Here is a 72,089-nt window from a genome sequence, read left to right on the forward strand (position 1 = left end):
TAGCTTGTAAGAAATTAAAAGGAAAAACATTAAATTAATAGATATCCCCCATTAACCTAGAATCACCAAAAAAAAAAAAAAAAAAAAAAAAACCAACTATGTGTATTAAAAGTTGTTACACTGAGAATACAGATGAAATATTTACTAAAAGCATGAGAAAGAAAGAAGAACAAAAAAACCATAAATGAGCAAATTTAGTAGGAGTATTTTCAAAAATAAAATAAAATAAAAGAGAAAATTCAATTTTTATGGGAGTGAGAACAATTTAAGATATAAATTTATGTGGAAGAAATGGAGTAGTTATTATTGGGTAGTTATGAACTTATGATAGAATTATTTTTAATTCTTAATTTTTATTTGTTGTTAAGAGAGTTAATTTTGCAAATTGAGAGGGGTAATTTGAGGATAGTGAAATTTATCACCCAAAATGCCCTTTCACTTTGTGGGTGTGTTTGGATTGAAAGAAATGGAGGGAAAGGAAGGGGAGGAAAATGGAGAGGTGGAATATCTTTCTTTTGGATAACAAATGAGGAAGGAAGGGAATTGAAGGGGAGAGAAATGAAGAGGGATGATGGACCACTACCCGGTATAGGCTACCCCGCCCAATACCAAGTGACGTATGATTTTTTTTGTTTTGGTATATTTTATTTAGGATAAATAACAGTACTTAATGACTTAATAACAGTACTTGATAAATTAATAACAATACCTTAATTTAAAATAACAGTTTTTAATAATACACTGATTTTTACTATAATTCGATCTGATAATTACTTTAAATGACTTTTAACGGTACTAGTTATCACAACTCTACTACTTATACATCAAAATAATTTATTTTAACAGTTTAAAAGCCACCATGCTTCGCAATAATAGTTATTTAACTAGAGAGTTTTGACCAATACTTGAACTTAGTCGCCAATGGAACCTCCGGTGTTCTGAGCTTCCGGCTTTATCAAGGTAGCTAACCCCAACCCTGTCTTCCTTAGATCAGGCTCAGCACAGATCTAATTCGTTTCCTACCTTAGACCGTAATCTCTAATTAGACAATCCTTATTGTGTTTATGATGGAATTAAATAGAAAGATAACTCATTTGATATATAAGGTTCAAGGGGATAACGTTCCCTTCTTGAACGAAACTTTTATTTAATTTGAAAAGATTACAACACTCATATATTACAACAAACACACAAACTGAAAGCTTAAACAGACATAAGCTGAACTAGAGTTTTCTCTACTTTAAGAGAGATGGAGAACCAATCTGTCTCTTAAGGTGAGTATTTTTCTCTAGAGGACTCTCTAATGCTTTCAGAGCAATTCTCTAGCTAACTCTTCCAACTCTGCCTTCAATTCTTGACCTAAGTTCCTTTATATAGGGAAGCAAACTTACATAGGATCCTTATCCTAACTCAGCAAGCAATTCTACACCATTGCTTTTTTACAAAGATACTTTAAGACAAAAACAATTAATAAAACGTGGCTACAGTAAAGATGCCTTGAATTATTGCTGGTGTGGGCTCAAGCATTCATAATTTCATCCATCATCATCATCTCTTGTAGGCCTCCCTCACTATCTTTACTGTCTTCGTACATAGGATTCTCTCTGCAAAGGTCTGCAACACATTTGGCTGCATACTCTTCATCCCAACTCATGAATGCTTCATACAGATACTCATAGCCTTCAAATGACAGAAACTTTCCACTTTCGATATCTTCTAAATATTTGTAGATTGACTCGGTGTTGTTTATGCCATCTACTAAATATTCTTTCATCTTGTTAGGCGCCACAATTGTTGTGTTACCAACATGAAACATGACAAGAGGAATTTCTTTCCTTTTTATAAAATCGGTAAGATATTGTGAAATGTAGAAAAATCCCAATGCTCTTGCTTCAATTGGATTTCTTACAGTCTTCTGACGAATTAGTATGGGATCTTTGCAATACCTCACTTTCCCAAATATTATTAAGTAATGCGGGGGACTAACTTTTCCTTCTTTAACTTCAATATTAGCACATTGTACCTTTACTCTTAACTGAAATTCGTCTTTTTTGTCATCACAATATTTTTGAACTTTATTGAATGCGTACTGCTGGAACTTTGTAAGTCTTGGAAAGAAAGAGTCATTAGGAGTAGGGAATTCATAGAAATCATGTACCATTCCATAATCCCAAGCCTTGTAATGTATACTAATGAATGGAGCATTCTTATCAAGAGGATATAGGTAGATTCGCAATGATGCAACTTTAGAGTTTTTGGGAAATTCTACTCTTTCTCCCCATAGATCTTGAAGATCAAAGAATTTACTGGACCTTGTAACCACCAACTCTTACCATGTCCTAAAATCATTATCTCTTATTTTGTTTAATATTGTATCTCGTACATCAGGAATGAGCTGAAATAACATAAGTGTTATCTCGAACATCAATATCCTTTGGACTGCCCGATGGCAACCCTTAATTAAACCATCTCGCGAACGTTGTTTTGCTGATATGATCAAGCCTTGCATTAAGGCCCAACTGAAGGGTGAAACCCGCTCCATTGCCTTTTCGGTCTCATCAATGAGAGTTTTCCTCTCTACATCCATCTTTTGAAGTTGGTATGCAGGAGGTTTTTGTGTAGTCTTGAACTTCTTAGACGACATTAGCTAATTCTCTGGTCAAGCTATCTGCCAAAGAATTCTTTGTTCCCTGTATATGTTCAACAGTAAAAGGGAATTGGCTAAGCCATAATTGCCAACGCAAGAGTCTCCCTTGCGCTTGCATATTAGACAAATTCTTTTTAACAAAATCGAGTATGGCTTTGTAATCTGTTCTTATTAAGAACTGTTTAGGGGCTAAGAAGATTAAAAACTTCTCAGTCCCTCTAATAACTGCAAGGATTTCCTTTTGCATTGTAGGATAGTTTAACTCAGCTTTGTTAAAACTTCCACTGCTATATCTGCAAAGTCTTTCTCCTTCTTTTATTTTTAACACAGCACTCCAGTGCTCATTACTAGCATCTGTTTCAAGGACTAAATCATCTTCACTAGTAGGTAGTGTTAGTACAGGAAGATTTTTACCCATAGCTTATAAATTTTGAACAATTTTGGAATCACTTTCCTTTTAGTTCCAAGTTATTTCTTTCTTGAGTTTTTTCTGTAATGGCTTCCTTAATAAAGCAAGATTTTCTATAAAATCAGAAGCATAGGTTAAACATCCTAGAAATCTTTCTAGTTGCTTTTTATCTTCAATTTTATAAGGAAATTTTTCAATCTTTTCTAAAATATGTTTTTGCAATATTATTTGTCCTACTTTAATTTCTAATCCAAGAAAATCATTTTCTTGTTTAGCATAAACACATTTATCTTTTCCAAGGATTATACCATGCTCTGCACATTTTTGAGTTACTGCTTTAAGATCATTCTTATGTTGTTCTAAATCTTTTGAGAATATTAGAATATCATCTATATAGACCAAACAACAATGATTAAGTTCTCTAAAAATATTATCCATTCTTCTCTGAAATATTTGTGGAGCATTTTTTAATCCAAAAGGCATTACTAGCCATTCATAATGCCCTTGAGGGGCACTAAATGCAGTTAAAGGAATGCTTTCTTCTTCCATTTTAATTTGCCAGTAGCCACTTTTACAATCCATTTTAGAAAACCATGTGACTCCTTGTATTCTATTAAATAACACAGTTTTATTAGGAATGGTATAGCCATCAAAAACAGTATTGTCATTTAGCTGTTTATAATTAATGACCATTCTAGCTTTAGCTCTCTTTTCTTCTGCATGATTTCTTACCATGAATGCTGGACTATTATGAGGACTTTTGCTATTCCTTTTTAGCTTTTTATTAAGCAACTCTTTTGTTTGTTCATCAAATTCCGGAATATCTTGGTAGGTATAAACCATTTGTCTCACTCTAATAATCTTATTAGGATTTGTTAGAGTTATCTTAGCAAATGCTTTATCCTTTTCCCAATGTTCTAAAGGATTTGTTGAATATTGTTTTTTGCATAGTTTTTCTTGTTGCTTATTTATCTGATTTATTAATGATGAATCACACTCAGAAATTCTAAGTGCAACCTCTCGTTGTGTAGGAGTAACCCTATCACCACGCTGGCTGCGCGTAAATTCCATTGTCTGATGAGTATAAGCCTTTGTTATTTTCTGTATATGAATAGAATGACCATTAATAGTAAAGATTATTTGATCAATAGTTTGAGTGCATGGAGAGTATAATCTTTGAAAATTATTTCCTATCATCATATCATGACTAGGTTGATTAGTTGCCCATAAAATGGGAATAACACATTGAACTCCTCCAATTTCTATTTTTAAATCTTCAATTATCTCTGTATGCATCATGACACTATTATTAGCAATTCTAACTTGCATAGGATTTTTGGCCTTTTTACACAAGAATTATTCTGGAAATAGTGATCTCTTTCCAAAACATGTAGAACAACCAATATCAATATATGCACATAATCTATATTTATTGTAATCCTCAATGCATATATCAATTGGAATATAAATGCTATTAGGATTAGTACTGGATATTTCATTACAAGCTTCCATTTGCATATTAATTTCATCCTCATATACTGGTTCACTCACAGTTTTGGTTTTATATCCAATTACCTTCCTTTTATCAATAGGATTATTTGGATCTTCATTTAACTCGAAATTAGAACATGATCCCATATCAATGCTATGCCTTGCCGGTTATTTTAAGGCTTTTTTGCTTTCATATTTTTCATTTAGTTTCTTTAGTAGAACTAATATTTCTTCTTCATCCTCTTCTGGCTTTTCATCACCTTGTTTTTTCATTTTTATTATTGTTGAATTTTGTCTACTTAGACTTGGTGTTCTAAAACTCAGATTTCTTTGTAATTTAGGTTTTGTATTCATTCCAATATGAAGTAGTCCTGATTCATCAATTAACATCTTACTTGATCTATTACTAACTGCAAGGTTCATAAAGAATTCTTCCCAAGTTTTTTCAATTTCAATTTCATTAGGATTTACCTTTATAGGTGTAATTTTCTTCTTAGGACCTCCTCCTTGCTCATATTTCTGAGCATCGACTATTTGTTTCTTAAAAGATGAGTCTATAGAGTTTACCAACTTATAAACCACCTTCCATCTTAATTGTATGGATCGTGTTCCTTTATGCATTTTCACTCCTTCTGTTAATAGCTTGATAGCTAAGAACTTTGACGCAAAGGAATCCTCTAAGCTCACATAATATCTAGGCTCACATATATAGCTTACCGTTCCTTGACTTAAGTTACATGTGATACCACTAATAATTTGATCATAAAATTCTTTATGTCTAATATCACAAATGAAACTCAAGCATTTAACATCCTTGCCAAAATCTTGCAAAGGGGTTATGTATACTTGTACTGCGCCAATACAAATATAGCTATAATTTCCTTTTTCTTTATGTTTTTTTAATACTTTTTCAGTTAATGATATTAATTTCGGCTGCCTTTTGTTCACAATCTTCTATTACTATACTACCTTCCATTTCTTCACATACATATTTAGTTCTAGTTTTAAAGAAAGAAGTTTTAAATATTTTATCTTTAGTAATTTGGGGAAAATTCCAGCTTTCTTTGTTTACTTGATCTAGGTCATTATCTTCAAATGAATACTCAGCTCTTTTTAGTTGACCTATTTTCATTTTGATTTTATCTTCCTCATTGTCATCTGATTCTGAATTTTCTAATTCTTCTCCTTCCATCATGTTATTTATTTCTTCATAATTTTCATTTTCAAACTCATCATTAACTTCAGGTTCTTCATTATACTCATTTTCCTCTTCTATGATCTCTACTATTCCTTTATTGTTATTTAAAGCCAATTCTAAAGCCTCATCTTCTGGTATTTCTATGTAATCCCAACTTCCTAAGGCTTCCATTAGTTTATGATTAGCTTTCATGCATTCATTAGCATAATGTCCTAGTTCTCCACAAGACCAACACTTGCATGTTTTCTTTTTCTCAGGACAATATGTTGCCTTTCTGAAAAACCTACTTGGCTTTCTATATTTATGTTTATAATACTTCATCTTATAGGTTTCTCCTCTTGATCGGTCAAATTTATTTTTCTTATAGCTCTTTATTTTATTATAGTTTTTTCTTTCGCGTCCATAGTTATTTGGGAAATCCCAACAAGTGAGAAATTGTCTCTTCATTTGTTGAGTTCCTGCAACCTCTCTACACTTCTTTTCAATCCACTTTCTAAGGAAAGCAATTCTATTACCTATGCATCCCTAGCTAAAAATTTCTCTCTCCATTCTTGATATTTTTCACTAATTTCTTCATAAAGAGGATTGGGTAATTTGTCATAGAACATTCCAAGATTTGTTTCATTTTCACCAATTTTATAATAATATGTTTCAAATTCCATAATATAATCATCAACATATCTCATATTACAGATGGACAAGTTACTTAACTTTCTTTGATATTCCATTCGTTTCTCATTAGGATCGGCTCTAGGACCAATGAACTCTAACTCAATATATTGACATAACTGCCTAAACATTCTAGTAGGTGATTCACTAGCTCTTAATGCAGTCTTTCCTTCTTTATCTATTCCATCATACCAATCTTCTACACAGCCGTAAAGACTATTTTCAATATAATTTAAGAAATTTTCTGAAGTCCATTCAGTATTTAAATTAAGTACACTACTCATACTCTTCTTCCATTGGTCTAAAACATCTTGTCTATCTCTTACACCGTCTAATTTAAGTTTATAACCAGTTTGACTAATGGGTTCAAGAGTCACTTCTTCTTGTTTAGGTATATGAGTAGGCATAACCTTGACACTAAACCGGGTAGCCTTCCCTGGTATGTATCTTGGTCGTGTGCAACTTCCTTCTCCTTGGTACCTAGGTCTTTGGATAACATTGTTTACATTAATAATTTCTTCTCCAACATCATTATTATCCATTACTCTTTTTCCTAGTTTGTTTTCGATCTTTTGTTGGACAACTTTTATGGGTAAAAAGTCAAGATCATTTAACTTCATTAATCCTATTTGTTGATATAATTCTTCCTCTAAAGTAGCACAATTATTTTCCTCTATTTCATTATCAGAAGCAATCCCTTTTTAGAAATTAAATTCATGATTTCGTTGAGCTTATTAGGGTCTTCTTCTTTGTCGAATAGGCCTTGTAATTTATTTAGTGTTTTCTCCTGAAGATGAGGGCTCATGTTTAGTTTCTTTTTTATTCTTTTCTTGGTTACTAGTCGGTCTTTTAGGGAGTGTTACAGTAAACTTTTTAATTTTATCTAGGTTTTGAAAAGGATATTTATATTTATACGGGACGATTTTATCTTTATTAGGTGATACTTCTTTTCCAAGTTGATGCCTAACTTCGTTTGTTAAAGCAAGTTGAACCTGTTTAACCTGTTCGTTTAGATCGCTTACTTTTTTTTTATTAATATCGGTTGTGGTTATTGATATCTTATTTTCGATATTAATACAATGAGCATGTATGTTATCAACTTCCGATCTTAATTCGCCAATTTGATCTACGATATAATTAAGGAGTGGGCCAAAATTATTAGTATTTTCAGGAATATGATAATAATGTTTAAAATCAGGTTTCTTACACTCAGTAGAGGGCCTAGTATTCTCCAGTTTTACTTAATTATTTATAACTTAATTTAGCTTTTAACCGTTATGGCTCTGATACCAAATCACGAAGCTTAACAGTTTCTAATTTAGAATAACTGTATTGTCTTTCTTAATAACAGATTTCACCTATATAATAACTGTATTTAAATATAATACTTAATTGTTAACACAAATACTTATTCTTTTAATATATAAGTACTGCTGAAAAGATCAAAATAACACCTCAAAAACAATATTAAAGAAACATATAACAGTATTAAATTTTATTTTAACAGGCTAGAACATAAAATAACAGTATTAAAATAGGAAATAACTTTTTTCCAACACTTAGCGAATTTTTTTTTTCAACGGTGGTATGGACTTTCCTAGTCCCTACCTGGTAGTGGGCAATACTTTCTGAAAAATAAAGTGATTAAATTGTAGGAAATTGATCCCTCCAACAATTGAGAGATTTGGAAGGATAATTCAACATTTTTCCCTCCCCTCCCTTTCCCTCCCTTCCTCTTCTTTTCCTTCCCCCTTCTTTATCCAAACACAGTGTATATATAGGATTTCACTTTATATATAGGATATGGTTGATGAAATGATGATAAATATGAAAGTTTATCACCCAAATTTTCATATTATAATTTCTTCTTCAATTATGTATACAAAAATTAAATGTTTGAAACTTACAATTTAAGAAGAATATAACAATATCATATCTTAAACTACGTACATTTTGATGTAAATTATATGTAATTGAGGGAGACAAATCGGGTGAGATTATAATATTATATATATATAAAAAAAGACCAACACATGCTAGACATTTAGGTAAGGAGCATGGCCTAAACATGCTTTATTTTGTATAAAATACACCCGTTCACATTTTTTTTCCCTTTTTCTACCTCCTTGGTCAATATATCCTATTTACACTTTATGTATCTATATTCATTTTTCGATAATAAATGTTAAACTTCTATGTAAAGAATGACCCTCAATATCTCCTCTCTTACTACGAAAGACATTTTTCATTTTCTTTATCAATTAAAAAGGTAAACTTCATAACATAATAACCAGCGATGGCAATCAAGTCAATAGGATTGGGCCAATTTGTTTCGGGATCGACTAGCTCATGTTGATTTAGTTGTTAGGTCAGTTCATATCCAAATAGGTCAGTCTTGGTCATAGTGTCAATATGCCTATTTCGATGATATAGTCATTATAAGACACATTGATTATCGGATTGGGTTGGATTGCTTCATATCGGATCAATTTTAGGTCAAGTAATTATAGGCAGAAGTTGGTTTTGATTTCAGATTTTTTGAGCCGTGTGGGTTAATCAAATTGTGTTGGTTCAGGTTTCAGACAGAGTTTGGGATTTAACTTCATATTAAGTACTCCCTCTGTTTTTATTAAAATGTCCCAATTTGACTTTGACACGATTCACATGCACTTTTTTTTTTTTAATTTTTTTTATAACCAATGTTTGTCCTTTATACCTTATGCCAGTATGTAATCAATGAGTACTTGTTAGAAACATTTCAAAGCATAGTTTTCAAGTATCAACTTTTTATAATTTCTATTAATTGATAAGTAGTGTGCCGATCAAATCAAAGCACTTAAAAAACGAAAAACAGGGTGAGTAAACGAGTATGAATCTATTTTCCTATATACGAAGTAGGGGTGTTCATAAATCGGTCCGGATCGAAAAAATGGACCGGACCACCCTGGACTGAATTAATCGGTCCGGTCTTCGGGTCTTGAAATTCATTTATCCGGTCTTCGGCACGGTCCGGTCCAAAACCCTATAAAAACCGGTTTTGGACCGAACCAATTTTTTTTACTACCTCCGTTTCATATTACTCGCAACAAATGAATATTTTATGTCTCACAAATAATACCCCTTTGTTGCGAGTAATATGAAACGGAGGTAGTATTAAAAATATGTGTGAAACCTTAAATAATGTTTAAAATTATCCTTAATAAGCTTAGTAAACTTTAACTTTATAAGTTTTTTTTGCACTAAACATACAAAAAAGACGTAAAAATGACGTTACAATATAGTTTTTCCAATACTTTTTTTGTGTTTTCCTTAACTTTATTAAAAAATTAGTATTCTTTTTAAAAATATTCTTAAATCGGTCCATAGCAATCTAGTCCGGTTTTTGGACCGATTCTTTCGGTCCGGTCCTAACTTAATCGGCCCGGTTTTTGGTTCTTAAAATTCAAATTTTCCGGTCCGGTCCGGTCTTGGACCTAGGGCTGTGCAGAGTACGGTCTAGACCGCACCAAACCGCAATTTTGCGGTTTGGTGCGGTTTGGAAATTACGGTGCGGTTTTCAAATTTGACCAAACCGCGGTTTTGCGGTTTGGTGCGGTTTCAAAAAAAATTCAAACCAAACCACATCGTAAACCGCAATTTAATGCAAAGACTCTTATATGGAAAGAAGACTCTTAGATTGTATTTATATGTACTGAATTGTGTGGGTCATTATTAAGAAAACCAAAGTTTTTCTTTCTTATTACTCTCCGTTTCTTGTGCTTTGGAGTTATAATGGAGTGGTTGGGGTTTACTTAATGATTTTGCTCCATGTTTGCCTTGGCATGTTACTGGTTCACTATTAACATTGAAGTAAAGCACTACTTTATTGAATTATTTGCATAGTTGTACAGTTTCCAAGTAAAAATTTCATAACAAAAGATTAGCAAATAATCATTATTTGTGAGGTAAAAAATTATGGAAAAACCGCAAACCGCACCGCACCAAACCGTATTTTGCGGTGCGGGATGGTGCGGTTTGTATAGAATTGCGGTTTGGTGCGGTTTGAAAAAAATCACAAACCGCAATTTTGCGGTTTGGTGCGGTTTCAGATCCAAACCGCACCAAATCGCACCACGCACAGCCCTACTTGGACCGATGAACAACCCTAATACGAAGTATATTCATCTTGTATATAGATTGAAGTATTTTTTTTGGCAAAAGCTAACGAAAGTCCCGAAGGCGTTGGTTAAGCTAGCTAATAGTAGAAGGATTAAATTAAAAATTAACATATAATTACACCGATCGACACGTAATTTTGTCATACTTTTTCAAATTATCCAACGTCCGGGGTGTTCGTTAGTAGGATGTTTTTTTTTTTTTTTTCATCCCTTGATTTAGTGTTGGGCTTTAAAGCTTAAATCTAAGTATCCAACAAACTAAAGCAGAAAATTTTGCATTCATTCGAAAACACAGCCCAAATTCCAGAAATTTCCCCCAAAAGAAATTAGTACAAGAGTTGAGGAGTCGAGGAAAGAGAGAGAGAGAAAGATTCAGGAAGTAATGAACATATTGTGGAAGAGCGAGTCATGGAGAAGAATCGTTTCAAAAACTCGGGATTCAAAGCCCTTCTTCTTCACTTTTGCTATGGTTTGCGGAGTTATACCTGGGTTTATCGGCTATGGTGTTATGCAAGTCACCAACTCCCGTAATGAAAAGCTTGAGTCCCATCTTCGCAACAACTCTCGTCCTGAAACCCGGGTTTGTTCTTCTTTTCAAATTTCTGATTAATTTGCTGAAATATACCCATTTTATTTGTGTAATTGATGATGGGTTTTGATGTGATGTTATCAGTTTTGATTGAACATGATGATATTTTGATGGGGTTTTTGTTATAGAAATTAGTTTGGGTTATTTTGTTGCATGATTGGTGGTCTTCAATTGTATAGCTTGCAATATAATTACGCAATATATGGGTTATTAACCCAGAAAAGGAAATTTATTTTTTGAAAGTTTGAATTTTTTTATGCTGAGTATATTTGTTGTATGAGTTTTGTTGATTGGTTTTGCAATTGGGTTTATATGATGGATGATTAGCCATTTTTTCAATTGTTATGTTAGCTGGTTGGTTTTTGTGAATTGGACTCTTAGCTAAACTTCAAATATGCAGTGAATATTTGCATTTACTTGTAATTATTTGCCTAGTTAGAGATTGCCTTGTCATGGCAAGGATTAATTGGCTATTAGTAAGACTGTCAAAGATAATGGCTATTAGGCTGACTGATGTATTGGAACTTGTACGTCCTAGAATGGGAGAAGTTGCTTACCTTGGCCTGCCCTAGGTAAGGGAACCTCTCACGAGAAGTCGAAATTCTTAGGATGTGAACTGCCCTGAAATGTGCAGCTTCGTTGGAAGTATAACCACCTATATGCAACCTAGCGACCACTTAGAACTATTGAGGGCAATTCTTTTTGGAGGGGACATTAACGAGTAGATATAGTATTGACTTTCCACTTGCATCCAGCTAGTGAACTGCAATATCAGAACAGTTTAGGGAATTTATATTCGTGTGTTTTTTATAGTCTGGCTTGTGAGTTGTGAGCTATGTTAACCGGACTCTTTGTTTCACCTTAAGTACCCTAGATGGATCCTCAATACCTGACATGGATTTGGACACCTGATACTTCCTTTTAGATCTAAAACATGGCAATTTTTCACATAATAGCTGAGCATACCTATCTGAGGTGACTACTCAAGTCCAAGCGACATACCTTGTGAGGTGGAAACTGAGTATGTGAAGTAAAGTTCAAGCTTGATTGAATTTGAAAGACAAATCATGAATGTCATGGAAATCATTGAGACCCTAAAAGGTCTTCAATTGTTGGGTACTAACTAGCTTCTCAGGTGCACTTATGTGCTTGCTTCGATTTGGTGATATCTGAAGATCCAGATAGAAGCATTCTCTGAAAAACCTCTACTTTATGTCCGCACTATCTATTGTCCTTATTTCCTGGCAGGTTGCTGCATTCTCTTGATTTTAGTCCTCTTGTACAGAGCTAGGTTTATAGATACCGGAGCTCTCTTCATTGCATAAACTAGTTTCAAAATCTCTTAAGATGTATATTGTCCTCTTCAATTGACAAGTCTAATCTTGTGCTCTTAATTCACTTGCTTTTCTGTAAAATCCTTTAGTGTTTTTGGATTGAAAGAAATGGAGGGAAAGGAAGAGAAGGAAAATGAAGGGATACAAATGAGGAAGGAATGTTTGGAGGGGAGAGAAATGGAGAGATTAAATTCTTAGGAATTGACCTCTCTAACCATGGAGAGATTTGGAAGAAAAACTCATTTGTCCCTCCTTTCCCTTTCCCTTCCCTCCTCTTTCCCTCCCTCCCCTTGTTTTCCGTTCCATTTCTTTTTCCAAACAAACTGTACAAGAGCTGTGACCTAGTACCTTTCTCAGTTCCCAATCTTCCCACCTATATATGCTAGGATACACCGATCAACTTAGCCACAGCTTTATTGTCAGATTAATGGACCTACACTTAGGGATTAATGGTCCTTATCATGAACTCTCTCTCTTTGTCTCTCTCGCTTTCTCTCTCTCTCTTTCTTTTCACACACACACACACACACACACACTCACACATTTACTCTCTTGCTTGATTCAAGGTCAAATGTTTGGTTTTAAGGTTATTATAAATTCTTTTATGATACTTGCTCTTCTTTTTCCGAAATACTCTTCTAAGGCACTCAGACATGGGTATGGAATCTTTTAACACTTTATTTTGGGCCAAAATCATGAATTATTTCACTATGTACTCGAGTCGTACTCTTAGATGCATTCCCCTATCTGACATGAACTCTTGCAGTAACAATGACTTTTTTTTTTTTTTTTTTTGGTTAAGATATGATAGCTTGTAGTAAGGAGCTCTGTTACTCAACTTAGTTACATGTGTCTTATACGGGGCGTCTAACTTGGCTATTTTGTGAAAGTTTTCATGTTTTTTTTGGTAAAAAATGGAGGATTGAAGTGTCTTAACCATGTCCTTGAGGATCCGACATGGATACTTAAGTTAAAATGAGTACGTAGGTAAATTATCTATTTGTAAATTTAAAATACTGCTTTCACTATGAGTGAATTTGAGAGGTAGTTGGTTGAACATGTCCTAAAGAGTGAAGGCCGCAAGAAGTTTATAAGGATTTTTAACATGGGATTTAAATATAATTGCTTATAATTTAGAACTTTGGATACAATATTAGATGATAGATTGGCTTGAAGGGCTAGCAGATTACAAAGATTGTTGTTGTTGCTTAGTTAAATACTGAATGCTTTAAAATCTGTCAAAGCTCCTTTATTTGTTTATCACTATGGTTATTTTTATGTCATTTTGATAAAACATTACTCTATGGTTATTGTCAACGATATTATTACATTTTCTTTTTTTTGAAATGTCCTGGTGTTGTAGAAATAGGAAAGTACTTTGGCTCTATCCAATGTTCAATTAAGTGTTACCCAATTCTTTAACACCAACGATTATACTAGGCAAATTGTTAATTTTTGGTTTAGTTTATTATATTATGTACCAAATTGTGAACCCATACCAAATCTGTTTTTAGCTAATATCAGGTAAAATGCAGTTTCAATTTTTTTGGCATATACTGTTGCATCTACTACTTTGTTGTGGATTTTCTTAGTTTTGTGTATTTAATTCTATAGGAGGGCAGTTGAACCATGTTTGGTGTTTTTTTTTTCCCATCATTCTCTGGTTTCATCTTATTTGGTTGGAGATTAAGGAGTATCTGAGATAGAAGATGGTCCATTATAGTGAACTTTGAATGTGCTGTCTGTTAATGATGCAGATGAGATTATAATCTGATGAATTGTTTTTTACCTATTCCTACCTGCTTATATTGCAGTCTGCAATCACATTATGCTAGAAATGAGTGCAAATAGGATAATGTTATAAATCAACAGTTCTCAGAGAAGTAATAGGATTGCAGAAGATTTAAGTGTTAAATGGAGGATATTCATGTAAAATCAGGACTTCTTTTAAGATATATGTCAAGCTGACTCTAAACCGCATGTCAGATAGGGGAATGCATCTAAGAGTACGACTCGAGTACATAGTGAAATAATTCCCAGGAAAGGTGTACTATGTTTGACTGAAGTTATTACCTTTCCTATCATAGGGGAATGCATCTACAAAAGATCTTGATGAATACTCCCAGGAAAGGTGTACTATGTTTGACTGAAGTTAAAACCTTTTTTTATTTATTCCATTCTTATTATGATAATATTTGTATGAAGCAGAGAGGATGAGGACAAATAAAAATGTTGTTCAAATCGTAACATGATTTTTGAATTCAAAGTCCAAATGTTGACCCGCTCCATAATAGTGGAGAAATTTAGCGATTGCTTTTGGAGCTCTTTTGATTGTTGTTGAGGTGTGTAGAAGTCTTAATGTAGGACACATCCGTGCAAATGAGCAATAACTAGGTTATATGATGATGAAAATTTGATTCATTTTGCTCTATATGATTCCATGAGTTTAGCTGAAGTATTTATTTCTTCTCCACGTAGTGTCATTGGAGGAGAACTTTTTTTTCCTGTGGAATAAATCAGTTTGTATAGGGGTAGCATATGTTAAATCAGCTATGTTTCAAAAATAAAAAAATGTTAAAATCAGCTAAAGTATGTAATTGTCAGAGATGCAATGCTGTTAAAAGTTAGAACTTAGAAGACGGTGGATATGTTGTATGGGGAGGAGAAAGAAAACTTGTCTAGTTTATCTTTATACAATTAAAAAGTTAACTGTAGTAGTTCATAGGCTGTATAAGCTCCTACAATTTGACACTCTCTCCCTTCTCCTCCCTTTTTCACACATGATTCACTCGAATGAGTTCTAAAGTTCATCTCCCCTTCTATTTCTTTCCTTTTTTTTTTCCCCTAAATTTTCTTTTATCATGTCTAATTTATTGTTTTTCTTTATTTTGGTTAAAATGGAGATTAATTATGAAGGTATGGCTTCTTGTTGTCATTCAGATGATGGGACAAGTAAATAAAGAGAGGCTGGGTGAATATTTAGCAGAACTACAGCGGAAGGAAGACACAAATGATCGATATGTAGCCGCTTTGAAAGGGGAAACTTTAACTAGAAAACCATACGTGAGGATACAACCAATTCCTAAGCAAAATCCTACAGAAGTTGCTGAACCTACAAAGAAATAAAGAAGTAAATCAATCAGTTATCAGGTATCTTTTTTGCGATGATAGTAATCATAGTATATAGAACAATGCTCTGTTGGAACTAACGAGATCAAATCATTTTGATGTCAAAATTTGTGTATCAAATGAGGGCTCTTTACTGACATTTTTGTATGATTCTTTTATTCGACCTACGTTGCTAGTTGATATCTGTTGGAATAATATAACTTGAATCTTTGACGGTCAATCAGTGTGCTTGTGATTGATCGCTTGCTATCTTTTTTAAGTAATACTTCGTATAATGCAAGGGGTAATAAAAATCTTTTGGAGGTTGTGTTTGAAGGCATGAGTTTCTTGTACTAGCTGTGTTTCTAGATGATAACTTTATAACTTTCTCTTCTTCGAAAATAGGAAAAGGCTACACAAACAATGGTTGTATGTGCCACATACAACCATTGTTGGCAGCATTTTATTGGTTTGCATTTTGGGGCCCACCTTTTTCCCTGTATTTTCCCTTTTTATTTTTTTACTCCCTTTTGACGGCATACATACAATGGTATTGTATGTGGTAGCCTACATACAACCATTGTATGTGTAGCATCACTCTCGAAAATAACAAACAAAGAGTGATATTATATGCAGTGATAAATCCTCTAATTGCAACCCTCATTAAGTTATGCAAAGACAAAGTTTGCCCTTATTAAATGCTACTGAACCAATTAGACTCCAAAGAGTTTGCTTTCTCTTCCTAAACTAAGCTTCAAAACAATCATTTGAAACGGCCTAATTTTTAGTTTTGAAAAGCTGGCGACGCTTGGCCAAAGCTTCTAAAATTAATCATTGATGTTGTTTTTTTTACACTTGGTATAACCTAAGCCTTGAGGAGCTTTGCACCAAGATCTGTTTCTGGGAGTCTGATTGGTTGAAGCAAAATGAGTGGGGTAGCGAGGTTTGAGTCTTGTGCACCCAGGTGTATATAAAAGGTGTTGCACCCAGAGTTTTATTACCATCGTAATGCACATTGGTTTTCCTTACCATACAAATTCATCACCAATCTCGCAATTTTAAACCGTTTACCAATCAGATTATAGCCTTACTTCTCTACAAAGAATAAGAAAAAGAGTGAGGTGTTACCATCTTCACAATGTTATACACTAGTTTGGCACATTCAATTTTTGTTAAAGCTCTTCTTATCAATTGAAACATTTCTCTTAAAATTTTAAATCTGTTAACAAGTACTCTGTAGCGTTAGACATTAGTAGCAAGGTTTATTTTTGGTGTTTAGAGAGCCACAAGGACGGGGGTGAGAATCGATCCTGGGACCTCTTAGAATCGGGAGGGAAGCTCTAACCACTTGAGTTATCCCTCACTCTATCACCTTAGTAGCAATGTGAACAACCGGTGTAATAGCATCTTCAACTATGCTTACCAAAACATTTCTCATGTCTCAACCTTTATTGTGTAATGCTAATCACTGCTTTTGCGTTATTCTCTTTTATCGGCCTTTCTATAGCCCTTTTTTTTAGATTACTCGAAACGAAAGTTACTTGATTATGTAATTTATTTTTCAATAATACTTCATCCATTTTATAACAACTAACACACTTGCTAATTCGATTGAATATATCATGCTACCTTTCAATATATATATATATATATATATATATATATATATATATATATATATATATATATATATATATATATATATATACTTCCTCTGTTCTTTTTTACTTGACCTGTTTCTTTTATCACGTTCGCTAATGCAAAACTTTAGCGATCAATAACTTTAATTCTTCATAAGTAAAAATTATAAAAGTTGTATATTACAATAGTACTTATTGAGACGAATTAAAAAAGATATCATATGAATATATTTTTCCTTACATATCATTCACATTTCCATACATATCATTCACAAAAGACGGTCTAACGAGAGGTGTTGAATAGTGTAAAAGTCAAAGGGGGTCAAGTAAAAAAGAACGGAGGAAGTATATAATATTAAGAACGGAAAAAAAAAATATTAAGAAGCAAGAATCAAAATTAGAACTCGTAGACTCTTTCAGATAGAATTAATCAATAGCGAAACCAATAAATTAAAGCACCAGTGGTCTAGTGGTAGAATAGTACCCTGCCACGGTACAGACCCGGGTTCGATTCCCGGCTGGTGCAGGTTTTATTTTTTTTTTTGTTTTTTAGGTAAATATATTATTCATTTATTCATGATTAATCTTAACGAGGAAAGTAGACAGTAAGGGGTGGTGGCGCAGTTGGCTAGCGCGTAGGTCTCATAGCTTGTTGAGTGATCCTGAGGTCGAGAGTTCGAGCCTCTCTCACCCCATCAATTTTTTTTAATTTAATTTTTTTTTTTTGGTGAAAGTTACAACTTACTATTACTACATAAGTTTTGTACCAAAAATTGATATTTATAAAACAATATAGAATTTCTAGCCCATTGACAAACTTAAGTTAGATGGTTAAGCTCATCCGAAAAGGAAAAAGTACTCAATGGACATATAAAAAAGGCAAATACATAGTATAAGTTGAGGTAAATTATTTACTACTGTATGGTTAAGCGGAGAATAACAAAATAGTAAGCCATTAAGATCTACACACTGAATTCATCATCGGGTCGAATTTCACCCTGTTTCTCCTGCAGTACACCTACATATCAACAATAGTTAGTCAAGGATCATGTGCCAAAAATTGGCCAAGATTATGGCAGAGAAAGAGCTCTTTTATCCATACATAACATTGGCACATGCGGAACAGACATAAGCACATTTCAGTTACAAACATCAATCTAGAGGTGTAAATTACATTTAGATGTACTCGCAGTTACATTACATTGGATAAAGATTCCAAGCAACATATATCATGTGATTTAGAATTTATCTACACCTACTCCATCCCGAAGAACCTGATAAGCCTCCCTACTGCGGGTTTTCTTCACCCCAGCCGTAAAATGGAGCTTTGAACCTTCAGAAGTAATGGCAGTCACCTTAACCCAGATCATTACTTTTGTCTTCAAACCCTCTATCTCAGCAAGCTTCCCCTTTTCAAGATACCCAGTAACGGTGGTAAAAAATCGCAAAACCGACGAGTCCTTGTAGCCCACTTCACAGACTTGAGGTACATATACTGTAAGTTTTCCTGTCCTCTCATCAAACTCATAGTGGGTGGCATCCTTTGGGAAGATTCCCATTGCCAAATCATATTCTTTCAGCAACTCTGGTAATGGCTTTTGCATCTTCCCTGCAAAATTAACTCGTTACTCTTTAAAATCAAATGGTGCCTTAAAGGTATTGGAGTCTTATAATCAACAAATAAGGGAATACAGAAGAATCAGCTCGCTCAAAATTCACACAGAACTTCTAGGCAGAAACAGATTACCCTTGAGTGCTTCTAAGTAAATCGATTCTTACTCTAATAATTATAATTGAAAAAATGTGGCAATATAAACCTACATATAATAAAAAGAAAACATGAAAGCAATGACACATTTAAATTTTAGGCAAACAAAGGTTTGCTTTATTGGGGGGAGGGTGGCTAGGAAAGAAAAGCAAATTTATAGCTTGCTAGGTGTTCAGGTGTCCATATTGCAGAACAAACTATAATCTAAACCCTGATGCTAGTGTCCTTCCTTCTAACCCCCGTCCCTTCCCCCAAATCGAGTCCCCATGACCATTAGACGGCAGTTCAGCAAATATGTTTTCACCTCAATAAGCAAGAAGCATGGTATAGTTCAAGCATGAGATAGACAATGTCAGAAGGCAGAAAGCAATGGAATATATCTGTAGCACATGAAGAAGCACAATATATTCATTTTAAAACAAGACATACAAAAGAAACAGGAACCAAAGTAAGGCCTCAAGCTGGAAAGCAAATTTGATAGCTTAGAGCAGAAGAAATAACAAAACCGAGCATGTAAAGCAGTAAAGGCACTCCAAACCTTTGAGTTTGTTGACTATCCATTTGGTACTATCCCCAATGCTGCTTCCCAGAGACTAATTACAGAAAACAAGCAAGCATTAGACCTTAAACATTCCAGTTTAAGTATATATTGCATACATAAAACACTAATCATGTATAAAAATCAATCACCACATCAAGATAAAAGACCTAGTTGACAACTTGACCTTAGATACATAGCTCGTAATAATATTACGGACTTGTGAAAGAATCATGCAAAGAGATGAAAGAGGAGATAATGAGATATGAGCATAAGAGTAGTTTGAAGTCCGTTTTACTTTATTGAACTTCCAATAGCCCATACAAGTTACTGGCTCCTAGCTCTTTTCCAACAACATAAGTTCGAGAGAGAGAGAGATCTATGCTTCCCTTCCTCAGATTTTGCTGCTAAACTAGTTGAGACAGCTAGTAACTGTTGTAATGAAGGTTTCGAAGTCTCTATGAACGATATTCTGCACTGCCATGACAAGGAGAAAGAAATCTCTCACTTTTAATGCAAAGTATTAATTGATGCCTGTCCTATTCGGCTATTACTACTAAGAACTCAGCATATGATTTACAAATTTCCAGTGACTTAATTTTATTACACTTAGGGTGTAAAGCCTTGAAAACTACCCGTAGAAAGACTTTCCTCTGTTTACATATTTTTGACATATTGCACATGGTTTTCGTTCTTAAACTATCATCTGCTTGGTTTCTTATAGGCTGGAAAACCCTTCGCATAATGACGTTTCATTTATCTTTACGCTAAATATGGCTAGGGGTGTACATGAACAGGACCGGACCTGAAAACCGACCTGACCCGGACCTGTTGGGACCGGACCTGACCCGGACCTGTAGATTCAGGTCCGGTCCCGGTCCTTGAAAATCAAGGTTTCCGGTCCCGGTCCGGATCAGGTCCAAACCCGGGGTTTTCAGGTCTGGACCTGAAACCCGTTAAAAATGCGTTTTTTATAAAAAAAAAAAAAAAAAAAAAAAAAAAAAAAAAAATCCCAAATTTCAAAAGAATCCGTTTCATACTCTAACCCTAACTCACTTCTCTCTCTCTCTCTCTCTCTCTCTCTCTCTCAGCCGACAAGCAAACACGGCAAGTCGGCAACACCCACTCCCTCCAGACCACCGCCCACCAGACGTCCAGACCAGCAGTGACTACACGCTGTACATCCTGCAACGACGAGTCGACGACTACACCCTGCATCTGCATCTCACTGTAAGTTCTTTTTTTTTTTTTAATTAAATCTAATTATATTTGAATTGGGTATTTTGTATTTCAATTGCTTATAATGATTGTTTGATGTTTGCATGTTTGTAAGTTCTGTTTTTTAGTTAATTTTTTTTCGAATTCATGATTTTTTTTGAGGTTTTTTTTTATTTATTTTAAGTAACTGTTTTTGAATTATTTTAGTTCATTTGTTTCGAATGCATGTTGAATTTTGGTATCCTGTAAGTTCTTTTTTTTTTTTAAATTAAATCTAATTATATTTGAATTGGGTATTTTGTATTTCAATTGCTTATTATGATTGTTTGATGTTTGCAAGTTCTGTTTTTTAGTTCATTTTTTTCGAATTCATGATTTTTTTTTGAGGTTTTTTTTTATTTATTTTAAGTAACTGTTTTTGAATTATTTTAGTTCATTTGTTTCGAATGCATGTTGAATTTTGGTATCCTGTAAGTTCTTTTTTTTTTTAAATTAAATCTAACCCGTATGGCCTTTGTCCGACTCTTGACATGATACATTGGATAAGGGTGTGAGTGTTTGAAGCCTAGAACAATTTGAATTTGAACAATGTTATGAAGTGCTTTCTGGACAGACATGTTTGGATCCCTACACAGACATGATTATTGTCTCGAAGTTGAGATGTTATGGATTTGGACTTTAGTATTGTGTTATTAAGTGGAAGTGTGATGTGCAGTGCAGGTGCCTCAGAGACTGTATACTTTGGATGAATTAAAGCTGAATGGAATTGAAGCTGCTTCTCTCTTGTCGCCTGTGGACACGACTCTTGGTTCAATTGAAAGGAACCTGCAGATTGCTGCGGTTTTAGGTGGTGTTGCTGCTTGGAACGCCTTTGAACTTAGCCCCTAGCAACTCTTTTATATCTCTTTGGGATTGTTGTTCTTGTGGACATTGGATCTGGTAACTTTTTTTTTTCTTTCCTTTGTCAAACTTGAGAAATTTTTTCCTACATTAATGGTTGAGGCTCATGAAAATATTGTTCATGGACTGAGTCACTGTATTAAGTTTTTGTGCTTAGAGAAATGCTTTGAATCATTTAAACAATGTGTTAATCTGTGGCTTCTAACAGATTTCTTTTGGTGGAGGAATTTCCGGCTTGGCTCTTGATACGATTGGCCATGCCATCAGTCAAAAGTACCACAACCGGGTTATTCAAGTAAGCACATGGTTCATTTTCTCGTTTCCTGGAGCTAATACGTGTTGTCTTATTGGATTTGTTATCTTTAAATGTATAAATATGGTAGATGTTTCCTTATAGGGTGGCCTTTTCTAGTTTTCGTCACACTTAAAGTTTTTGCTATCCCTGAGTTGACCACAAGATCAATTTTCAACTGCAGCATGAAGCTGGACACTTTTTGATTGCCTACTTGCTTGGCATCCTTCCAAAAAGTTATACACTTTCGAGTTTAGAAGCTTTGAGCAAAGAAGGGTCTCTCAATGTTCAAGCAGGAACAAATTTTGTTGACTTTGAGTTTGTCGAGGAAGTAAGTTATTCTCTCTATGACCTGTTGAGTTCTCTTCCCTTTAACACTCTCTCTGAACTATCATGTCTTACTGTCTTAGCTTGTCCAACTAGCTTATGCTTTGGTACGTTTGAACGTCTTTTCCGTGCTTATTTTTTATGAGCTTTGTTTGCTTGAATTTGAAATTCTGAATCAATTTGTGACTGTAATTTGCAGACCAACGCAGGGAAAATGTCATCTACGGTATGGTCTCTTCTTGGTGCAAGCTTTTATGAGGCTCCCTTGTACTTAATTTTCTCTGGAGAAACCTCATGTTAATTAACAGGAAACTACTTATGATTATGACAGTATTATGTCTTTGATTAGATGCTGAACAGATTCTCATGTATAGCATTGGCTGGTGTAGCAACAGAGTACTTATTATATGGATATGCAGAAGGAGGTTTAGCTGATATTAACAAGGTTCATCCTACTCATCTATCTGGTCATTTCATTGATTTAATCATCATGTCTTAGATTCCCCTATTGGTCTTGAAAGTCCCCCCTTTAGTGAACAAAGTGCCCCCGATTTTACTGTTATGCATTTGTCATTCCTTCATGAACACACAGTAAAATTCATATTGTAGAATTTGCTGCCTTGTTGGTGTATTGTATATTTGTATGTATTCTGTTTATTTTGTGAATTCAATTTGAATTGTAATTGAATTCTATCGTTTTATATGTTTAGGATCAACAAGAACCACGGATTCTTACTCTTGCAATGTAAGTTGTTCTCACATTTTTTTATAAAATGTTATGTGTTTATAATTGTTACTTAAAAATTACTTATATTGTGTATAATTATATTGAAGATTGTGTATAATTATATTGAAGATGGAGAGCTCTCAATCCAAAAGATCTGCTGCTTTTTCTTAAGAAATGTCACAGCCACTTTTTGAAAAGGATATGGAAGAATTGCAATCTACTTTGCCTCCAGATAAGAAGTTAAAAGCGGGGCGGGAATACATATGGAACAGAAAAAGTAAGAGGATATGGAAGAAAATTTGAAAGAGTTACAAGAAATGGAGAAAGGTAGTATTAATTTTATGTACTTGTAATTTTGTTAACCAAATTTATTATTTCATTGTTATCATTCATTAATATATTCTATAATGTTTTTTTATTTAGAGGTGCAACATAATGTATCTAACGATGGAGACGATGAAGTTGTTTTCGTTGACTCATTAGTGTGAATCACGCAATCAAAGGGAAAGCAACTCGCCAAAATTCAAGTTGTCTTTGGATAATTTATGTATTTCTAGTATTTGAGACTTAGAGACTTTATGTAATTTAATGAATTATTTGTTATATTTGAGACTTATAGATTTTATGTAGTTTTTGTCATTGATATTTTAAGATTTTATGTAAACAGGTCTATAATTAGGTCCAACAGGTTATTTATTTTCTTTAAAAAAAAACAAAAAAAAAAAAACACACAAAACAGGTCTGTTCAGGTCTGGACCTGACCCGGACCTGATTGCTCAGGTCTGGACCTGACCCGGACCTGCTGAATCAGGTCCGGTCCCCGGTCCTCAGAATTGGCTGATTCAGGTCCCGGTCCTAACAGGTCCGGTCCAGGTCCGGTCCGGTTTTGGACCGGTGTACAGCCCTAAATATGGCTATTTGTACTACAAAATTACAAATCCCCTCCAACACCTTTTCACTTATCTAAAGAGCACTAGGAAGCTATCAGAACATTCATTGGAACTGTATATGGCATAATATATATTATTCCACCACTTCATCTTGGTAATACTTAGTAAATTGTTTTTGTATTTTGAACTTCTATATGGGATATGGCTTTTATTTAAATTTGTATGGTGTCCTCGTAGTATTGACCAGTGTCTAGTTGTCTACATGATAACCTTCAATAAACTTTTCCATAAATAGTTGTTCTGCTTAGTGAATTTCTAACCTCTCCCCCCTACACTCCATTACCCACTATGAAATTTATAGACCCTAGGAAGACTGATGATAACAAATTTGAGAAGATAATTTCCCCTCAAAGAAATATTATAAAGAAGCAGAGAAAGCGGAAAAATGGTACTTGTGCTGATAAAAGAAGCAATGTTGTAATAAATGTTTGAGTATTGATTCAAAATAATCCTAACTAAGCTAAAAAAAATTGCATAAATCACTTTCCGTCGCAATGTTCTACACAAATTGAATCACACTCGTCATTAATTTGCTTGTACAAGAGGTTAACATGCAAAGTAGTTTTAAATGGAAAATTTTTGGAACTATTCTTCAATATCTTCCCATGTAAATCCCTAACAAAAGTACCTAAATCTATTAGATTCATTTATTTACAACTCAATTTCAGCACTCAAATGGCTTTGAATTTACTTTTTCAATGACTTCATGCAGATTTAACCTTTAATATAATATAGGAATTATAATTCACATACAAGAACAACACTAGAATTAATGATAACCCAATTAGCTCATATTCATTCCAAATACTATTATGATAGAACCAGATCTTTAGATCAATCTAGATTTGACCATTTTATATTCCATTTCTAGTAAACGTGATAGGTTCAATTTCAGTAACTTTGAGATCATAATAAATTAAACCAAATGGATCAATACCGTGTTTCTTATTTATTGTGGAGTCACAAATGATGAGTCCGTCAAATAATGGTCTAATGCAACCCATCTCACTGTTACTGCATAAGTGAGACTACGTACTATTGACTTCCCCTTACACCAATGTAATCCATCTAGAAGTATTGGTTAGTGCTGAAAAGCTAATGTAGTACATTTAAATAAGTTTAGTTATCCAAAACAATTCATCATGCCCTTCATTCTAAAAAGAGAAGACTTTGGCAAGATAATTGTGCACCTCCAAATTTTTATAGGGTACTACGCTGCTTTGAAAACCTATAACAGCAGAACCTTGACTTGGTATTCATATTGTACAGATACTGTCATATGTTGCAATCATCACAATTTAGCCAATTATATATAATCGAAAGAATTTAAGCATATAAATCACTCAAATCATGAATCACCAATACAAACTAATAGATTCTTGATAGAGCTATTTCTTGCATTTAATTTATAGAGCTTAAGTGATCAATACAGTAACATAATGCACTATACAAACAACCTCCAATAGAGCATTGGTGGTGTATCTTAAACATCATTTAAAATAAATAAATAAATTAATTAATTAATTAAAAAAAAACGTATGAAGTACTCCATATTACTTTATAAACTCCAACTTTTTGTTCTTTTGTGCAATAACAATGAATTAGATGAGCACACAATGAATTAGAAGTTGAATTCCTAAGGCAGCTTTGTAAGTATTACAATCAATTTTCTGAACTCTTCGAAATAGTAAGGAGAATTATAGAACTAGAGTAAGGGGATCATCGCTGCACTCTGAATATTACCCTAAACACAATGCTTATGCCATAGCACTTAGAAAAAATGTACATATACCTAAATAAATAAATGATATTAAATTTCTCATAAATAAATTGAACTAAATTCCATATAATTTCACATTACCATACATAAGTTCACATATCATACAACTTTTCAATGATTTTCGACAATCACGGAGATACGAGTTGTCGACTCTCAAGGCATCTACATTATGAGAATGTGTGAATAAGTTTTCTTCAAGACAAAAGATACAGAACTACTGAAAAGCTTCACATCTAGATATTCTATACTTGCCACTATATTGTTCGTATCAAACACAGCCAACAACAGTAATTAAGATCAGTAATTCAACTAAACGAAAACATTAAATGCAAAAACAGATAAGGCGTTTTACTCAAACAAAGCAATCAGCTACTCAACATCTAAAGATAATTGGCGTAAATCATAATTCAACCATTTATAAACCAAATCAAACAAATCAGCTCTTCAACATCTTAAAATTCAATTAACCCATTACTCCAAATTCACAAATTAATCAAATCATTCATAATTCAGAAACACAACAATCATAACCAAGAAATCCAAATTAAAGCTTGCTCATAACATTATCAACAAAATTAAGCAAAAGGGGTCCAAAATCAAGCATAAAATTAACAAGGGTATGAATCAAATCGTCAAATCAAAGAACCCAGAAATTGAATTCACCAAAAAAATGAAGAAGATTATAAAGGGGAAGCTTACATTAATGTCATCGCCGACGGAATTGAACTCTTTGTTGGCTTTTTGACCCAACCAGTAAGATCCAACCTTATTGAAAATTTGGTCCATTTTTTATAATAATAATAAATTCAACCCTCCAAATTCGACCAAAAAAAAAACCCTTTTTTCAATTTTCAAATTTCTGGAGCTCCAATTTAGGACTCCTGCAAAATTTTGATTGTTGAGAGAGAAAGCAGAAAGGGTGGAGGAGAGAGAAAGAGAGAGGTGATTGCGTAGCACGTTCATTAATAAATGAAAGTGTTAAAATCCAAAAAATGAAGAGAATTCTTCAAAATTCGTACACCAACTTGTACATAATGCCACGTCATTATTTACATCGAATTACTTTAATGGGTCTTATTTTTGGTAGATAAGCTGATAAGCAGAAGTAGAAGGGATTCAAGCCCGTTCTTACTTGTTAGAGTTGTTCTGCTCTACTTTATTGTGCTAAAATCTGCTTTACTCTGCTCTGCTTAAAAATATTACTTCCTCAGTTCCCGATTGATAGTCACTTATGTCATTTTTGGGCACCCAAAATATTAGTCACATTTGTTTTTTTCAAGTACCATTAATACTATTTTTTTTACCAAAATTCTCTAACATTTGCAAAAATCTTTGTGCAAATTTAACTTTCCAATGTAAATTTTACTTTCCCGTGTACTTTAATTACTTTCTCTCTCTACTTTTTTACATACTCAATGTAAATTTACTTTTTTTCAATATACTTTATTTAATTCTCCTTAATTCCCGTGATTTTTCTTCAAAAGTGATTATCAATCGGGGACGGAGGGGGCACTTAATATTGAATTATTATAATAATAATTAATATTCAATAATAATAGTAAATAATTAAGATTAAATAATAATAATAATTAATATTTAATTATTATAATAATAATTAATATTTAATAATAATAGTAGTATAATACTAATAATAATAATAATAATAATAATAAAAATAATAAATGAAATCTGCTCGGCTCGGCTCTGCTCTGCTCTGTTGTGCTTCAATATGATCTACTCTGCTCTGCTGTGCTGAAATCTGTTCTACTTTACCCAAAAGCTCTAAAGAAAAGGGCTTATAACCAATAGGTCATTACTATAAGCCTTATATGCACGCGATATGCGCATTTGTTTTAAAAAAATATTTATTTTAACTACTCCCTCCGTCTCATAATTTCCTATCTATATCACCTTTTGGGTGTCCCAAAATGTTGCGTTTGTTCCTAAAAATAGCACATAATGATTACTTACTTTTTATCTTTCCCATCCAAAATACACATATATCCAAAAAATCATTACTTAGGGCTTGTTCACATTTACTGAGCTGAACTGAACTGAATAGAACTGATTGGAGCTTAATTGAAGTGAACTAAACTGATTGGAGCTGAAGTGAACTGAACTGAATAGAGCTGAAATGAACATTTTATGAGAGAAGGAAATAAGGAGCTAAAGTGAACTGATTGGACCTGAGCTAAAGTGAACTGATTGGAGCTAAACTGTACTAAACTGATTGGAGCTGATCTAAACTGAATTGAACTAAAATTAAGCTGAAGTGAACATGCCCTTACTTTTTATCAATTTCATACAATATTTTTCACTTTTTATTATTCCCATAAAATATTCTCTACATTTGATCTTTTCAATAGAATATTCCCCTACTTCCACCATTTTCCTTAATTACCGTACTTTTTAAGAAATAGGCACCAAATCATGGGACATGTGGAGTATTTATTATGATTTGGTGACACATATATAATGGAAAAAAATGTTAAAGATAAATTTTAAATGAAAATAAATATATTAATTCGCGAATACAAAAGGATGAAGACAATTGGCTGGTACCTGACTAACAATGTAGTTTGTATGGGTTTGATTGACAATATTTTGTTGTTGATATATTTATATGTCTATTTTATATAGTGATTTACCCTCATCCCTTGGTCATATTTAGGAGTATTTTTGCCTCTACGGAGCTATTTAAAAACTAATATGTGTTTTCTAGTGTTTTTGTGGTTTTGGTATTATTTGTAGGAAATTGCAGATTTGGAATATTTTACGGGATTATTTAAGCCGCTACGAGCATTGGATTAGGAGCATATTCTTATGACTATTTTCCGAAGCCCAGGATCGTGTTAGAGTGATCAAACCAGTGCCTAAGGGCTCGACGAAAGGAGAAGAAATCGAGGCAATGGACCGAAGTTGTAATGATCCAAGGAGGAAAAGCTAGGATTGGGCCAAGAAAGAGCCCAACCGAGGAGTCCAAGTATGCCCTATGGAAAGTGCCCCTCGCCCCGAGGCACACCCAGTCGGACGAGGGAGATACAAAAGATGGAGGTGCGCCCGGCCGGGCAGTCAGGTGTTTTCGACAGTACTTAGGAGTGTTTTTTTTGTCTTTGTTTTAGGAGAGGATTGTCTTGTTTAGTATAAGAACGCTTTTGTTAAGCAAGATAATTACGCTTTTAATTAGCTAAATTTCATATTTTAGAGTTTAAGTTTACTTAGCAATTTGTTCTCTCAACATTTTCTTGTTTTATGCAATTCATTATTTTCGTTGATTTTTATAACGATTTTCTTCCCTTTTATTTCTAGTAATTTTATTGATTTGATTAATTATGTCTTGTTCAATTACTTTGCTTAGTTTATATTTAATTATATCAGAGTAGGTTAATTCTATGGTTCTGGGGGGATTTGTAAATAATATGAAGGGGTTGTAATCCCCCGTATTTTTAAATATTTTTAAAATGAAATTTTATTTTATTTATAATATTTATTTGTATTTTCCGGAATTTATTCTACAAGTTTCAAATTATTTTGGGTTGACAAACGATTTTATTAAAAATAAATTTTTATGAACCTTCCTTCTATAATTTATGCCCATGCAAACAAAGCCTAGTTCATTTCAATTATTTAATTGACCTATTATTTTCATGAGGCCCAATATTCCTACTTACCCTACAACTTTTTTCCAATAAATACCCCATTAATCCCCTAAATTTTCCCCACACAAAAGGTTATTCTTACTTTCTTTTCTCTTTATTTTATTTTTATTTATTTTTCCTTCATTTTACTTTTTCTTTTTTTCTTTTCTTTTCTTCCTTCTTTATGACTGTCACTTTGCTGCCACCATTTATGCTTGCTGAAAACCGACGTCGACGCCTCTGACCGCCAATGATCAACCACCAACCTGGCCTCCCACCGTGGCTGGTCTTCCTCTCCTTCTTTTCCCCTTATTTCTATTTCTATTTGCATAATTTTATAAGTATTGTTTTGGGTTTTTGATTTAATTGTTTGAAAATGATATAATTGGTATCAAATCTATATTTTGATGGTAAAAGGTTATAATTTCATATTATATACATGTTTTAATTTTTCAGATTTTATGAATTATTAACCTAGGGTTTTAATTTATTTAAATTAGGATTTTAGGGTTCTAATGACCAATAAATTTGGGGCTTTTGTTCCTATTGGATATCTATTGATTAATTGAGCATAAAAACATGTTTTTAAGGAAGTTTTAATGAGTTTTAAATCAAGTTATATTGTTGTAAATTTAATTGCTTGGGTATTGATTGAATTATTGTTGTTTGGTTTAGGAGAGGACCTCATAGAAGGTGTTTTTAGTTGAAAAAGCGGTTTTTAAATTTGTTTATTCAAGGTACGTACGAGTTACGAAACCTTGCCTTTAGATGCATGTTTAAGGATGTATCGAGAGCCTAGTATCATGTATAGAGAAGGACTGGGCTAAATTGTTTGGTTATACATTGTGATTTCCGTATATTGTGTATGAGACATGTTTGAGGTATAAGTGTATGACTACGGTTGTGGGTGATTTTCTTATCAATTGGATATGTTATGATTAATTAAAGGTTATGAATTCTTGGTTGTTTATAAGTGGAATTAATTTTGATAATGGTTCCACGAGGTTAATTTTTAATACTCTTTCATGAATTAATTATGATTTGAGTAGAGGGAGTTTATTAAATTCTTATAAGACGAGGTCAAGGTTTTGGGGTGCTTTATGCACTCAAGGTGTTTATACACCGAGGTAGTTAAAGGAATCAATAATAAATATTGCTTGTCACTAATAAAACTAGAATTGAATTGGACACTTTCTTTACTTGATTGAATTGATATTTGATTATTGTATTGTTTTGTATACAAGTCATCACCAAGTCTAAACTTGTAAATCACGTAAAGTGCAAGATGGATGAGCAATAAAACTCTAGATTTGTGCACATCTAGAGTAATGATAATCAGGGGTTAGGGTACACGGGGTATTAGTCGTGCACTTTTCTTGAGGCCGTCTGATCTACGAGTCTCTTATTTCAAATACTTTTCATAAACTAGGAGTTATATGAGATCTCATACTAGCTACGATCACAGAGTCGCGCCTGTGGTCGTTGGATGTTTTATTGATGTTTTTGAAAGAAGGCATGGGGTCTTTCTTTTATTGATGTTCCAATGGAGCATGGGATGGACAACCTTGTCTATTGCTTAATCCAATGAATAAAATGAAATGATTTAACTACTGTTTACTAGTGAAGTCATAGAAAAACTGACAGTTGTGTCGCGTGTTGAATCTATAATTTAATTGTGCGCGATGATTGAATGTTAGTAGCATGCTAGAGATTTCTTATTATATTTTGTAGCCTGTATGTACGTACTCATCTTTGCTGATTATGTGCTTTTGTGTGTCTTTCTTTGGTCATGGCCTTTGCCTTTCAATGATCCTGTGACGATCCAATTTTTACCCTTGTAATATTGGGGAGTAGATTGACCACGGGTTTTTTTACATGTTCTAAACTTGCATCAAGGTGGTGGGATTTTGAGTGGAGTGTTGATTACCATTCACAGTTTACTTTATTTCTTACTTTTGAATTTATTTAGACTCGGTTTCATTTACCTATCACTTTTATTATTTTGGGTTTTGAATAAGGGCCTTAATGGTTCCAAGTTGTAAGACTTAATTTGGTTTTGTTTGTTGGTTTTGAAACTTATTTTTAAATGAGTTAGTTTTTCCGCTGCTAAATTCTAAGTTAGCCTTAACGTTTGAACACGTGGCGGTAGCACGTCAGTAATTCTCTTGGATTTTGTTCAGGGTATTTACAGGTTTAAAGAGAGAATTATTGGGGTGTTACAGGGGTGATTTATTATTGTTGATTACTGGTGTGTGAATTAATTTCCTATTGATTTATTTAATGTTATGCAATTAGATTAGGTTTGGTTTTGTTGTATGAGTGATGCAATATTGATTCAAGATTCGACAGATGAGAATTCATGTTTAGGCATAGTTTCAATAGGCATGTTAATTTATAAATGGTTAAGACAAGATTTGAGATATGCGATTTAATTTAATACCGCTAGATTAATTACGCGATTGTAATACTTAGTGAAAGCCCTTTAAAATCTCGTTAATTTACGCATTGATAATTGATTATTGTCCTTCATCTCAGTATATTATTTATTGGTAAATCTATACCCTAGACTTTAATTTGTTGATATTCTTATTATCTTATTTGCTTTAGCTTAATTATTTCTTTGTATAATTCATATAAAAATCACAATTGGCTACTTGATAATTTAGATTACATTAATTAATTAGGAGTAAAAGTACACTGTTTTTTCTTATGGCTGAATTCGACCCAATTTCCCTATCTGCTTTAGTTGAAGGACTTAGGAATTTCTTTTGTTTAGGTGATACGACTTTAGCCTGTCAAATATGAACATCAATACTAATATCGAATTTCTTAATATTTAATCATAATTTAAGTTAATAATTTATAGAAGATGGTTTTAATTTAATTGTATTAATTAACTGGTTGAGTTGAAAATTTAAATTATATATTAATTGGTTGATTGTATAAATATAAAATAAATGATGATGTCATTTATTTATTTATTTTTGGACTTAAATTCATGTAATTGATTTTTATTTTAGGTAATTCTTTACTGATTGATTAATATTTCCTTTTCTTTGATGATTAATTGATCTTTTTGCTAATTTATTGACTTTTTCAAAAAAATAAAATATTTATTACAACTATGGTGGCTAACGCGCACTATGCATGCACCATATCTAGCAATGTTCGTGAAGATATTTTGGCTGGTACGTCACAACTTTAGTCATTAGTAGCATTATTTATGAGAGAAAATATGCAAAGAAATATTTTTTAATTAGGGGTGTAAATGTCCGTACACTATTTTTCAATGTTTAAAAAGGAGTCAATTAACATTAATGGGGGCAATTAAGTAAATAAGTATTTTAAAGGATATAATTGTCCAAACACTATTCATAAGAGATATTTCATACTTTTTAAAAGGTAGGGAAAAAGGTATGGATGGGGATATAAAAGGAAGATGGTGTTGTAGTCTTTTTAGGTGGACACCACAACCTCCCCTACTCTTCACTTAAAAAATAAAGTTAAGACTTTAATATTTAGTTAAATTAGCCTTGACTTTCAAACTTAATTTTACAACAAATTGCACATGCATTATCATCCCTTAGTACACTTGCTTAGCCTTTAAACAATTTTTTTGAAGTGAATATAGCGCTCTATAGTAACCATTCTCTCTATTTAATACTCTCTCTGTTTTAATATGATAGTCTCACTTGAAATCAATCACATATAATAAGAAGAGAAAAACATTTGGAATCTAACATTAAATTATAAAAACAGTTCATAATTAGTTTTTCCTTATTTATTTTTTTTTTATTTTTTTTGGGAAGTATCAGCCATAATTGCATAATTCAAGAGAGGGATTTCCTTAATTAGAGTCATGTCATCAATCAACAATCAATTAATTTAATCAATCAGAATTTAATATGTATAAAATAGGAAATAAAAACCAAGTTAAAAAATGAAATATATTCAATATGGGTAAATCTTTTTGAAACGCCCAAAATGGTATATGGGACAACAAATAGAAACGGTGTGAGTGTATTATAGACATTGTTAGTTGAAATGAACACTACAAGAGGGGGTGAATTGTAGGTGAGTTCCTAGTGATTACTTTTGCAAAATATAAAACAAAATATTAAGAAACTTTGGAATGCACACAGTATTTTACGAGGAAACCTTCAAGGGCTCAACTGGAAGTAAAACCTCGACCCTTCTAAGGGATTTTCAAATCAAACCAATTCACTATAATAGGGAAAACACCAAGTTACAAACCTATTATAAAACAGACCTTTACTCACAAGTTCCAGATTGAACTTGCTACACAGTAGGAAATATCCTACCCAACCCAAGTTCCACACTTGGATTCACTCGTACTATCACAGTACTACCTTGCAGCTTTTCACTCAAATCTTACACACCTGTATGCAATATAATTTTCATACACACACCCAATAACCCAACCAATACAGAATATAGACACCTAGAATATATTAGGCAAGAAATGCACGAAACCCGAAACTAATATGACAAGATTAAAAGCTTGGCAAACTTACACAAATTAAGCTCAAAGATTTCTTCACGCATAAACTCACAAAAACTTATGAAATGTGATCTCTACTATTTATACAAGATTAACTTGTATAGCAAGTAGGGTTTTTCAAAAGATAAATAAGTTAATTTTAACTAAATCACAAAACATAGTTTTATGTAATCATTTTAAAGAAAATCTTTTCAGAAAATAAGATAAAGAAAGTTATAGCAAAAAGAATAATATCTTTTTGTTAAACCCATAAAAACAATTAGAACATCGTTTCTTAAAATCTATCTTTTATCTTTTCCGTTTTCTAATTAAATTTTCCAAGCAACTTGTCACGCTTCTAATAAGTTTTGTACATATCTACTTAACATATTTAACAATAAATCTAGAAGATAAAATCTTAATTAACTAAATAAATATTGATGTGCCGCGTTTCTGTAATTGTGGATTACTTGGGCTTCATGCAGACCAGGACCAAGTTCCTACTCACTACAAGAAAAAGGGGTATTAGCGACGGCCAAAGTTGTCGCAAATCCGTCGCAAAAATGGATTTGCGACGGATTAGCAACTACTTTGGTTAGTTGGCAAAGACCTTGTCGCAAATCTATTTTTGCGACTAATTTTTGGATAGTCGCAAATTTAGCGACAGATTTGCAACGACTTTGCTACTGCCATTTAACGACCAACTTTCAAATTTTAGCAAATGAATCATTGTCCGTTGTAAAATATTTGCGACGAATTAGCGATTACTGAAACTAATGTTTTAAACTACTTTTTTTGCGACGGATTAGAAACTACAAGACCAGATTTTGCGACTACAAGACCAAACTTTGTGACTACAAAGACTAATTTTTTTTGTGATGAATTTGCAACTAAAGGCCAAACTTTTGCGACTATTGAGACTAATATTTTCGCGACAGATTAGCGACAAAAAGACCAAACTTTTATGACTACAAAGACTAATTTTTTGCGACAAGTTAGCGACTATTGAGACAAATTATTGCAACTTACCAATTAGTATTAATAACAAATCTGCAGTCACAAAATTTTTGTGACTGATTATTAATATTTGGAGACCATAATTTAGTTACGACTAATATCGATAAAAAAAAGAGGTACACACACGTAAATTCAAATAACCAAAATGGTAATTTATTCAAATATTCAAAATATCATCATCAATTTTATATCAATATATTAAAAACAATATTGATAACCATAAGACTAATTGTTTCAAAAATCACCTCTCATATGACAAATAAGATCTAATGACGATATACAATATGTAGTAGGGGTGAGAAGTAGGATTTCTCTTGTAGTACATTTGTGAAGCACTCCCTATACCGTAGACTTTTCCATTCTTTGCCTACCTATAACCTCCAAGTAGACTGACAGGGTAAAGTCGTATCCCCTAATCAAAAATAAATACCTAAGTCCTCTAACTAAATTAGATAGGGAAGTAGGGTCGATCTCCACAGGGAAACAAGTCTTTCTATTCCTAATTTAACTAAAATAATCTAGATTATGAAGTAAACTATATATAAGTTGAATATGTAACTAAACTATAAAGAATGGGAATAAGAAGAAAACAATATAATAAAAGGATCTAGGGCATAGGTTCACCAATAAATAATACTCCAGGGTAAAACATAGTAATCAACCATTGACATTGCATAAATAACACGATTAACAGGCTCTCGCAATTTATTAATCAACATAGATCTAACAGGCTCTCGCAATTTACTAGATCTAAGTTCTTATTGAAAATAGCCTTTAATATCAAATTAACATCTGCTCAATTCATCAATTCAATATTGCTATACTTTTACAAGCCGTAATTGTAAAACGTTAAAACAATTCAATGGAACAAAATTGGGCAAGAAAGAAACAAAGTGTTAGTGGGAAAAAGTTCAAATTTGAGTCAGGTGCACTATTCTGATCATAACTTTTTATATATAAATGATAATATAGTGATTCTAATTGCATTGGAAACTAGACTTGAAGAGCTTTCCAACAAAAGGTTACACACAAAAATCGGATAAGAAACGCAAAAGTTATGGCCTCTTGAAGTTGACTAAGTTTGCTGAGCACGCGCGCCCAATCGGGCGAGCTCTGCCCGATCGGGCCCGTGCTACTGATTTGACGGGGCAGCTTGCTGCTGCTAATTGCCCCGGGATTCCTTTAGCCCTTCGATCTTTTCTCGACTTTTCTAGTAACTCTGCACAAAATCACACTTCCACAAATATAAGATATACTCTCCTCTACCTCTCTAAACAAAATAAAAAGAAAACACACAAACAAATAAAAAAAAAACTAAATAAAAAGCAACAAAATACGGGTTGGCTCCCTGATCGGCCCCCTAGGTGTCGTTAGTTCCTAAAGGTCGAGTCAAGAATAAAAAGAAAACCCACGTCCTAAACTAACCAAAGGTAGCATAGTGGAAGAGGGGTCGAATCCTCAGGGAAGGTCAAACGTCTCTTGCTTAGATCACTTATAAGTCAATTGAAAAGGGAGAAATAAATTTTTGATGGATTTATCTATAGCTACTAGGGAAACAAATAAACTAAGAACTAAATTAACAAGCAACAAGCAGAGGTATAAAATTTCGAAAATCAAGGAATAGCAAACACTAGGGGATAGGGGAGAATTCCTAACTAACAATGATTTCAACAATTAGAGGCAACAAGAATGGTTCAATCGGTCAACCAAACAATTGGGGCCTATGGTCCAACATCTAGGATTCCCTCTCGGGCTCACCTAAACACCGCCTACCCAACCCCGCCTCGGTGGTCGAGGTCATCCCTAACCTAGTCATCATCACATACAAGCTCACTCTCGCGCAACTAGCATGCAACACAAAATAGGGTCTTAGAGGTGATCAATCTCTAATTCCTAACAACTAAAACCTAGGTTGGAATCAATTGCAAAACTTCTCAATCTACCCAATCTTGCACCACATATCATTCATTTCATCATTAGTTCATCATTTCCCCCTCCCCTAGCTAGAAACCTAGCCTAGAGAAGGAAGGGTCATACCAAAGCACACAAGAACATTAACAAAAGCAAAAACTAAGTTTAATGAGAGAAACATGGCTAAAACCAGAAAATAGGATGATTAAACTTTACTAAAGAAGTTAACTTTGAAGAGAATATGTTAAGTCTACTTGTAATCTATTCTAAATAGCATGAAATCTAAGCAAATAAGGATAATATTATACTAATAGCAAGAAAATAAAGGATCAAAACCAGAAATTGCAAGTTTAAACAAGGAGGCAACTAAGATATTAAACTATTCTATTGACTTGAAATAACAACTAAAGATAAGCTAAAACTAATTAAAATAGATAAATAAAGCAATAAATAAAGAGTAGGGATAGAAATAATACCAAAAGATTTAATCTTGGATTGAAAATGAAAGAGAGTAACAAAGAGTAGTGTTTTAGATCTAATGAGGAACTAAACCCTAACTAATCTAAAGTGCAAAAGAAAGAAAGAAAAACAATAAGCTGAAATCTGATTTTCTAATATTTCTCTCTACATACCTCCCTCCAATTACAAGGAAGAGAGGTATTTATACCCTCCTCTAAAACCTAACCCAAATCAAGGCCCAAAATTTTAGGCATCACGTGCAGAGTAAAATAATTAGAGCCGTCGGCCTACGCGTGTAGCAGAGTTCAAATCGGTCAGGGGAACACGGAGCGCCCGCTCTAAGGCCAGAGCGCCCGCTCTGAAGTCTCGCAGAAAATGCTCTGATTATTCTGGGAGCTAGAGCGCCCGCTTCAACATGAGAGCGCCCGCTCTGAGGTCTCGCAGAAAATGCTCTGATTATTCTGGGAGCTAGAGCGCCCGCTTCAACATTAGAGCGCCCGCTCTGAGGGTTGGGTACTTGGTTTTTCTGCAGCAAGGAATACAGAGCGCCCGCTCCATATCTAGAGCGCCCGCTCTGAACTCTTCTTTCCTTCATATTTTGGGCTCTAATGCTCCAATCCCTTTGACTCCAAAGCATGCCTAATCCTTGCATCCAATCCTTGCTTTCTTAGCCACGGGAGGACCTGTAAGATGGAAAACACAAATCATAGGAAAGGTTCTAATAGGAGCAAATTGAAATGGGTTAAAGGAGAGGGAATAAAACCTTAGGGAATGAGCCAAAAATGACTCAAAACCACTCCAAGTAACAAATATGCTCAATAATAACAAAACTAAGCTAAAATAGAGGAAAAAGGGCAAACAAAGGGCTCAATCGGGGAAGAAACGAAGTAGAAAAGTGGGCCAAATGGCCACTGATCAAATTCCCCCCAACTAAGTCCTTTGCTCGTCCTCGAGCGAAGTAAAATAAGCAAACAAAAATAACCAAAAGCATAAGTCTATACACTAACTCACTTTCGTAGGAATCACGGTCGTTTTTAGCGTAAACGACAAGCCATTTAAACCCCCAAGTCACTTAGGAGGACGAGTATGCTCTCGTGAGGGTTTTCGAGAGAGATTGACCCACAACTTCGCACTAAATCAAGGCAAGGTTTTTAGAGACAAATAGAAAAATAGAAAAATAGAAAAATAAAAAGGGAAAGAAACACAAACATGAATGGTTGAACTTTCACTACATTGCAATCACAAGGATGCGCAAGCTTCTTGACAAGATAGGTGGACAAGCTAGCTAATGCTCCTGGTTGAAGGCCACATAGCTCATGCTCAAAAGCTTGGACTATAAAGATCCTATCCTCCAATTGTCCCTCACCAAGGCAACCTTCCTCATCTCGATCATGTACACTAGGCGGCTAGTCGTCTCGAATTCCACAAGAGAATTAGGAGAACAACAAGGAGGTGGGCAAGGTAGGATTGCCCTAACTTAGTAAATGCAAATCCAATCTAAAAGCTCTACCCATGACTCTCTCCACCGACATTGACTCAATCACTCAAGGTCCAAAGGGCTTTTAAGGTGCAATGAAATGGCTTGGGGTAAGGGTTGGAATAAATTTGGCTAGTGGTGTAAGCTCCTAAGAGTGAAACATTAATGAACCGAGCAAAACCATGGCCAACTAACCTTAGTTGGTGGGTATTACACCCCCCAACTAACTCTAAACTATATACAAAATCAATGCCTTACTCATGCATTCTTATTCCAACTTCTTTTTTTTTTTTTTTTTTTTTTTTTCTCTCTCTCTTTTTTTTTTTTTTTTTTTTTTTTTTTTTTTTTTTAATACCAAAAGATTTATTGGGGAAACAAACACGTCCCTTGCAATTTACATTATAGACATCCACTATGCCAAACTTTTAACTTAGATACAAAGCCAAGCTCGAGTTTCACTCATTTCTATAAAGGTGAAAATAAAATTAGGTTCATAAGGCTTGTAATGCGGGTAGACAAAAAGTGGAAGGCTCAAGGGGGGTACGCAAAAGGTGAATGTAAACCCAAAAACCCGAAATTTGAAAGTAAAGGTGTCCTAGGAAATAAAATAAAAAAGGATCTAAAAAGAATGAAAAATTATGCCCTTATCCCGAAATGAATGCCTTTATAATCCTATGAGTCGATTCGGTCGCGGTCTCAAGAGTCAAATGGAGCGAGTTTTAGATCAAGTAGCAAAACACTAAGTCTCCAAATTTCTAGCCACCTAGCTTTCATTCACAAGATGAGCTACGCCCACAACCACAAACCGAGGACAAAAGGGATCAAGGCCTAAATAGCCCAAGATATGTCCAATAGGAGTCATTTGAGCAATGAAGCTATGTGATTTTCAACCAAAACATTAAAGACCTTGTAAACCTATCAAACCAAGGAACCAACTCATATATGTTCATACATTGTAGCTACTAATTCAGCCAAACACAAAACAAAGTTTTAACACTTGCCTTGGATAACACTAAGAGAAAGAAAAAGAAAAAGAAAACATTGAAGAGCAACAAGAGAAGTAGGACTTCGTTTGGAATAAATTCCATAAGTGGGGGCGGTAGAAGGTACGTGAATTGAATGCACGTCCTCCTAGGCATAAAGCCGGGCGCCTCTCACGAGGTGTGAACCTCGCCCCGTTGCTACTCTTCAACAAAAATAGAAAGGAAGGGATAGAAGGATAGAAGAGGAACTCAAGAATGAAAGCATCAATTCACACAATTCTCAGTACACAATTCCAAGTATGCAAACATCCATGAATCAATCAACTTAATCCTAACTCCGCTCCTAGGAACTAAGCAAGATAAAATAAATAGAAGAGAGTTTGGAAAGATCTCACCGGAGTCATGCCAATCCAAAACATAAAAAGAATGATGGGTTCCAAGTCAACCAACCTTGGCTCCTTCCAAAAGTAGTATACAACCTGCCAAAAAGTGAGAAATACCAGAACTCCAAAGCAAAAAGATTAGAAAACAAAATAAAGAAGAAAAAGGAAAAGTGATCATGTATAATACAAACCAACAGATACAAGCCAACAGATTATTAAGCACAAGCAAGCATAGGAAAGGCTGCTCATCCCCAAAATGATCTTTTCATTTGCCCCTAGATATGAAAATGCTAAGGCACCCCCCCCAACTAAAACCAGGCACCGTCTCGGTGCGATAAAACATGTAATAGGCAAGGGTGGGGGGGGGGGTCAAAAGAAATGATCATCTATTCCTCAGAGTCTTCCTCTTCCTCTCCCTCTACAACTACAGGGGGCGCCCAATCATAATCAACATCGCATGGCGGCCCATATGGCTCCCACCCACCGTAATAACCGGGGGGAAAGCCGTCGCCCTGATAAGGATAGGCGGGATCACCGAGGTAATCACACCCACCTGGGCGCTGGTAGTTGTAGGGGGGGAAGGAGTGGGGAGGGTCATGCAGGGTACCGGGGCCTTGCCAATAGGGGTATTGCCCGCCGGTACGAGGAATGGGGTTCCCATTGTCATCTACCTGAGGGGGCTCCCAATTCGGGACAGGCCCGTGCTGCGGAGGGTAGTAGGGGTAGTTGACACATGGGCTAAAATGTCCCTGGTCCACATGGTAATCATAAATATGGTTTTGATAAATATCAAAAGTGGTACCAGGAGACTGAGCAGGGGCCTCCTCTCTTTCCCTAGGCCGGGCTTGAGCAAGGTTCCTAACCTCTAGAGTGAGGCTAGCGAAAGCTTGCTCAATATTAAATGCAGAAGAGGAAGAGGGCTCACCTCCCCCCGAGAACTGGGGGGGCTGCTGAAGATGCTGCTGTGCCTGAGAAATAAATTGTTGAAATTGTTCTTGTTGTTGCTGGAATTGTTGTTGTTGCCGCCTCGCTTGCCTGATTTCATTTCTATGATCAATCTCGGGCTGGGAGAGGTCATTCTCGTGAATTTGCTCCATAGGGACTTGCCATGGTAACTCAGTTCCCGGGGGCGGATTCATCATGAACGGACATGGCATGTAGCACCAAGGGACGTCTCGGATCCGCCAAATGAAGGCCTTACCCGTGACTCCCGTGGAATCCGAAATGAATTGCATTCTTTTCATCTTCTCTATGTTCAATTCGGCTGCCATGTTCAAGCTCTCCATCTGCTGCAGCTGGGTCTTGTATTTGTACTTGAAGGCGATATACGTGACCATCCCTCCCATAAAGATAGGACCAGTCAAGAGGGGGGAGTCCCTTATTGCCTTACATCTTTTGGCAAACAGATACCCTAGATTGATCTTGTGCTCCGGGATGGCAGGTGGGTAAAGAAGCGCACCCTCGGTAGCTCTCCAAAGAAGATATAACTCTTGATCGCTCATTTTACCTAGATCTTTTCTGGAGAAGAAAATATATGCAAGCATCCGGTGAAAGTACCGTAAGGCGGCATGGTGGATCTCTGAGGCCTTGGAGGAGTTTGATTGGAATTCTCTAGCCCCACTCGTGATTCGGGCCCAAAATTCTTGCGGATAGTACCCCTCTATATAACCTTGACCGTCAAGTCCGGAGGTATCCAAGATTCGAGCATTTGGGTCCCAACCAAATAGTTCATTGAAAGCACGGAGGGTAATGTGGCGGCCTTTGTTGAACAACCGGAATTTTACTTTGAATGCATCAATGCCTTCCATACCCTCTTCTTGATTTAACTCGAAGCTAGCAAGAAACTCCAATGTTAGGGGGCGGTAAGTTAGAGGCGGTTGGGTGGGGTAGTAGTAGGAAGTATCTGCGGTGATGTAATCATTTGGCAATCTACAATCCAAGAACGCATCAAACCCCAGATTCACTGCAAGCTCCCTAACCTTCTCGTCTATTCCAATCATATAACAGTCGTGTTGGGAATAGAAGAGAGTTGGATTAATTGCCCTCCTATCCAATGCGGCCAATTTGTTCCTTTGGGCCGCATGTGGCAGGGTAATGTTGAATTGAGTGGGTTGAGCATGCCCACCACTACTACCGGCACCACTACTTTCTCCTACATTACCACTCCTTGGTTCGGCTCTTTGCCTCTTTGAACCACCAGCCATTTCTTACAACAACAATATAGAAATTTTCCAAAGCAACACACCACAACAACCCAACAATTTCCAACAATTCTACACAATGACCACAAAAACAAAACTCTCCAAAACTTTGCACAACCACCAATTCTAAAGCCAAAACTTTCTACAAACCAAAACCTAGCAAAAATCCACAATAATTTTCCCTTGCCAAAGCACCACAACAAACAACACACTACAATTCACAACAAATTTTCACCACATAAAACACAAAACCCATTCATTCACCACCAATTCTCCAATTAAGCCAACCTTAATAAGCAAATATCCAAAGAAATAGGGAAAATTAACTTAGTAAGAGTAGGATTATACCAACAATTGGAGACAAATTAGCCTAGAGTTGAAATTGAAGAAGAACCCGACTTGGCCCGACGCGAACCCGGTAGAACCCGCTTCAATTCTTGATGAAATCCGGACTAGGTGCTGAATTCTTGATGGAGATGTATGATTTTTGGAGATAGGGGATGAATAATTTGTGAATTTTAGAGGAATTCGTAGTTGGAAGGTGGAGATTTGGAGGAGATGAAGGTTTGGTTATGGAGGAAGAAGTTGAGGGAGTTTGAGGTGAGAGTTTGGGTGCTCAAAATTAAAAGGGGATAAAACGCAAAGTCTGAAATGAGGGTCGGAGCGGGCGCTTTAAGGGTAGAGCGGCCGCTCTAACATTTCGCTGAAAAATCAGGTTTCTGGGTTGAGAATCAAAGCGCCCGCTCTCTGACCAGAGCGCCCGCTCTAGATTCTCGGATTTTAGCACCAAAAATGTAGAATTTCTGAGGGACCTTCAAAGCGCCCGCTCTACACCCAGAGCGCCCGCTCTAAAGTCTCGAAATTTTCCTTCCTTAGCCCCCTTAATATCAGAGCGCCCGCTCTACACCCAGAGCGCCCGCTCTAAATTCTCGGATTTTGGCCTCAATTGTTCTGAATAATTCCCAATGATGCAGAGCGCCCTCCCTCTGTTTAGAGCGCCCGCTCTAGACTGTCGGTTTTTTGGCTTTAAAAGCATTATTTTCCAAACCTGCAAACACTCAAATATCACTCAAACCAAAATCGTTAGTACTTCTATAGGATGCGACCTAAGTACCCGACTCAACCATTGATTGGTTGAGCCAAGAGGTCGTGCCCTTCGGTTTATAGCATTTTGGCTAACGATAACCAACATAAACCATCCCCTCTTTGGGGAAAAATCCTCCGGATTTTTGCAAAGTACTTAAAACAAAAAGTAACTAAAGAGATAGTTCAAAGACAAATATTCACAATATACTACAAAGCATGCTAGTTTAACGTCCCTAGCTTGACGTTACGTCACGAGCAATAAAGTTAAGGAGGGGGAACGGTGTGGACCGTCTCAAGCATTAGGCAACCGATCTTTCCAATATCTCCTTCATCATAGTATCTTTTGATCCGTTGCCCATTCACCATGAACCGGCTCCCATCTTCATGATTTTCCAATTCCAACATTTGATCGATAAATGGCAAGGGGAAATGATCTTTTCTAGTGGCTTTATTAAGCCTCCTATAGTCAATGCACATTCTCCACCCCGTGACAGTGCGGGTGGAGATATCATTCCCCTTGTCATCTTGTATGATGGTCATGCCTCCCTTTTTGGGAACCACATGAACCGGGCTCACCCATTTGCTATCGGAGATAGCATAAATGATCCCCGCTTCACGTAGTTTGAGGATTTCCTTCTTAACCACTTCCTTCAAAGTCGGATTCAACCGCCTTAGAGGTTCAATGGAAAAGGCATGATCATCCTCAAGATGAATGCGATGCATACACAAGCTAGGGCTAATCCCCTTAATATCATCAATGCTATACCCGATAACACTCCTATATTTTTTTAAAATCTCAATTAATTTTTGCAATGAGGTGTCATCGAGGTTAGCATTGACAATAATAGGGTGTAAGCAATCATCATCCAAATAAGCATATTTGAGAGAAGGAGGGAGGGGTTTTAGTTCTACCTTGGGAGGAGGCGTGGAACTCTCCTCCTTAGACTCACTTTGGATCGATGGGAGCTCATCCACGGCTCCTTGAGTCTCGGGATGAGTTTCACCTTCAAGGCTTTCAACCTCCAAGGCACACAAAGATTCTCCTTCACCCACCTCCTCACATGGGAGGTCTTCATCACCCTTGTCTTTAATTACCTCATGAGACTTCACCAATTCATCAAGTTCGGAGTCCACCAAGTCCACCCGCCAAATCTTCTCTACCATAGGTTGCTTCAAAGTCTTTGAGAATTCAAACTTGTACTTCTCATTGGCCACCTCACATGTAATGGTATTATCTTTGCAATTGACGACCGCTCCCATGGTCTTGAGTGCCTCTCTTCCAAGGATAAGAGGAGTATGAGGGTCCTCCTCCATATCCATCACCACAAAATCGCAAGGCACAAACAAATTCCCAATCTTGATAGGAACGTCTTCTAACTCACCGCATGGGAATTTTGTGGACCGGTCGGCTAATTGAATCACCTTTCTTGAAGGTATCATCTCGAACTTGAGCTTCTTTGCAATGGATAGTGGCATGAGGCTCACACTTGCCCCAAGATCGGCTAGTGCACCCGTGGTCTCCATATCACCAATCTTGACCGGAAGAGTGAAGCTTCCCGGATCACATTGCTTGGTAGGCAAGGTTCTTTGCACTAGGGCACTAACTTGATGAGGAAGAGTGATACACTCATCACTTAGCTTCTTTTTGTTGGAGAGGAGTTCCTTGAGGAATTTTGCATAGGATGGCATTTGAGTCATGGCTTCAAGGAACGGAATGTTGATGTGAAGGGACTTGAGCATAGCCATAAACTTGTTGTACTTGTCATTCAATCTCCTCTCAACAATCCTCTCGGGATAAGGCGGTGGTGGTTCAAACCTTGATGGTTGATAAGATGATGATGGTTGCTTGTCTCTCCCAACTTCCTTGCTTTTTTCACTACCTTCACCCTTCTTCTTCTCAATGCCTCCTTCAACACTATTCTCAATTCTTTGACCTTGGTTATCTCCATGGACCTCCTCAACCTCTTGCTCTTCACCCTCCTTGTTGTGCTCCGATTGATCACTCCTAGGCCCCTCATAAGACTTTCCGGACCTAAGAGAGATAGCTTTGATATGATGGGTGGTAGCCGGGTTGGTAGTAGGTTGGCCCGGGAGCTTCTCATTGGCTAGATTGGTCACCCTCTCGGCGAGTTGAGCCACTTGATTATCCATCATCTTTTGATGTGCGGTGACCTCTTGATGCCTTTGATCCGCTTTTCGCTCACTATTGGTTATTCTTTGATCCATGGCGGATAGGCTTGATTGGATTCTATTGAGAGTTTCCATGAGCATTTGTTGATTAGGATCATTTTGCATGGAAGGGTTGGGTTGGAAATTCTGAAATTGGTTGGGTGGTCCTTGCTTGAATGGTGCTCTAGGGTGATTGCTAGCATTTGGATTTGGAAAGGGAGCCATTTGACCCGTGTTGTGGCTTGGGCCACTTGCATCTTGAAATCTATTACCATAATTGGCATTGGGGGCTCTCCAATTATCACGTTGATTGTTCATGTACCCCATTGCCGCTACATGTTCGGGGTCTCGACCACCACAATATGATATATCATGGTTGGTACCCCCACAATTCTCACAAGAGAAAGAGTGTACTTGATTGGTGGAGGAAGATGAAGACCCTTGGCTATTTCCCAGCTTCTTGTCAATGACTTGTTCCATAAGAGCCTTGAGTGAACCTTGATCAAGCTCGAATTTGCCCGAAGCTCTCTCTTCACCTCTTCTTCTTCCACCACTCGTAGAATAGTACCTCACAACTTCCTCTATGGTGTCCTCCAATTGAGCTTGAGGCACCTTGCTAATATGTCCACCACATCCGGAATTCAAATTTTGCTTGGGTATGTCGTCAAGACCATCATAGAAGAACTTGATGAGAAGTTGCTTGTCAAACTCATGGTGTGGGCAAGCTCTCACATACTCTTTAAACCGGTCCCAAGCTTCCCCCAAAGATTCATACCTTTCTTGCCTAAATGATGAAATTTTCTGCCTCAATTCGGTTGATTTGTCTTCGGGAATGAACTTGTTCAAGAAAGCTTTGGCCGTGTCTCTCCATGTGGCCAACGAGCCGGGCTTTAGGTTTTTGAGCCACCTATAAGCTTTGCCCGTGAGCGAATACCGAAAAAGGTGCATCCGGATGTGTTCTTGAGTGACTTGGTTGGTTTGGATTAAAGCACATGTCTCGAGAAATTTGTCCAAATGCTCTATCGGATCTTCATGAGCTGCTCCAGAAAATTGATCTCCACGCACCATTTGAGTGTAGTGCGGGTGGATAGTGAAATTTGTTTCCGTTGTAGGAAGTAGAATCCCAGATTGCAATTCATGACTACCCGGATTACCAAAGTCACCAAAAAGAGCGCCATTGGCATCCCCCATGTCTGAAGAAATATCACTAGAAGAATCAAAGAACTCCTCCTCCTCACCCGTTTGTTCAACAAATAGTCTCCTCACTCGCCTTAGAGTGCGGTCAATGTCGAGATCGAGGTCGTGAGTAGGTGGTCCCTGTGATCTTCTAAGCATTCAACACAGCTAAGCAGACAATTAGCGAATGACAACAACGGAGAAATAAATGAAAAATAGAAGGATAGAAGTAGAAAACAATTGAAAAACAAGATAACTAAGCAATAAACAATGTTGCCACTTCCCCGGCAACGGCGCCAAAACTTGATCGGCCCCCTAGGTGTCGTTAGTTCCTAAAGGTCGAGTCAAGAATAAAAAGAAAACCCACGTCCTAAACTAACCAAAGGTAGCATAGTGGAAGAGGGGTCGAATCCTCAGGGAAGGTCAAACGTCTCTTGCTTAGATCACTTATAAGTCAATTGAAAAGGGAGAAATAAATTTTTGATGGATTTATCTATAGCTACTAGGGAAACAAATAAACTAAGAACTAAATTAACAAGCAACAAGCAGAGGTATAAAATTTCGAAAATCAAGGAATAGCAAACACTAGGGGATAGGGGAGAATTCCTAACTAACAATGATTTCAACAATTAGAGGCAACAAGAATGGTTCAATCGGTCAACCAAACAATTGGGGCCTATGGTCCAACATCTAGGATTCCCTCTCGGGCTCACCTAAACACCGCCTACCCAACCCCGCCTCGGTGGTCGAGGTCATCCCTAACCTAGTCATCATCACATACAAGCTCACTCTCGCGCAACTAGCATGCAACACAAAATAGGGTCTTAGAGGTGATCAATCTCTAATTCCTAACAACTAAAACCTAGGTTGGAATCAATTGCAAAACTTCTCAATCTACCCAATCTTGCACCACATATCATTCATTTCATCATTAGTTCATCATTTCCCCCTCCCCTAGCTAGAAACCTAGCCTAGAGAAGGAAGGGTCATACCAAAGCACACAAGAACATTAACAAAAGCAAAAACTAAGTTTAATGAGAGAAACATGGCTAAAACCAGAAAATAGGATGATTAAACTTTACTAAAGAAGTTAACTTTGAAGAGAATATGTTAAGTCTACTTGTAATCTATTCTAAATAGCATGAAATCTAAGCAAATAAGGATAATATTATACTAATAGCAAGAAAATAAAGGATCAAAACCAGAAATTGCAAGTTTAAACAAGGAGGCAACTAAGATATTAAACTATTCTATTGACTTGAAATAACAACTAAAGATAAGCTAAAACTAATTAAAATAGATAAATAAAGCAATAAATAAAGAGTAGGGATAGAAATAATACCAAAAGATTTAATCTTGGATTGAAAATGAAAGAGAGTAACAAAGAGTAGTGTTTTAGATCTAATGAGGAACTAAACCCTAACTAATCTAAAGTGCAAAAGAAAGAAAGAAAAACAATAAGCTGAAATCTGATTTTCTAATATTTCTCTCTACATACCTCCCTCCAATTACAAGGAAGAGAGGTATTTATACCCTCCTCTAAAACCTAACCCAAATCAAGGCCCAAAATTTTAGGCATCACGTGCAGAGTAAAATAATTAGAGCCGTCGGCCTACGCGTGTAGCAGAGTTCAAATCGGTCAGGGGAACACGGAGCGCCCGCTCTAAGGCCAGAGCGCCCGCTCTGAAGTCTCGCAGAAAATGCTCTGATTATTCTGGGAGCTAGAGCGCCCGCTTCAACATGAGAGCGCCCGCTCTGAGGTCTCGCAGAAAATGCTCTGATTATTCTGGGAGCTAGAGCGCCCGCTTCAACATTAGAGCGCCCGCTCTGAGGGTTGGGTACTTGGTTTTTCTGCAGCAAGGAATACAGAGCGCCCGCTCCATATCTAGAGCGCCCGCTCTGAACTCTTCTTTCCTTCATATTTTGGGCTCTAATGCTCCAATCCCTTTGACTCCAAAGCATGCCTAATCCTTGCATCCAATCCTTGCTTTCTTAGCCACGGGAGGACCTGTAAGATGGAAAACACAAATCATAGGAAAGGTTCTAATAGGAGCAAATTGAAATGGGTTAAAGGAGAGGGAATAAAACCTTAGGGAATGAGCCAAAAATGACTCAAAACCACTCCAAGTAACAAATATGCTCAATAATAACAAAACTAAGCTAAAATAGAGGAAAAAGGGCAAACAAAGGGCTCAATCGGGGAAGAAACGAAGTAGAAAAGTGGGCCAAATGGCCACTGATCAAATTCCCCCCAACTAAGTCCTTTGCTCGTCCTCGAGCGAAGTAAAATAAGCAAACAAAAATAACCAAAAGCATAATTCTATACACTAACTCACTTTCGTAGGAATCACGGTCGTTTTTAGCGTAAACGACAAGCCATTTAAACCCCCAAGTCACTTAGGAGGACGAGTATGCTCTCGTGAGGGTTTTCGAGAGAGATTGACCCACAACTTCGCACTAAATCAAGGCAAGGTTTTTAGAGACAAATAGAAAAATAGAAAAATAGAAAAATAAAAAGGGAAAGAAACACAAACATGAATGGTTGAACTTTCACTACATTGCAATCACAAGGATGCGCAAGCTTCTTGACAAGATAGGTGGACAAGCTAGCTAATGCTCCTGGTTGAAGGCCACATAGCTCATGCTCAAAAGCTTGGACTATAAAGATCCTATCCTCCAATTGTCCCTCACCAAGGCAACCTTCCTCATCTCGATCATGTACACTAGGCGGCTAGTCGTCTCGAATTCCACAAGAGAATTAGGAGAACAACAAGGAGGTGGCAAGGTAGGATTGCCCTAACTTAGTAAATGCAAATCCAATCTAAAAGCTCTACCCATGACTCTCTCCACCGACATTGACTCAATCACTCAAGGTCCAAAGGGCTTTTAAGGTGCAATGAAATGGCTTGGGGTAAGGGTTGGAATAAATTTGGCTAGTGGTGTAAGCTCCTAAGAGTGAAACATTAATGAACCGAGCAAAACCATGGCCAACTAACCTTAGTTGGTGGGTATTACACCCCCCAACTAACTCTAAACTATATACAAAATCAATGCCTTACTCATGCATTCTTATTCCAACTTCTTTTTTTTTTTTTTTTTTTTTTTTTCTCTCTCTTTTTTTTTTTTTTTTTTTTTTTTTTTTTTTTTTTTTTAATACCAAAAGATTTATTGGGGAAACAAACACGTCCCTTGCAATTTACATTATAGACATCCACTATGCCAAACTTTTAACTTAGATACAAAGCCAAGCTCGAGTTTCACTCATTTCTATAAAGGTGAAAATAAAATTAGGTTCATAAGGCTTGTAATGCGGGTAGACAAAAAGTGGAAGGCTCAAGGGGGGTACGCAAAAGGTGAATGTAAACCCAAAAACCCGAAATTTGAAAGTAAAGGTGTCCTAGGAAATAAAATAAAAAAGGATCTAAAAAGAATGAAAAATTATGCCCTTATCCCGAAATGAATGCCTTTATAATCCTATGAGTCGATTCGGTCGCGGTCTCAAGAGTCAAATGGAGCGAGTTTTAGATCAAGTAGCAAAACACTAAGTCTCCAAATTTCTAGCCACCTAGCTTTCATTCACAAGATGAGCTACGCCCACAACCACAAACCGAGGACAAAAGGGATCAAGGCCTAAATAGCCCAAGATATGTCCAATAGGAGTCATTTGAGCAATGAAGCTATGTGATTTTCAACCAAAACATTAAAGACCTTGTAAACCTATCAAACCAAGGAACCAACTCATATATGTTCATACATTGTAGCTACTAATTCAGCCAAACACAAAACAAAGTTTTAACACTTGCCTTGGATAACACTAAGAGAAAGAAAAAGAAAAAGAAAACATTGAAGAGCAACAAGAGAAGTAGGACTTCGTTTGGAATAAATTCCATAAGTGGGGGCGGTAGAAGGTACGTGAATTGAATGCACGTCCTCCTAGGCATAAAGCCGGGCGCCTCTCACGAGGTGTGAACCTCGCCCCGTTGCTACTCTTCAACAAAAATAGAAAGGAAGGGATAGAAGGATAGAAGAGGAACTCAAGAATGAAAGCATCAATTCACACAATTCTCAGTACACAATTCCAAGTATGCAAACATCCATGAATCAATCAACTTAATCCTAACTCCGCTCCTAGGAACTAAGCAAGATAAAATAAATAGAAGAGAGTTTGGAAAGATCTCACCGGAGTCATGCCAATCCAAAACATAAAAAGAATGATGGGTTCCAAGTCAACCAACCTTGGCTCCTTCCAAAAGTAGTATACAACCTGCCAAAAAGTGAGAAATACCAGAACTCCAAAGCAAAAAGATTAGAAAACAAAATAAAGAAGAAAAAGGAAAAGTGATCATGTATAATACAAACCAACAGATACAAGCCAACAGATTATTAAGCACAAGCAAGCATAGGAAAGGCTGCTCATCCCCAAAATGATCTTTTCATTTGCCCCTAGATATGAAAATGCTAAGGCACCCCCCCCAACTAAAACCAGGCACCGTCTCGGTGCGATAAAACATGTAATAGGCAAGGGTGGGGGGGGGGGGTCAAAAGAAATGATCATCTATTCCTCAGAGTCTTCCTCTTCCTCTCCCTCTACAACTACAGGGGGCGCCCAATCATAATCAACATCGCATGGCGGCCCATATGGCTCCCACCCACCGTAATAACCGGGGGGAAAGCCGTCGCCCTGATAAGGATAGGCGGGATCACCGAGGTAATCACACCCACCTGGGCGCTGGTAGTTGTAGGGGGGAAGGAGTGGGGAGGGTCATGCAGGGTACCGGGGCCTTGCCAATAGGGTATTGCCCGCCGGTACGAGGAATGGGGTTCCCATTGTCATCTACCTGAGGGGGCTCCCAATTCGGGACAGGCCCGTGCTGCGGAGGGTAGTAGGGGTAGTTGACACATGGGCTAAAATGTCCCTGGTCCACATGGTAATCATAAATATGGTTTTGATAAATATCAAAAGTGGGACCAGGAGACTGAGCAGGGGCCTCCTCTCTTTCCCTAGGCCGGGCTTGAGCAAGGTTCCTAACCTCTAGAGTGAGGCTAGCGAAAGCTTGCTCAATATTAAATGCAGAAGAGGAAGAGGGCTCACCTCCCCCCGAGAACTGGGGGGGCTGCTGAAGATGCTGCTGTGCCTGAGAAATAAATTGTTGAAATTGTTCTTGTTGTTGCTGGAATTGTTGTTGTTGCCGCCTCGCTTGCCTGATTTCATTTCTATGATCAATCTCGGGCTGGGAGAGGTCATTCTCGTGAATTTGCTCCATAGGGACTTGCCATGGTAACTCAGTTCCCGGGGGCGGATTCATCATGAACGGACATGGCATGTAGCACCAAGGGACGTCTCGGATCCGCCAAATGAAGGCCTTACCCGTGACTCCCGTGGAATCCGAAATGAATTGCATTCTTTTCATCTTCTCTATGTTCAATTCGGCTGCCATGTTCAAGCTCTCCATCTGCTGCAGCTGGGTCTTGTATTTGTACTTGAAGGCGATATACGTGACCATCCCTCCCATAAAGATAGGACCAGTCAAGAGGGGGAGTCCCTTATTGCCTTACATCTTTTGGCAAACAGATACCCTAGATTGATCTTGTGCTCCGGGATGGCAGGTGGGTAAAGAAGCGCACCCTCGGTAGCTCTCCAAAGAAGATATAACTCTTGATCGCTCATTTTACCTAGATCTTTTCTGGAGAAGAAAATATATGCAAGCATCCGGTGAAAGTACCGTAAGGCGGCATGGTGGATCTCTGAGGCCTTGGAGGAGTTTGATTGGAATTCTCTAGCCCCACTCGTGATTCGGGCCCAAAATTCTTGCGGATAGTACCCCTCTATATAACCTTGACCGTCAAGTCCGGAGGTATCCAAGATTCGAGCATTTGGGTCCCAACCAAATAGTTCATTGAAAGCACGGAGGGTAATGTGGCGGCCTTTGTTGAACAACCGGAATTTTACTTTGAATGCATCAATGCCTTCCATACCCTCTTCTTGATTTAACTCGAAGCTAGCAAGAAACTCCAATGTTAGGGGGCGGTAAGTTAGAGGCGGTTGGGTGGGGTAGTAGTAGGAAGTATCTGCGGTGATGTAATCATTTGGCAATCTACAATCCAAGAACGCATCAAACCCCAGATTCACTGCAAGCTCCCTAACCTTCTCGTCTATTCCAATCATATAACAGTCGTGTTGGGAATAGAAGAGAGTTGGATTAATTGCCCTCCTATCCAATGCGGCCAATTTGTTCCTTTGGGCCGCATGTGGCAGGGTAATGTTGAATTGAGTGGGTTGAGCATGCCCACCACTACTACCGGCACCACTACTTTCTCCTACATTACCACTCCTTGGTTCGGCTCTTTGCCTCTTTGAACCACCAGCCATTTCTTACAACAACAATATAGAAATTTTCCAAAGCAACACACCACAACAACCCAACAATTTCCAACAATTCTACACAATGACCACAAAAACAAAACTCTCCAAAACTTTGCACAACCACCAATTCTAAAGCCAAAACTTTCTACAAACCAAAACCTAGCAAAAATCCACAATAATTTTCCCTTGCCAAAGCACCACAACAAACAACACACTACAATTCACAACAAATTTTCACCACATAAAACACAAAACCCATTCATTCACCACCAATTCTCCAATTAAGCCAACCTTAATAAGCAAATATCCAAAGAAATAGGGAAAATTAACTTAGTAAGAGTAGGATTATACCAACAATTGGAGACAAATTAGCCTAGAGTTGAAATTGAAGAAGAACCCGACTTGGCCCGACGCGAACCCGGTAGAACCCGCTTCAATTCTTGATGAAATCCGGACTAGGTGCTGAATTCTTGATGGAGATGTATGATTTTTGGAGATAGGGGATGAATAATTTGTGAATTTTAGAGGAATTCGTAGTTGGAAGGTGGAGATTTGGAGGAGATGAAGGTTTGGTTATGGAGGAAGAAGTTGAGGGAGTTTGAGGTGAGAGTTTGGGTGCTCAAAATTAAAAGGGGATAAAACGCAAAGTCTGAAATGAGGGTCGGAGCGGGCGCTTTAAGGGTAGAGCGGCCGCTCTAACATTTCGCTGAAAAATCAGGTTTCTGGGTTGAGAATCAAAGCGCCCGCTCTCTGACCAGAGCGCCCGCTCTAGATTCTCGGATTTTAGCACCAAAAATGTAGAATTTCTGAGGGACCTTCAAAGCGCCCGCTCTACACCCAGAGCGCCCGCTCTAAAGTCTCGAAATTTTCCTTCCTTAGCCCCCTTAATATCAGAGCGCCCGCTCTACACCCAGAGCGCCCGCTCTAAATTCTCGGATTTTGGCCTCAATTGTTCTGAATAATTCCCAATGATGCAGAGCGCCCGCCCTCTGTTTAGAGCGCCCGCTCTAGACTGTCGGTTTTTTGGCTTTAAAAGCATTATTTTCCAAACCTGCAAACACTCAAATATCACTCAAACCAAAATCGTTAGTACTTCTATAGGATGCGACCTAAGTACCCGACTCAACCATTGATTGGTTGAGCCAAGAGGTCGTGCCCTTCGGTTTATAGCATTTTGGCTAACGATAACCAACATAAACCATCCCCTCTTTGGGGAAAAATCCTCCGGATTTTTGCAAAGTACTTAAAACAAAAAGTAACTAAAGAGATAGTTCAAAGACAAATATTCACAATATACTACAAAGCATGCTAGTTTAACGTCCCTAGCTTGACGTTACGTCACGAGCAATAAAGTTAAGGAGGGGGAACGGTGTGGACCGTCTCAAGCATTAGGCAACCGATCTTTCCAATATCTCCTTCATCATAGTATCTTTTGATCCGTTGCCCATTCACCATGAACCGACTCCCATCTTCATGATTTTCCAATTCCAACATTTGATCGATAAATGGCAAGGGGAAATGATCTTTTCTAGTGGCTTTATTAAGCCTCCTATAGTCAATGCACATTCTCCACCCCGTGACAGTGCGGGTGGAGATATCATTCCCCTTGTCATCTTGTATGATGGTCATGCCTCCCTTTTTGGGAACCACATGAACCGGGCTCACCCATTTGCTATCGGAGATAGCATAAATGATCCCCGCTTCACGTAGTTTGAGGATTTCCTTCTTAACCACTTCCTTCAAAGTCGGATTCAACCGCCTTAGAGGTTCAATGGAAAAGGCATGATCATCCTCAAGATGAATGCGATGCATACACAAGCTAGGGCTAATCCCCTTAATATCATCAATGCTATACCCGATAACACTCCTATATTTTTTTAAAATCTCAATTAATTTTTGCAATGAGGTGTCATCGAGGTTAGCATTGACAATAATAGGGTGTAAGCAATCATCATCCAAATAAGCATATTTGAGAGAAGGAGGGAGGGGTTTTAGTTCTACCTTGGGAGGAGGCGTGGAACTCTCCTCCTTAGACTCACTTTGGATCGATGGGAGCTCATCCACGGCTCCTTGAGTCTCGGGATGAGTTTCACCTTCAAGGCTTTCAACCTCCAAGGCACACAAAGATTCTCCTTCACCCACCTCCTCACATGGGAGGTCTTCATCACCCTTGTCTTTAATTACCTCATGAGACTTCACCAATTCATCAAGTTCGGAGTCCACCAAGTCCACCCGCCAAATCTTCTCTACCATAGGTTGCTTCAAAGTCTTTGAGAATTCAAACTTGTACTTCTCATTGGCCACCTCACATGTAATGGTATTATCTTTGCAATTGACGACCGCTCCCATGGTCTTGAGTGCCTCTCTTCCAAGGATAAGAGGAGTATGAGGGTCCTCCTCCATATCCATCACCACAAAATCGCAAGGCACAAACAAATTCCCAATCTTGATAGGAACGTCTTCTAACTCACCGCATGGGAATTTTGTGGACCGGTCGGCTAATTGAATCACCTTTCTTGAAGGTATCATCTCGAACTTGAGCTTCTTTGCAATGGATAGTGGCATGAGGCTCACACTTGCCCCAAGATCGGCTAGTGCACCCGTGGTCTCCATATCACCAATCTTGACCGGAAGAGTGAAGCTTCCCGGATCACATTGCTTGGTAGGCAAGGTTCTTTGCACTAGGGCACTAACTTGATGAGGAAGAGTGATACACTCATCACTTAGCTTCTTTTTGTTGGAGAGGAGTTCCTTGAGGAATTTTGCATAGGATGGCATTTGAGTCATGGCTTCAAGGAACGGAATGTTGATGTGAAGGGACTTGAGCATAGCCATAAACTTGTTGTACTTGTCATTCAATCTCCTCTCAACAATCCTCTCGGGATAAGGCGGTGGTGGTTCAAACCTTGATGGTTGATAAGATGATGATGGTTGCTTGTCTCTCCCAACTTCCTTGCTTTTTTCACTACCTTCACCCTTCTTCTTCTCAATGCCTCCTTCAACACTATTCTCAATTCTTTGACCTTGGTTATCTCCATGGACCTCCTCAACCTCTTGCTCTTCACCCTCCTTGTTGTGCTCCGATTGATCACTCCTAGGCCCCTCATAAGACTTTCCGGACCTAAGAGAGATAGCTTTGATATGATGGGTGGTAGCCGGGTTGGTAGTAGGTTGGCCCGGGAGCTTCTCATTGGCTAGATTGGTCACCCTCTCGGCGAGTTGAGCCACTTGATTATCCATCATCTTTTGATGTGCGGTGACCTCTTGATGCCTTTGATCCGCTTTTCGCTCACTATTGGTTATTCTTTGATCCATGGCGGATAGGCTTGATTGGATTCTATTGAGAGTTTCCATGAGCATTTGTTGATTAGGATCATTTTGCATGGAAGGGTTGGGTTGGAAATTCTGAAATTGGTTGGGTGGTCCTTGCTTGAATGGTGCTCTAGGGTGATTGCTAGCATTTGGATTTGGAAAGGGAGCCATTTGACCCGTGTTGTGGCTTGGGCCACTTGCATCTTGAAATCTATTACCATAATTGGCATTGGGGGCTCTCCAATTATCACGTTGATTGTTCATGTACCCCATTGCCGCTACATGTTCGGGGTCTCGACCACCACAATATGATATATCATGGTTGGTACCCCCACAATTCTCACAAGAGAAAGAGTGTACTTGATTGGTGGAGGAAGATGAAGACCCTTGGCTATTTCCCAGCTTCTTGTCAATGACTTGTTCCATAAGAGCCTTGAGTGAACCTTGATCAAGCTCGAATTTGCCCGAAGCTCTCTCTTCACCTCTTCTTCTTCCACCACTCGTAGAATAGTACCTCACAACTTCCTCTATGGTGTCCTCCAATTGAGCTTGAGGCACCTTGCTAATATGTCCACCACATCCGGAATTCAAATTTTGCTTGGGTATGTCGTCAAGACCATCATAGAAGAACTTGATGAGAAGTTGCTTGTCAAACTCATGGTGTGGGCAAGCTCTCACATACTCTTTAAACCGGTCCCAAGCTTCCCCCAAAGATTCATACCTTTCTTGCCTAAATGATGAAATTTTCTGCCTCAATTCGGTTGATTTGTCTTCGGGAATGAACTTGTTCAAGAAAGCTTTGGCCGTGTCTCTCCATGTGGCCAACGAGCCGGGCTTTAGGTTTTTGAGCCACCTATAAGCTTTGCCCGTGAGCGAATACCGAAAAAGGTGCATCCGGATGTGTTCTTGAGTGACTTGGTTGGTTTGGATTAAAGCACATGTCTCGAGAAATTTGTCCAAATGCTCTATCGGATCTTCATGAGCTGCTCCAGAAAATTGATCTCCACGCACCATTTGAGTGTAGTGCGGGTGGATAGTGAAATTTGTTTCCGTTGTAGGAAGTAGAATCCCAGATTGCAATTCATGACTACCCGGATTACCAAAGTCACCAAAAAGAGCGCCATTGGCATCCCCCATGTCTGAAGAAATATCACTAGAAGAATCAAAGAACTCCTCCTCCTCACCCGTTTGTTCAACAAATAGTCTCCTCACTCGCCTTAGAGTGCGGTCAATGTCGAGATCGAGGTCGTGAGTAGGTGGTCCCTGTGATCTTCTAAGCATTCAACACAGCTAAGCAGACAATTAGCGAATGACAACAACGGAGAAATAAATGAAAAATAGAAGGATAGAAGTAGAAAACAATTGAAAAACAAGATAACTAAGCAATAAACAATGTTGCCACTTCCCCGGCAACGGCGCCAAAACTTGATCGGCCCCCTAGGTGTCGTTAGTTCCTAAAGGTCGAGTCAAGAATAAAAAGAAAACCCACGTCCTAAACTAACCAAAGGTAGCATAGTGGAAGAGGGGTCGAATCCTCAGGGAAGGTCAAACGTCTCTTGCTTAGATCACTTATAAGTCAATTGAAAAGGGAGAAATAAATTTTTGATGGATTTATCTATAGCTACTAGGGAAACAAATAAACTAAGAACTAAATTAACAAGCAACAAGCAGAGGTATAAAATTTCGAAAATCAAGGAATAGCAAACACTAGGGGATAGGGGAGAATTCCTAACTAACAATGATTTCAACAATTAGAGGCAACAAGAATGGTTCAATCGGTCAACCAAACAATTGGGGCCTATGGTCCAACATCTAGGATTCCCTCTCGGGCTCACCTAAACACCGCCTACCCAACCCCGCCTCGGTGGTCGAGGTCATCCCTAACCTAGTCATCATCACATACAAGCTCACTCTCGCGCAACTAGCATGCAACACAAAATAGGGTCTTAGAGGTGATCAATCTCTAATTCCTAACAACTAAAACCTAGGTTGGAATCAATTGCAAAACTTCTCAATCTACCCAATCTTGCACCACATATCATTCATTTCATCATTAGTTCATCATTTCCCCCTCCCCTAGCTAGAAACCTAGCCTAGAGAAGGAAGGGTCATACCAAAGCACACAAGAACATTAACAAAAGCAAAAACTAAGTTTAATGAGAGAAACATGGCTAAAACCAGAAAATAGGATGATTAAACTTTACTAAAGAAGTTAACTTTGAAGAGAATATGTTAAGTCTACTTGTAATCTATTCTAAATAGCATGAAATCTAAGCAAATAAGGATAATATTATACTAATAGCAAGAAAATAAAGGATCAAAACCAGAAATTGCAAGTTTAAACAAGGAGGCAACTAAGATATTAAACTATTCTATTGACTTGAAATAACAACTAAAGATAAGCTAAAACTAATTAAAATAGATAAATAAAGCAATAAATAAAGAGTAGGGATAGAAATAATACCAAAAGATTTAATCTTGGATTGAAAATGAAAGAGAGTAACAAAGAGTAGTGTTTTAGATCTAATGAGGAACTAAACCCTAACTAATCTAAAGTGCAAAAGAAAGAAAGAAAAACAATAAGCTGAAATCTGATTTTCTAATATTTCTCTCTACATACCTCCCTCCAATTACAAGGAAGAGAGGTATTTATACCCTCCTCTAAAACCTAACCCAAATCAAGGCCCAAAATTTTAGGCATCACGTGCAGAGTAAAATAATTAGAGCCGTCGGCCTACGCGTGTAGCAGAGTTCAAATCGGTCAGGGGAACACGGAGCGCCCGCTCTAAGGCCAGAGCGCCCGCTCTGAAGTCTCGCAGAAAATGCTCTGATTATTCTGGGAGCTAGAGCGCCCGCTTCAACATGAGAGCGCCCGCTCTGAGGTCTCGCAGAAAATGCTCTGATTATTCTGGGAGCTAGAGCGCCCGCTTCAACATTAGAGCGCCCGCTCTGAGGGTTGGGTACTTGGTTTTTCTGCAGCAAGGAATACAGAGCGCCCGCTCCATATCTAGAGCGCCCGCTCTGAACTCTTCTTTCCTTCATATTTTGGGCTCTAATGCTCCAATCCCTTTGACTCCAAAGCATGCCTAATCCTTGCATCCAATCCTTGCTTTCTTAGCCACGGGAGGACCTGTAAGATGGAAAACACAAATCATAGGAAAGGTTCTAATAGGAGCAAATTGAAATGGGTTAAAGGAGAGGGAATAAAACCTTAGGGAATGAGCCAAAAATGACTCAAAACCACTCCAAGTAACAAATATGCTCAATAATAACAAAACTAAGCTAAAATAGAGGAAAAAGGGCAAACAAAGGGCTCAATCGGGGAAGAAACGAAGTAGAAAAGTGGGCCAAATGGCCACTGATCACTCCCGCAAAGCGTTAGTTTATCAAGGTCCCGCTCAACCATACTCCTTCTCTCAATCGAAAGAATTCAATGCCTTGAGTAACTTATCAAACGCTCTTGCAAACATTTCATTAAGCACTATATAGGGCTTAATAGCAAGCACATTTATCCCTACAAAGAAAAAGTTAGGAGCACATAAAGAGAGCTTAAGATAGAAGGAAAAATCAAAAGAGAGAGATGAAAATACACCATAGCCTTCTACTACCTCCGTTAAAAATTTAGAATTAATAGAACGAACATGGAGGTAGTCATTGTCTTTATCATCCAATAATGACTTGAAAATTCCACCCTTACGAATAACCTCATTATAAACAAAGGAATTTTCAACCACCGTTTCTACAACTAATGATTTTTCAATCACCGATTCGTCAACCAATGATTTTTCAACCACAAATTCTATAACAGATGGTTCTTCATCCTCAATAACATTCATATTATTATAGTGTCCATAGACTTTTTCATCAAGAGCCTTCCAATAACTTTCATTAGCAACTAATCGTTTCCGAATATCATCATATGTATATGGAAAGACTCTAAAATCATCCGCATCACGCACAAAAAACTCACTATAAGGACATTCAGGATTTTCATGACAAAGACGTTGACAACTACAGTAGTTAGGTGCTGCATAAAAATTATATAATTCTTGTAGTGACATAAGCATGGATATTTTCAACTCATAAAAAAAAATTATAAATTAAAAATTAAAAAAAAATAATAAAAAAAAATAAATTAAAAATAATCTAGACTCTAATAATAATTAGAAATAAAAATAAAACTGTTTCCCCGGCAACGGCGCCAAATTTTGACAGAGTAAAGTCGTATCCCCTAATAAAAAATAAATACCTAAGTCCTCTAACTAAAGTAGATAGGGAAGTAGGGTCGAACTCCACAGGGAAACAAGTCTTTCTATTCCTAATTAACTAAAATAATCTAGATTATGAAGTAAACTATATATAAGTTGAATATGTAACTAAACTATAAAGAATGAGAATAAGGAGAAAACAATATATGTAAAACATAGTAATCAATCATTGACATTGCATAAATAACACGATTAACAGGCTCTCGCAATTTATTAATCAACATAGATCTAACAGGCTCTCGCAATTTACTAGATCTAAGTTCTTATTGAAAATAGCCTTTAATATCAAATTAACATCTGCTCGATTCATCAATTCAATATTGCTATACTTTTACAAGCCGTAATTGTAAAACGTTAAAACAATTCAATAAGAAATTATCATGCAATACCAATAATCAATAATAGTCAATCATCAATGCATCAATTAACCAGATTGTAAAGGGCTTTCTCTACGTATTACAATCACATAATTAATTTACCGGTATTAAATCTCATCTCTCGAATCTCGACTTAACCATTTATAAATTAACCTGCCTATTGAAACTAGACCTAAACATCAATTCTCATCTGTCGAATCTCGAATCAATATTGTTAAAATCATGCATAAAAGATCTGCGCAAATCTAGTCACAGAGCATTAAACCAATCAATAGGAAATTAATCTAGCATTGATAATTAACAACAATAAATTACCCCTTCATATTATTTATGGATCCCCATAAACCCTAGAAATAAAACTACTCACACATAATTAAAACTAAACTAATCAAGACAATTAGAGGAGACATGATCAAAGAAAGAGAATAATTTACTGAAATTAAACCAAGAGTTATATAGAGAGAAAATAATACTAAGAGTTTTAGAGGAGAGAGAAAAGAGTTAGAGAGAGAAAGTCTCAAAAAAATTAAGAAAGAGTAAAAAGAAGGTAAAAGAAGTCCTAAATTCGTTTTACGGAGAAGTATTTATACTCTGTAAGAATCCTAAACTAAAACAAACTTAAACGACGCTAATCATCTCCTAACAATAACACGCGCCCGATCGGGTGAGGCACCGCCCGATCGGGCGCGCCTTCGGGCGCCAGTCTTTGCTTCCCTCGCCCGGCCAGGCGCGCCTCCGGGCGCCAGCGTCTTTGGCCGGGCGCCGACCTTTGCTTTTTCCGCCCGGCCGGGCGCGCCTCTGGGCGCCAGCCTTTTTGGCAGGGCGGCTCTCTTGGGCCACTATTTGGACTACGATTGGGCTCCAATTCTTCGGGCCAATCTGGGTTTCCTCTTTGGGTCTTGAATACTCGGCCCAAATGCCCCGGTATCACACATACCAAGCCCTTAATCACCGGTTCGATGGCTCTAACCGGCCCTGGGCTATATAATCTGGTCGTGCTTCTCCAATGTTCGTGATTGCTCCAAAATATCTCGGGAAAATACTCCAAAAGTATAAATCCCTGCAAAAGTCAACCAAATCTACGAAAACACTAGAAAACACCAATTAGTAATAAAAGAGGCTCTAAAGAGCCAAAAACACTACTAATTATGACCATGGGACGGGGGTAAAATACTATATAAAATAGACACATCATAGACTTTGTCGGGGTTTATCTCAACTCCTTTGTTCTTATATTCCTCAAGTTTTTCCATATATTCTCCCTGCATTAAGATACGTATTAGTAACTATGGTCTCAATTGTTAAAACGTAAGAGACAAACACTTATAATAAAATAATTAATGTAAACAAATATTTGAAAAAAATTGTAAGTTGAACAATTCCCTCCTATAAGATATGGCTTCAAAACCTATTTCAATTCACATTATGCCATACCACGTTAATCATTTTATTAACACCAGCAAATTATTCTCATCCTCCAGCTCAATCACACAAACAAATAAATAATCTATAATATCTAACAAAAATTAACTACCATTTTTTTTTGAAATCTTAGCAAAATATACAAGTATAGTCATACCATGACTTGATAAGTCTTTTCACCCATCAATTCAATTTCATCATTGCCCACACCAAAGGACGAGTGCTCTCATAGACTTCGGCAGCAATTGGTAAAACTCCATCCTTTTCTTTGCCGTTGTTAGTACTAAAAATCAACAAAAAAATGGGGACATATAAAATCAACATCCATTTAATGTTCTTTTTGATTTATTTTACATAAAGCAGTCCAACTTCCCTCATTTTCTTAACTGTTCTTTCTGATTTATTTTTCTCTTGCTTTAGTTGTGAGAAATTGAGTGAAAGTAGCAGCAGTTCTTTACATAATAAAGGATAGTTCATAAGTAATGTCTAATAACAGAGCATAATACCAAACACTTGATTTATTCCAAATTTTTAAACCAAAAACTCTGCTGATTTGCAATGAACCAAGGAGCCGGCATGCCACCTAGACTGATCACATATACAAGGAGGGGAAGAATGAACAAAGTAGTAGTAGCACATCATAGCACACCAAGTGACAACAACCCACCAAATTATCACACATAGGACAGGGGAGTAGTTAAGATCTTCTGTCAGCATTGCACATATAAAAAGCGGTGAATGGGCAATGGGATTGGTAGCTAATTTCTAGTGTAATATAGTATCCCTAGAGATTTTTGACCTAAAGTCACAGCCCTAGAGACTGGTATCCTGATGTCAGCCTTGTAGTAGCCATTTTTGTTAGAATGAAACCCATCCTTTTTTTCCTCGGTTTCTTATATCTTTTAAGTTTGCATCATTATTGCTAGTTGTCTTATTTTCTGGTGAGTAATAGTCTAGTTCGTTATATGAACACATAAATAATGTCTAATACCAACAGATACAACGAGACATTGCACAAATATAGGTGAGAGACCTCGTATATAACATCTCAGGAAAAAAATTAATAAAAAAAAACACGCAATTAAGCCTACAGGGGCTACAACTATATCAAGTATGAAGAAAATCACAATTATAACTTTGAGCTAGATCTAAAAAGCACCACACCGCAAGAATAGCTTTGAACAAACGAGGTTAAACTCAACTCATCCTAAACAGAACTAAAGATAAGTGTCAACAAAAATGAACAACTTTTCAACAAGATTGACATAGAATTTGACAGTAGTGATCTGATTGGGTCCAATTACCAGTTCAGGAGTTGGAAAATGGCTAAATATACTAACATATACGATTTTTGCATCCAGAATATTTGATTTTAGAGTGAAGAGTGCCCCTGTTGCATCTAGAATATTTGATTACTCATGCTTGAAAATCTGATTCTAGTGAAGATAAACTTGATAGAAAAACATAACTGAGTAAAATAATAACAGATTAACATAACAACACACTAACAAGTAACACCAGATCGAATGAGGTGCATCAATCCATAGGACATGTAAATTTCGTTATAGGTTTTGGCTTAAAGTTTTAAGAAAAATTATGACAGTTAATGGATGCACATGTAACAGGCTAGTGATCTAATTGTTTCGGGACATAGGAAATGGAACACTACTCTAATATGAATTTCTTTCCACAGAGAATTAGAGACTCAACCAGGCCGTGCTTTCCACAGAGAATTAGAGACTCAAAGCTTATATTCAAACATATAGCTTCACTAATTAAAGAGCGATGAATACAAGAAAATGTCTCAAATTGTAAACATACCTTGAACTCAATGAACCAATGATTCCTAACCATGCATAGTCCACAATATAATACTAGCAACAGCACGCTCAACTCCCACTCATGCACCACACACCAAGCCACTATTCCTCCTACAACCATACCAACAACCATGCAGCAGCCACGCATCTAGCATCCATGCATTCACACCCCACCGATGCACCACCTACTTCTCCCTCGTACCCATTCAAGCAACCCACCATAATTATTGTCATAACAACTAGCTAGCAGCAAATTAGGCTAAAAAATAGAATAAAGTTAGAGCAAAACAAGAATTCAATGGAGTTCAGCAAACATCAATACCCTTTATACATTAATTACCCAATTAGAATTACACTCTAACCAACGAACCCCCCTTCTTCAGAAAATATATATTTAACAACTAATAGAGAAAAAAATATAGGGGTCGAAATTACAAGAATTGAGGTTCATACATTTGTAAATAATTAGGGATTTTAGCAAACTCAATCAATTTGAATGATTTTTCATTAATTGACTTAACACCATGAATACCAAATTAAAATCGATAATTGGACAAAAAATTAAATGATAACCCTAACAATCGTTCTTGGAAAATTACAATAAGCAAAGATAGAGTGGAGGCGCAGCGCAGGCAGATGAAGAACGACACTGAGGGTTGAATCTCTGTAAACATCCTTCTGCGTTCTTTTTCTTTAGGAGGAAGAGTTTCTAAACTGTATTGAAAATCGTATGAATAAATTACTTAAGGCTAAGATTGATTTAATTTTTTTTTTTTATTTTACGAGTGAGTGATTAAGTTAGTTGTTTTTGTTTTTAAATAAATTTTAAAAATAATGGTAATGACTACCGATTTAGTTGTAATATTAGTGGCAAATTTCAAATAAAAAAAGTTTGAAAATCATTAACCTAACAACTACAATTTATAGTCGCAAAACTTATAAGAGCGTCGCAACTTAGCGACAACATTGCAACTATTGAAAAATGAGTCGCAAAATTTGTGACTACTCGTCTCAATCGGTCACAAATATAGTTTTTGGGACTGATTATTATACCAGTCACAAAATTTAGTTGCAAATTAGCAACCGCGTAGAAACTAATACAAAATCAGTTGTAAAATGTGTGACTGCTCGTCTTTTTCAATCGCAAAAATAATTTTTTGCCACTGAATATTAGGGTAGTCGCAAATTTTTGTTGCTAATTCCTCTTTTTCTTGTAGTGACTGTCACTTTGGCTCCAGTCTTCAACTGGAACTTCGCAGACTAAGTTCTTTCCAAAACTTACTGTCTTCAGCTTGCTTTTTCCAAGTTCCTGTTAGGGAACATTCCTGTTAAGGAACTTAGTTCTTGTTAGAGAACTCTTCTTCTATTTTGACTAACTTTTCTTCAAAGGCCTCTTCATGTCTTCTTAGCTTGGGTTACTCTTCTACCACCAAGGTCTACTTCACCTGTACTAAACAAACACTAATAAACCTTTATGAGTTGAGTTTGCTTTAGTTTAAGTTCATCATCATCAAAACCTTTAAGCTTCAACAGACATATTAGGGAAATTCAGGTTTTTTATGTAAATAATTATATAAAAAAATGTTAATAAAAGTTGGTATACGAGAAAGAATTTCATGAGTGAAAATGAGATATTTCATCCCTCCGTTTTATAATATTAGTCCCCTTTACAATTGTTTACTATTAAAAATGAGAGGACATAAATCTTCTTAATTTCTCTATGTATATACAAACAAAGATAGTCATATGAGGCTTGGAAAACACATTATATACATGTATATAACTTTTATACAGTGAGATTAAAGAGATAACATATACTACCTCCGTTTCTTTTTAGTTGACACGTATTCCTTTTTAGGAAGTTATTTTTTAGTTGACACGTTTCCTTTTAGGGTAACTTTTTTACCTTGTGTAGGCGTCGTTTGAAGTGTGCCTACGTTAAAGCATGTGTGAATATGCTTGGAACTCATAGGAAGTGGGAATTGACATAATACGATTAGGGACAAGAAAAGCAGGGAGCCGCCAACAAGTTTTTAAGGAACTTGTAAACCATTCACGGATCATAAAAGGCAACCACGGTAAAAGGGCAATGAAGGCAACAACGATTGACCTGTGAAGGTTACGCCCCATTCATAATCCATGAGATTACTAACTCCATATGCTTCGGAACCACGAAAGGAGGATCGGGGATGATGGTACGAAGTGAGTCACGGAGTCACATTCGCCCGTATTGGCCTCTACTCGATTCTTATAGTGAAAAGTGATCCCTGCGTCTCAAAGGCATGCAAACAAAATATTCAATTTGCTCCAAACTATTATTATGCTAAATTGGTTTAATATTAATGCAACACATTATTCTAAAATATTAATGATCACTTGATTAAACAACAAGATTAAAAAGGAACCTAAACCGGTTGTCCAAATTATCTTATTAGGCATGATTTTCAATTACATATTCCCTTTAACATGCAATATGGTGTTAAAAAATAATAATAGAATAAACATCAATATTGGAAGCAATTTAACAATAATAGTGTTAGTCAAATCAAATAATAATAAACCTAATCATGATATTATCAATATTAAAATAAAATAAGTAATTAAATTAATTACTCACATTCCGCGCGTTCCTTTAAATTGCTACATCATGAATAAATGTTAGTAACTTCAATAAAAAATATAAAGCAAATATAAATTAAATTAAATTAAATAGAAAGTAGAGTAGATTTGGTCCAAACCCTCAGTTATGTGTACCTTTCTCGCCTTGGTTTAAGGACGGAACCTCGGGTTAAGTATGGACTCCTTAAGGGAAGAATGGTGTAATTAGGAATATAGGTGTAAGGAATATTTCAAGCGTTAACCCCTAGCTCGAACCCCATTGTGATCATACACTAAAGTACGATGGCGTCCAAAAGGGAAGAAGATAGAGCAAAAGAGTCGCCAACAAGTTTTTTTAGAAACTTGTAAACCGTTCACGAGGTGAAGGTTACACCCCTTAACGATCCAAGAGATCGTCAACTCCATAAGGTCTTGAACCAAATAAGGGTTCGGGGATGAAGGTACAAATCCAATCTAAAAGAGATTGAACCTGCCCTAATAATAGGCCTCTACTTTATTCTGATCGTATTCATGTGCGCTTTTTGACTAACATGCAATCAATAGGATTAACCCTAAACCTGTTTAATGCACAAATAAAACTATTATTGGCGATCACTTGAATTATAATCATATTAACCTTAACAAGATTATTAATATCTTATTAAGAGTGATTACAAGTACCAATTCTCTTTAAAAATGCATAAAAGGTGTGATCAAGCAAAATAAATATCAAGCAACATAATAATCATAATAACAATTATAAAAATAATAATAATATTCATAATCATGTTAAAGCATCATAACAGCAAGATCCTAGGCATGATACTAACAAGATTAATAACAAACCCTAGCATGTCACTAAGCAGTAAATATCAAATCTTTAACCCTAACATGATAGTAACAATTATAAATATTAGAAAGAACATAAAAGGCATCATAACAATCATATTTAATATTAAATTTACCCTAGACATGATACTAGGAATTTATTGTTGTCACCCTAAACATCAAATTAAGGAAAACATCCTAACATGATACTAGGAATCACAATAACAACTTAAGCATGATTTCTACACCATAATATCAATAAAAACCATTAAAATACTTACTTTGATGCCTCGTACCTCTTTCTAATAACAAAATACACGCGTTAGTAACTTCAAGGAAAATATAAACAACAATTAAATTAAATAATTGAAAGAGAGATTTGGGACCAAACCCTCAGAAATTAAACCTTTCACGTCTAGGGCGAAGGCAACTTCGAATATGGCTACGTGTATCTGAATCTAATGAATGCGGAATTTTGTATTTGAGAAAAGCTATTTAGAAAAGAGAGGGAGAGAATAATCAAGAGAATCTTGATGAGAGTTGGTGAGAAGAAAGAATTAGAAAGAGTAAGAATTGATGATTGTTAATGATTGATGATGAACACTGGTTATTGATGATGATTGTGGATGAAAACTGGTTTTTGAAAACGGAGTTTTTAATATGTTATTTATAAAGAAAATCAGCAAAAAGATAAAATATCAAAACAGAGTTCTGGTGCAGATAAAACTGAATTAGCACTAACGCTGGCTAGTGGCGCTAGACGCCAACATTAGCGCCAGGCGCCAAGCATAGCGCCAGGCGCTACAGCTGGCGTTTGGCGCTGATTCAGAAAATCATGCGTTTTCTTAAAATCAGATAAAATTTGCCGTACAGGAGGATAAAATCGTATTTTTCTCAAAAATGCTCTTTGATTTTAATTAAAACTCTGAAAAGTCAACAAAAGTCAATTTATCAATGCAATTGAATTAGGAATGAAAAGAACCTTTTCGAAGAATCTAGAAGACTAAAACCATTCCTAATTGCATTATGAATGATAAATCTATATTAGGCCATCCCCTAGATCATTGGACCGCATATAAGGCTCAAACCGGGCCCAGTTCAGTAAATTGGTCATAACTTCCTCAATATTCATCGGAATTGGGATTATAATATATCGTTGGAAAGCTCTTGTCAAGACCCATTCAACTACACTACTATTGGACCCATATCATGGACCAGACAAACTGGATTGGCTGTTTTCTTAAAATAAGTTTTCAAAAACAGAGAGAAGAGAAAAGAAATTAAAACTATCCGCAACACTAAACTTTCCACACTTTCACCTCATTCGATTATAATTCGACGCGAAAGGTATTCATCACTGGGTTTGGTTATGGGGAGACACAAATGGGTATTTACAGAAGCCCCCACTTTGACTGAGTTTGGAGAAACGCAAGTTTCGAAAACAAAAGTCAAAGTATCGATAGGGACGGAGAATGATTCAGAACGTTCTGCGATTCTATGTCACTTTTGTAACACCTATGCCTGCAAACTAGCGTTAGTTTAACAGATAAGAGAGTTAAGATACGCGTATCTTGCACCGTAGAGCACACGTCTATGAAAGTAACTGATTTGCTGCCGCATTGCCGTTGTTTTGATGACCTCCTGCCAAGAGAATGTCATCCCTCTTGAAAACTGCTACGCTTGTAACTGCTTCCAATATTGAAGATTGCTTTGCTTGAAACGATCCTCTCCCGCTTTGATAATATTCCACGTCCAAGGGAATACCATCGAAGATTGCTTCACTTGAAACAATCTTCTTCCGCTTTGATAATATTCCACGTCCAAGGGAATACCAATCGAAGATTGCTTTACTTGAAACAATCTTCTTCCGCTATGATAATATTCCACGTCCAAGGGAATACCATCGAAGACAACTTCGCTTAAAATCATCCCCTTCCGCTTTATGACCATCTTCCACGTCTAAGGGAACACGATCGAAGACAAGTTCGCCTGAAATCACCTTCAGTTGCTTTTTGACAACTTTCCACAATCTATGGAATGCCACCTTGCTGTTTCGATGGTCACTCGTCTCTGAACAAAGAGCTCTTTTTTTAGGATATGTTCAAAATTTCCGCTGTGATAGTCTTCGAAAAGATCACTGCTTGTTGATCCTTAATGTTGCTATGCCAGTACATCGGCTCTTTGCTGCTTGTGAACCAGTATGTCGACAATCCTCTTTTATTTGGGAATATTTGCCAACACAACTCTTGCATGATGTATGACAATCCGATTTAGGAAAAGTTATCAATGCTTCGTAACAATCCATCCTTGGAAATGTTGCCACGATGAAGCGACAATCCATATCTTGGAAAATTTTCCAAAATCCAATTTTTGGGAAAAGTTGCCAATGCTTCGTAACAATCTGTCATAAGAATTTTGCTACGATCGACAATCCACATCTTGGAATATAACTCTTGAAAGCAATCCACCTTGGAAATTTGCCAACGCTATGCGACAATCCTTTTGGGAAAATATTGCCACTATTGACAATCCGCGTCTTGGAATATTTGCAAAAAAAAAAAGAGTTGACCGACAATCCACTTCGGGAAAATTTGCCACTTACTGAAATGAATGACAATCCACGTTGAGGAACTTTGCCGAAATTTATGATGAATAGAGACCTACAACAATCCTTTGGGAAATTTTGCCATAGGGAACTGGGTGTATGACAATCCAATCTTGGAAAAAATTGCCAAACACAGAAGGAGCACAACAATCCACGCTTGGAAACTTTGCCAGTGATGACAATCCGATCTTGGAAAAATTGTCGTTGAAGAAGATGCACGACAATCCATTTTTGGAAATATTATCAGTTGGGGATGAAAATCCAATTTTGGAAATGTTGTCGTTTAAAAAGAATGCGCGACAATCCATATTTGGAAATATTATCGTTGCTTTTAAACCGATGTTTTAGGCGCTTAAGCTAAGTGAGACGATTTTTTGTCAGGTCAATCACTTACTACGATTGTAATCGAGCCGACTACCAATCATGTCAAATTGCTTATAGGGGCTAACTGGCGTACCAAGGAACCCGAAATTGCTGTATGAGGTCGAAATCACCTTTCTGAGAGGCTTCGAGCTCTGTCGCTGCTGAAATATCTCTAGCGCCAAGAATTGACTCTGTCGCCAGACGCTGTGATCTGGCGCTAAAAGCTATTGCCAGACGTTAGATGTTTTCGTCTGGCGCTGGAGTAGGGTCTTCCTTATTCTACTGCACCTGTATTTATTTTTGACTGTAGAACTTTGCTAATCTCTTTAATCATCTTAGGGTTGACCTATTGCTTGACTCATTGACTTGACATGACTCAAGGAATAAACTTGACTCACTGTGATTGACTCGAGGTTGACTCGACTCATATGTTAGGCTCAAATCAAAGTGATATGACGCGACATGACTCAATGTGTACATGACTCATGTGTGCATTGTAATGTGATCGTGCGACTCGAAAATGCCAAAAAAGCAAAATTTTTCCGTCATTTTTATGGAGGGTACCGACTTTCTCCCGAAAAAGAAAGACGCAAAAAACAAAGAAGCGAAGTTTTTGAAGGTGCATGTTGAATGAGCTTAGTCAAATATCATTTGATACTATCTCTCAAGGTGCAAGGATTAACCCATCCTAGGCTATCTCAATTGTTAACTCAATGATGAAAGCATTTGGGTAACTTAGGAACGGAGGCTAAGTACTTCATACTTCGTGATGCAATGACAATTATGATTGATGAGTGATGTTGATATGACAAGGCATGCTTCAGCGTTGTGTTAAGATTCCATGACAAAGGGTTCCTAAGGGAAGTATATTTGGTCATGTATGTGTGATGTGTGTGAAAGTGACACTAAAGTTAGGCCGCAAGAGCTAAGTGTGTGGAAAAATATTAAAAAGAGTCAAATGGTGGTGACTCTTAGGCTAGGTAAGCTAATGATGTAGGGATCAAGCCCCCAAGTCTAGCTCAAAGTAAATAGGGATGAGCATAGGAGATCCCTTGATATGACCATGATGTAAGTGTGTGAATGTGAATATGAATGCATTTTTATTACGGCCGCACCTCAATGTGAGGTTTCCTACGTATCCGTTAGGAATCAGGCCAAACGTAGCTCTAGCCGAACCTCGCACAAGTGTATGTATACCTCAAAAAGGTCTTTTTAAGGGTTGTAATGTGGTTAAGATAAAGGCTAAAGAAGAAGGGGATAAAGGCTCAAGACCCTCAATAAGCCCCAAGGTGTGCAACCTTGCTTTTGAATCTTTATAATTTTATGCTTGAGGCTTGCTTCTCTTTTTTATCTTTCTTTTCTTATGCTTTAGCATTTATTTTATTTTTA

General features: G+C 36.7%; 2 protein-coding genes, 2 non-coding genes and 1 pseudogene across 4 annotated transcripts; 4 read left to right on the forward strand and 1 right to left on the reverse strand.

Moving 5' to 3' along the window:
• The first annotated feature begins 10,793 nt into the window (after positions 1 to 10,793).
• On the forward strand, positions 10,794 to 15,942 carry LOC110710759. The gene is made up of 2 exons (XM_021889093.1): positions 10,794 to 11,151; positions 15,435 to 15,942. The coding sequence occupies exons 1-2, from the start codon at positions 10,954 to 10,956 to the stop codon at positions 15,618 to 15,620; spliced, it is 384 nt and encodes a 127-aa protein (XP_021744785.1). The 5' UTR covers positions 10,794 to 10,953; the 3' UTR covers positions 15,621 to 15,942.
• Positions 15,943 to 17,697: 1,755 nt separating this feature from the next.
• Positions 17,698 to 17,768, forward strand: TRNAG-GCC. The gene has a single exon. It is a non-coding gene; the product is annotated as a tRNA-Gly (tRNA).
• Positions 17,769 to 17,851: 83 nt separating this feature from the next.
• On the forward strand, positions 17,852 to 17,937 carry TRNAM-CAU. Its single transcript is given in 2 exon segments — positions 17,852 to 17,889; positions 17,902 to 17,937. It is a non-coding gene; the product is annotated as a tRNA-Met (tRNA).
• Positions 17,938 to 18,277: 340 nt separating this feature from the next.
• LOC110710867 (uncharacterized protein At5g01610-like) lies at positions 18,278 to 26,702 on the reverse strand. Its single transcript, XM_021889208.1, has 3 exons — positions 26,442 to 26,702; positions 19,549 to 19,603; positions 18,278 to 18,851 (listed from the first exon to the last, which is right to left on the reverse strand). Exons 1-3 carry the CDS (start codon positions 26,526 to 26,528, stop codon positions 18,481 to 18,483), a joined length of 513 nt encoding a protein of 170 aa, XP_021744900.1. The 5' UTR covers positions 26,529 to 26,702; the 3' UTR covers positions 18,278 to 18,480.
• On the forward strand, positions 19,792 to 23,697 carry LOC110710713 (annotated as a pseudogene).
• Positions 26,703 to 72,089: the final 45,387 nt, after the last annotated feature.

The sequence above is a fragment of the Chenopodium quinoa genome, unplaced genomic scaffold, assembly GCF_001683475.1.
Source record: "Chenopodium quinoa cultivar QQ74 unplaced genomic scaffold, ASM168347v1, whole genome shotgun sequence".
Classification (NCBI taxonomy): domain Eukaryota; kingdom Viridiplantae; phylum Streptophyta; class Magnoliopsida; order Caryophyllales; family Amaranthaceae; genus Chenopodium; species Chenopodium quinoa.

Coding starts and splice junctions, on each gene's coding strand:
- LOC110710867 (XM_021889208.1), bottom strand. CDS start 26,528: ATGGACCAAATTTTCAATAAGGTTGGATCTTACTGGTTGGGTCAAAAA. Junction 19,604..26,441: donor CCGTCGGCGATGACATTAAT/GTAAGCTTCCCC, acceptor TTCTGTAATTAG/TCTCTGGGAAGCAGCATTGG. Junction 18,852..19,548: donor GATAGTCAACAAACTCAAAG/GTTTGGAGTGCC, acceptor TTAATTTTGCAG/GGAAGATGCAAAAGCCATTA.
- LOC110710759 (XM_021889093.1), top strand. CDS start 10,954: ATGAACATATTGTGGAAGAGCGAGTCATGGAGAAGAATCGTTTCAAAA. Junction 11,152..15,434: donor ACTCTCGTCCTGAAACCCGG/GTTTGTTCTTCT, acceptor GTTGTCATTCAG/ATGATGGGACAAGTAAATAA.